Genomic DNA, 72,089 nt, shown 5'->3' on the forward strand with positions numbered 1-72,089 from the left:
CATCAACCAACAATAACCCAATTACCCATTCCCGTTATCCTCACTTTACATCCCTAAAACACCTATTGTAAGGGATCTAGCCTAAGGATTATCATCAGGATGGACACTATTGCTAAGGGGTTTACTCAGCAATAAATGTCCGTAAGGAAACCATGAAGGGGATAGAGTACACCAGTGAATACATCGTTCACAAACACCTACAGGTTACGGGTCTGCTACCGTTCCACTTGACTGTCTAGAATAGTCTGTGGTTGTCATCTATACTCTGCTAGATGACTGGATCAACAACAAGATTGAGGCCTCTCATCATTTTATTTCATCACACACCAACTATTTATTCTACCCATGTTTTACCCCCAACATATTTGTAGATATAAAATACATATACAGTTTAAATCATTTAAAACAGGTATAATAGTGTTCGTCTAACATAGATAACAAGTATACAGACAATATGCACACATAGCATGTAATTTATATAAAATATTTCATATCTATGCGTAAGATGAAAATAAATATGCACTCACTTTAGTAGCGGGAGAAGATAGAATCTAAAAACGGTCAACGGCTTGTGATCGTCGGACTCGGGACGCGGAACGGCTTCAGAAAACGAGAGAGAGAAGGAAGATTTGGTGTAAGAAGTGAATGAGGTCGAACTTGCTATTTATAGGCTGATTTCGTCCCATTCACATCATGAGAAGTCATTGCTCACGTCATGATCCATGGATGAATCACCTCGTAGCTTCGACATCTGCGTTCTAGGCTTGAATAGTGTCTGTTTCACTCCTCACGTCGTGAGAATTGATTACTCACGTCGTGAGATTTTGAGTTATCGTTCCCGTAGACTTCTACCTTCGAAATGTGACTTTTTGACTCCTCACGTCATGAGAAAAGAGGCTCACGTCGTGAGTCCAGTCAATTTAGGGTTTCTGACACGTGTCATGCTCTTAGACAGTTGTATCTTCAGAAGGTCATAACTTTTGCATACAAACTCCGTTTTTGACGTTCTTTATATCCACGCGTAGGTGGAGACGTACTCTATAACTTTCATTTAGAATCCTAAGGATAAAAGTAGTTTATCATACACTAAATTTTACGTTTCCCAGTGTCGTGCCGGTTTTGACGAGAAACTTCGACATGTCATATCTTCTTCGTTATAACTCGGATTTCGGCGTTCTTTATATCTCCGAAATCCCTATCCCGACCACTACAACTTTCTTCATAGATATTGGACCTATTTATTGTTTTTTTTATGATTATTTTTATTCTTAACTTATTATATCTTATAATTAAGTATAAGGCACATAAAATAACATAATATTCAAATAGTTCCTATTTATTAATTCAAAGTAGGTTATAAGTATTGACCCTAGCTATTACACCATTAAATTAACGCTTAGCCTAGAAACACGGGCGTTACAGCTTATTCATTGTATGCCTACAAGAACAAGAAAACTTAGGATTCAATATCGCAAACAATTTTTAATGAGAACAATATGAAGAAAACTCAAATTATAGTACATGATCAATTACTGGTTTTTCTTGTGCAAAAGGATAGTGTGAGCTTGCAGGACACCAGGTGTCCCTGTTGTTGTAGCCCTGGACCTCTAAACGTATTAAGTTGCATTTTTTGGCTTATCCCATCAAGTCATTTTGCCCAAATTAATTCAAAAAGAAACAACCACGACAATGTATTTTATCCACATTAAGTGCTTAACCATAAAGCTCATTAAGTCAACCATAAACAATTGTCCACATTAAGTCCATTAAGTCCTAAAGTTTCAAATTCGTGATTGAATTATTCAAAATAATCATAATTTTCATGATTTCTAATCCCTTTGATTGTGATAGGGTGAAGACTCTCATATTAATGACTTTGTTCATGAATTATATGGATTAGGCAACATAAATCTACATGATCCCAAATTAAAGAAAGTAGAGCTTTTAGCATCTGAATTTTTAGTTGATAAATTTCTCAACACCCTCGTGAAATACCTATAATTACACTTGGTCCCCTCACAAAATTTAGCTATGGTAAGTTATCAATACTGTTATAATCAATATCACACATTCATAATGGCATATTAACATGTTTTTTTTTATTAATTTAGGCCATTAAGAGGGACTTATCATTTGTAACAAAAGGTGAAAAAAATGGTTATACTGTCACACCCATGAACCAAACGATGGAAACGTTCGGCGGCTTGGTGTAACTTCATCTTTGTAGTATCATCACATAGTATATAATTGAAACATAACATCATCATCATCACACATGTAATATAACAACATACATTTTTTATATCGAGTATTGTGTTTTGAATATTACATGTCAAAACAGTTAAAGTATGATGAAACAAAATATACAAATATCCATTAATTCTTTCCGCCCAACCTGCTCAACGGTTTCCTGAGAATACAAGTTAATTTAAAAAGGTCAACATAAAAATGTTGGTGAGTTCATCAGGAAAATGATTTGTATAACTTTGTGACTACCAGAAAATCCTATATTTTCTGCAAACAGTTTAGTATGTTTGTGTCTGATGTTGTATTAATGCATGTGTGTTAATGTTTACCAGCATACAAAAAGAGAATGTAGAGAATGTAAAGAGAATACCCCCAGACAACCCGAAGTTGTCTGTGAAAGAGAATGTAGGTATACCAACCTCCGGGGTTGAGTACTGGCACGAGTATGTTCCCGAGTAATCCAATGAGAAAAGAGAATAGTCTTCCGTAAATTTTATAACTTTAATTCCTCTAAGTGAGTCATTATGACCATACTAGATAATGACAATTTCGCCTCTCTTGGCGTTTATGGACGTCAACGGAATAAGGTAAGGTTTTCATCACCCTAGACTGGTTTAGTCTAATTGTAGCGAACAGCTCAGGTGTGGGGTGTCATCCCCTTATAGATCTATACACAAACCCCCACTCTCCCTCCAAGAGACTCTGGTTATAACTACAGGCACCGATCGTACACTCAATAGGTGCCAACCGACACGTCTTACTAGATCCTTAATCGAATTTATGCGAAGAGAAACATATAAAGTACATTCCAGGCCTAGTGAACATGTAAGTGAACAACTAAGGCCCACTAAGCATGTACATCATTTCTAGGCTCATAAAGAATGAAATTATATAACCTGGGCCCAATATATATGTAAAATGACAACTAAGGCCCGTTTTACATGTATATTGTTTACAGGCCCAATAAGCACACAAGGAGTATCCTAGGTCCGTCGAGCATGTAAATGCTTCAATAAGGCCCAATAAACATGTAAAGAGTATTCAGAACCTATCAAGCATATAAATAGGTCACTAAGGCCCAATAACATGAGAATGGAAAAATTAGCCCATTTGTTATTTTATTGCTTGTTTTAGTTCAATTATTCACCAAAATGACATAAAAGGCCCACTTTTTGTAAATATAGCATTTTTAACTCACTTTTGTCAAAAATATCATTTTTGGCTTGATTTTTATAAAAATGTGCATTTTCAGCCCATTATAGATTAATCCATCTTTTTGCCCAAATTTTAATAGATTCACATTTTTAATCCCTCTTATAAAAAATTAATTTTTTTTTAACTTTTTTGATAATGACATTTACGCCCATAAAATTCCAAAAAGTATGAATATTTGGCCCAATGCTGTGAGAAGCCCAAATAAGGCCCATTTATGAAAATGTTTACATTTTTAGTCATTGTAGGGTCTCAAATATTGCAACTAACCATGATTAGCAAAAATAATCCTTTTGACCCCTAATAACCATGAGTTACATAAATAAGACCCATTTTAGTGAAAATTGGTGTATTTGGCCCAATAAAATTGTGAAGGCCCATATAGAAGCACATTTGTGAAAATTTGCACTTTTGTATCCTTTAAGACCATGAATATCATAAAGATCCATTTTGATTTAAAAATGACTCTTTTGGTCCTCTCAAAACCGTGAGTTACATAAGAACCTCACTTTATGTTTATTTTGTCAAAAATGGACCCTTTACACGATTTTAGTAAGTTTTCAAACATTTTTAGCATGTTTAATATTTCCCACATCATAATAAGTCACATAAGATGGTTTAGTTTACAAACATCACCAAGTATAGTATATATTTCGAGTTTAGTAGAGATCTAGCATGTTTTCATAACATAAACGCAACATATAACATGAAAACACACACATACATGCATAAACACATAAATCTACACAAAAAAATTGTATTCACCGCCAAAACATACTAAAAACCAAAAATAGGGGGTATGAACTCACTTTGGGTTGTTGTTCTCGGTTTGATGAAGAGTTTGAAGGAGATTTCGGCCCTAGATGTTTCCTTGAGGATATTTCGAGATCTATGAAGTTATAAGGGCATGGATCATGAAATGATGTGGGTTAAGAAAATATTTCTAGAGTAAATTTGAATCAAAAGTTATAGAGTTTCACAATAACTTACTAATGATGTATGAGTTTTCATGGAGAGCCCTTGATGTACCCTTAAAACCCACGAAAATTTGGAGGATTAGGAGAGGAGTTCTTGTGCTAGAGAGTGTTTGAAGCAGTTAGAATTAAGAGTAAAAATGGTGGTGGGAACCCTTGGCCGAGAATAAGATGAAAAGGGGGAAAAGAGGGGTGAAAGGAGATGTGATGTTTGCATGGATAAATGAGATTACTTGGTTACTTGTGGGATAATTAGTATGGAAGTCCACAAGGTAATTATGAGGTGGCACCTCAAATTATCCCGTTGTTCACTTTTTCTTTTAAGTTGGACCAAGAATGAGAGAAAAGGGTGAAAGAAAAGAGGGTTTTGGGCTTATATTGAATATTCTTGAAATTATGGGGCCCAAGTTGAAGGTTGTCGGACCATTGGCCCTTCTTGAGGGTTCATGGCCCAAAGGTGGTGAAAGTGTGGGGTTTACGGCCTAATTACCATGAGAAGATGGGTTAACGGCCCATCATGGTTCATTAGGAAGGTTCACAGCCCATCATGGCCCATGATAAATAAGTGAGTTATTTTAGGCCCAACATAGCCCCATTGTTATGGTTTGATGAATGTGGGCCCAACTAGATCCCAAATGGGTTTCATTGGTACAAAAGTATCAATTAGAAGGTTTACCGGCCCATTAGGCCCAATAAGAGGACCCTAGTCCATAATAAATTTGAACCGGGATACTTAGGGTTTCGAATTATAGTTAAGTATATGAGATGCATCGTATTAGGTTTTGAACTTTGCTCAGGAGTTTTGATTAAAATGAATGATTTTTGATTGAGCATAGAGTATGATATCCACTTAGATTACAACTCTTACAATAGTTGATGTTTACACGAGGAAAAAAATTTCCTAGCTAAAAATGCTAGTTGTGACATCATCCCCCAGTTAGAGGGAATTCCATCCCAAAATTCTTTTGGAAGGTAGGATCATGAATGAGAGAATAAGTGAGGGTACTTCTGCTTCATCTGGTCTTCACATTCCCATGTGAATTCCGGTCCATGCTTAGCGTTCCATCGAACCTTCACAATCGTAATACGACTCTGTTTAGTATGCTTCACTTTCCAATACACTATCTCAAGCCGTTCTTCGACGAACAAGAGATTCTATTTTATTTCGATCTCTTCTACAGGAATGACAATGTTTTCATCAAGCATTTTTTTAATTTGAAATGTGTAACACAGTGCGTACGTTGGTGAGCTTCGAAGGTAGCTGCAACTTATAGGCCATCGGACCAATTCGGGCAAGAATCTCGAACGGTCGATGTATCGCAGATTTAGTTTTCATTGTTTCCCAAAAGGGATCATCCTTTCTAGGGAAAGATCTTTAATAGTACTTGATCTCTGACTTGGAATTCCATAAGTTTTCGTCGTTTGTCAGCGTAACTCTTTTGTTGGTCACGCGACGCTTGGAATCGGGCTTTGATTTGGATTATCTTCTCTATAGTTTCTCGAATGATTTCTGGTCCTTTAAAGGTTCTGCTTGGTGATTGCTCTCTTGCCACCTACGTATCACCCACCTTAGCCCAGGCAGAGAGGCGATCTGCATTTGCGACCATATAAGGCCTCAAAAGGAGCAACCCTTATACTCGTGTGATAGTTGTTGTTGTACAAGAATTCAATAAGAGGCAAGTGGGTATCCCATGACTTGCCAAAATCGATCACACAGGCCCGGAGCATATCTTCGAGTGTTTGGATGGTTCGCTCGCTCTGGCCATCGATTTGAGGGTGATAAGTAGTGCTCATGTCTAGTTGTGTCCCGAAAGCCTTCTGGAGTGACTGCCAAAACCGTGAAGTAAATCTACTATCACGATCTGACATAATAGATACTGGCACTCTATAAAGTCTCACGATCTCTTTGATATATATTCTTTTTAATCTTTCCATCTTGTACGATTATTTTATTGGCAAGAAATTAGCGGATTTAGTTAACCTATCGACAATCACCCAAATAGCATCCAATTCGTCTGTTGTCTTAGGTAATTTAGTTATGAAGTCCGTAGTAATCCTTTCCCATTTCCACTCGGGTATTACTGGCTGTTGTAATAATCCTGAGGGCTTTTGATATTCCACTTTCACTTTGGTGAAAGTGAGACACTTGCTCACGTAAGTGGCGATCACTGCCTTCATATTTGGCCACCAATAATGTTGCTTAATGTCCAGGTACATCTTCTCCGAACCTAGATGGACAGAATATCACATTCTATGAAATTCGTTCATGACTATCTCTCTAAATCCCCCCAAGTTTAGGGACCCAAATTCTATTCATGAAGTAGTAAGTTCCGTCCTCCCTGACTTCAAAGATTTTATCCATCCCACATAGTGTTTTATTTGTGGTGTTCTTAGGCTTCAATGCGTCTGATTGGGCTCCCTTGATCTGTGAGGTTAGGTGGGAGTGGATGGTTATTGATAATGTCTTCACCCGACGACCTGAGTATTCTTTCCTGCTCAAGGCATTGGCTACCACATTAGCCTTGCATTATTGGTACTTGATCTCGCATTTGTAATCATTTAACAGCTCAACCCACCTTCTCTGCCTCATGTTTAGCCCTTTTTGGTTTAGAATGTGTTGGAGGATTTTGTGATCAGTGAAGATGGTGCACTTTGTACCGTAGAGGTAGTACCTCTAGATCTTTAGGGTGAAGACCACAACTCCCAACTCGAGATCATGGGTGGTGTAATTTACTTCATGCGTCTTCAGTTTCCTGGATGCGTAAGCTGTCACCTTTCCACGCTGCATGCAGACATAGCCAGAACCTTGGTTCGAAGCATCGCAATAGGCCACGAAGTCTTCAGTTCCCTCTGGTAAGGATAGCACTAGTGCACTGCAGAGGGCTCGCTTCAAGGTTTGGAAAGCAACTTCTTGCTTTTCTATCCAATTGAAAGATACGCCTTTTTGTGTCAAGGTGGTGAAGGGTTTGGCTATCTTGGAAAAATTCTGGATAAAACTTCGGTAGTAGCCCACGAGACCCAAGAATTATCGGATTTCTGTTGGTGTCTTTGGTATCGCCCACCCTTCAATGGCCTTAATCTTGGAAGGATCTATGTGAATCCTTTCCTCACTGACTATGTGACCCGAAAAGTTTACACTGTGAATCCAGAACTCATATTTGGAGAGTTTTGCATATAATCGCTTAGCTCTTAGAGTTTCCAAGATTTGACAGAGATGTTGACCACGCTCCTCTTCGCTTCGGGAGTATATAAGAATATCATCGATGAAGAAGATCACAGAATTATCAAGGAATGGGAGGCATACTTGATTCATGAGGTCCATAAATGGCGCGGGGGCATTTGTTAGACCGAAAGGCATCACAACAAATTTGTAATGACCGTATCGAGTTCGGAAATCAGTTTTTGGAATGTCCTCTTCGCGGACTCAAAGTTGATGATAACCGGATCATAGATCTATTTTGGAGAAGTAACTAGCTCCTTGTAGCTTTTTAAATAGATCGTCAATCCGAGGGAGTGGGTATCGGTTTTTTACAGTGAGATTGTTCAATTCCCTGTAATAGATGCACATCCTAAAGGATCCATCCTTTTTTTGACAAACAAGATCGGAGCTCCCCAAGGTTAGAAGCTTGGTCTGATGAATCCTTTGTTCAGCAATTTGCTTATTTAAATGGATAGCTCCTGCATTTCACCGGGAGCTAACCTGTAGGGTGATTTGGCAATTAATGTGGCTCCTAGTATTAGGTCGATTCGAAATTCGACATGTCTCTCTAGGGGTTTTCCCTGAAGGCCTTCTGGAAATACATCCGGGAAGTCACATGCCACTGAGATGTCTTTAACGTTTACTTCTTCTTTGGTTTTATCACAACATGAGTGACGAAAGCATAGTTTTTCTTGTACATGCACTTTTATGCCTTGATGCACGAGATGAGACGAAGATTGGTGCCAGATTTATCACAATAGATTATTATTAGGGTTTCGTGATTGGGGAGGTGAAGACGGACGGCCTTATCGCGATACATAATATTAGCATGGTGGAGGCTTAACCAATCCATGCCGATTATCACATCAAAACTCCTAATATTTACTGGCATCAGATCTATTTAAAATGAATGGTTGTTTAGTGTTAATGTGCACCCTACGTAAACGTATTTGTTTGTTTCGGTTTTCCCATTAGCCATCTCCACCGTGAAGGCTTCGTTTAGCTTCTGGGTTGTTGATTTAGTAAATGTTTGAATTTGTTACTAACGAAGCTCCGCTTAGCTCCGTTATCGAACAAGATGCATGCGAAAGTGTTGTTAAGTGGGAACGTACTAGTAGCAACCGTCGGGTCTTGAACTGCTTCACCTTGACCCAACGTCAATACTCTTCCTGATCCTATGGCACCTTGGTTGTTGGCTTTGGAGCAATCGCGTTTGAAATGACCAGTTTCTCCACACCCATAACAAGTGTAGCTAGCCCCAACATTATTGTTGTTGTTATTTTTATTGCGCTTGTTGTTATTGTTATTCAGCTGTTGGCTCTGTTAAGGCTGAGTTCTGCAGTATCGTGTGGTATGACCCTTTTGGTTGCAACTCGTACAATGCATCTCCCTGCATTCTCCATCGTGATAAAAACTACATTTGTTACACTTGGGTAGGGTCCTTCAGTATTGTTTGGCAGTAGTTAGTGTAGATAAGGCTGCAACATGTGGTGTTGTGGTAACCTAGGGAGTAGCAGTGTGGACCGCTACTATTTGTTGCTTCTTTGTTGACTCTTGGGTTTGTCTCCCTGATCGCTTGTTGTTCTTGCCTTTCCTTAGTATCACCTTCCTTTTTTACTTTTGTTTCCCCGACTTTGGCACCCTTCTTGTTTCCATGGTCATATAACTTCTTTGCTAACCTCTTAGCATTGTCGTACGTTTCCATGTTCGCTGCAATTACTTGAATTGGAGCGGTCAATCCCCAAATGAATCTTTCAATCTTCTTTCCTTCAGATGTGATCATCCCTAGACACAAGAGTGACAAATCACTAAACCTCGAGATATAAGTATCAATATCGGAATTTTAGATAGTGAGGTTCCACAGTTCTTACTCCACCTTCTGGATTTCTCCTCTTGGATAATATTGTACCATCAACATTTCTTTCAGCTCCTCCCATGGCATATCATTCGCCATTGGGAATGTCATGGCCTCTACGTGACCATTCCACCAAGAAAGAGCTTGATCGACGAATGTGCAAGCTGCAATTTTCACTTTGCACTCCTCGGGACATCCACAGATCACGAATACTAATTCCAATTTTTCTATCCACCTCTTTAAAGTTATTACACCTCCTGTCCCATTAAAGGTTCGAGGTTTGGCGCTTGTGGAATCCTTGTAGGTACTGGTCCTTGTGGATCCTTGGTTCATCCCCTGATTCGAACTTCCGGATCCTTACCCATTACCTCCTCCATTATTTTCTTTGTGTATTTGTGCCAATGTTGCGGTGACCGCACCTGACACCGCCGCTTGAAACACATCTGAGTTTATCTCTGGTAGTGTTGGTGTTGTGTTGGTTCCGCGATTTGGTCTCTGAGGCATCTTCTGTCATGGAACAGAAAGATGGTAAGTATTTATTGTACTCTAGTTTCACGATTTCTTGATTATAGAACAGTGTCGGTGACTCGGTTGTGTGTAAGTAAGTGAGTGCATACAATCAACATGTAGTAAAAGTAATAGAACACATAGCAGATAGCAATATCATGAGAAAATATATAGTCTTTTTCATTAATGATAATATTTTGATACATGAAAATTTGCCTACATAAGGCATACAATACATGAAATGAAATAAAATTCGACAGAGTGACGACTCCATGAGTAGTGTAATCTCTTAATCATGTAGTCGATAGTACATAGAGTATTACATAAAGGTAGTAGGTAGCAGCTGAACAGGTACTAGCTGCAATGAGAAGGGTCTTGTGGTGCTGACGACGAGGTAGATGCACCCTGAAGTCTGGCCAGGTGATGCTTGGTGGCCCGAAGTCGGGCTTCCAATGTTGTCTGTTGCGCTTGGTAGTCCCTGACTACCTTGTGTGTCATCCTTTCCGTGCGTTCAATCGCTGCTCTCATGGTAACCATTTGGCCAGCAGTTGCATGTGCCTGCTCGCCGATGTCCCGTGTCCTCCTCACTATTACATGTAGGGCTCGATCTGTAGGTCCACCATGACTCAATTTGTAGTAGTCCCAGTTCATACTAAATGGAGGCCGCACCCCTTGTTGGCGGCTCCACCTCCATATCTTGTGTGCCCATGGGGGCGTAGGACCATTGGGTCCCATCCTGTATGGGGGCACCCTAGCCATGTAAGGCGGATTGATGACTTCAGATTCTGCGTCTGAGTCATCCGCGATGCTGCCATCAACCTCCTCCTAATTTGAGTCAGCTACTGGTTCTGTCGATCCTCCTATAGGTTCTTACTCGGGTTCTTCCTCTGGTCCTTCCTCTGGTTCTTCCTCTGGATCTTCCTCTGGCTCCAACCATCCACCATTACCCTGGTTGGGGAAGTAGGGATCTTCTGGATGGTGGAATCCGGCCATAGTGTCTGCACGAGGGGTGAGAAACGTGTAAAGAGAGTATACGTAGATAGAATTTCAAAATACTCCTATAGTATTTTGATTGTTTATGTTTGAGTTCCTTAGAGCTTTTTGGACACGAGGTAAGTTTCTAGATTCATTTCCCAACATGATCACTTCCGAACACATGTTGGTCGTACTTTGAACAAATATAGTGGATCAGGCTATATTTACCCACAATACAACTACATAATTGTCCAGGTTTAACCATGGTGTTCAATTTCCTCCAGGACTTTTAGGGTTATAATATTAATGTGCAGCTACGTATTACTTTATTAAGAGTGATTTAGTCTTATTATATTTATAGTTGCATATCTTGGATAATTAGATATGCCAGTTCACTATAAACGATGCTCTGATACCAATTTGTCACACCCCCGAACCAGTCGGCAAAAACATCCAGGGGCTTGGTGTGACTTCATCTTTGTAGTATCGTCACATAGTATATAATTGAAACATAATATCATCATCATCACACATGTAATATAACAACATACATTGTTTACATCAAGTATTGTGTTTTGAATATTACATGCCAAAATAGTTAAAGTATGAAGAAATAAAATATACAAATATCCATTAATTCGTTCCGCCCAACCTGCTCAATGGTTTCCAGAGAATACAAGTTAATTTAAAAATGTCAACATAAAAATGTTAGTGAGTTCATAAGCATGTATGTGAAAATGATTTCTATAACTTTGTAACCACCATAAAATCCTATATTTTCTAAAAACAGTTTAGCATGTTTGTGTCTGATCTTGTATTACTGCATGTGTGTTAATGTTTACTAGCATACAAAAAGAGAATGTAGAGAATGTAAAGAGAATGCCCCCAAACAACCCGATGTTTTCTGTGAAAGAGAATGTCAGTATACCAACCTCGGGGGTTGAGTACTGGTGCGAGTATGTTCCCGAGTAATCCAATGAGAAAAGAGAATAGTCTTCCGTAAATTTTATAAATTTAATTCCTCTAAGTGAGTCATTATAACCATACTAGATAATGACAATTACGCCTGTCTTGACGTTTATGGACGTCGACGGAATAAGGTAAGGTTTTCGTCACCCTAGACTGGTTTAGTCTAATTGTAGCAAACAACTCAGGTGTGGGGTGACATCCCCTTATAGATCTATACACAAATCTCCGCTCTCCCACCAAGAGACTTTAATTATAACTACAGGCTACGATCGTACACTCAATAGGTGCCAACCGACACGTCTTACTAGATCCTTAATCGAATTTACACGAAGAGAAACATATAAAGTACATTCCAGGCCTAGTGAACATGTAAGTGAACAACTAAGGCCCACTAACCATGTACATCGTTTCTAGGCTCATAAGGAATGAAATTATATAACCAGGGCCCAATATATATATATATATATATATATATATATATATATATATATATATATATATATATATATATATATATAAGGACAACTAAGGCCCGTTTTACATGTATGTTGTTTATAGGCTCAATAAGTACACAAGGAGTATCCTAGGTCCGTTGAGCATGTAAATGCTTCAACAAGGCCCAATAAACATGTCAAGAGTATTCAGGACCTATCAAGCATATAAATAGATCACTAAGGCCCAATAACATGAGAATGGCAAAATTAGCCCATTTGTTATTTTATTGCTTGTTTTAGTTCAGTTATTTACCAAAATGACATAAAAGGCCCAGTTTTTTCAAAAATAACATTTTTAACTCACTTTTGTCAAAAATATCATTTTTGGCTTGATTTTTATAAAAATGTGCATTTTCGGCCCATTATAGATAAATCCATCTTTTTGGCCCAAATTTTAATAGATTCACATTTTTAATCCCTCTAATCAAAATTTTATATTTTTGGTACAACTTTGTTGAAAATGACATTTAAGCCCATAAAAGTCCAATGGGATAATTTGAGGTGCCACCTCTAATTACCATGTGGACTTCCATACTAATTATCCCACAAGTATGGATTTTGGGCTTATATTGAATATTCTTGAAATTATGGGGCCCATGTTGAAGGTTTTCGACCCATTAGGCCCTTCTTGAGGGTTCACGGCCCAAAGGTGGTGAAAGAGTGGGGTTTACGACCCAATCACCATGAGATGATGGGTTCATAGCCCATCATGGTTCATTAGGATGGTTCACGGCCCATCATGGCCCATGATAAATAAGTGAGTTATTTTAGGCCCAACATGGCCCAATTGCTATGGTCTGACGAATGTGGGCCCAACTAGAGCCCAAATGGGTTTCATTAGTCCAAAATTATCAACAAGAAGGTTTACTGGCCCATTAGGCCCAATAAGATGACCCTAGTCCATAATAAATTTGAACTGGGGTACTTAGGGTTTCAAACTATAGATAAGTATATGAGATGCATCATATTAGGCTTTGAACTTCGCTCAGGAGTTTGATTCACATGGATGATTTTGATTGAGCATAGAGTATGATATCCACTTAGATTACTAGTCTTATAATAGTTGATGTTTACATGAGGACAGATGTAACGACCCAAAAATCACGACTAAAAATTTCTTTTAAAAACATTACTAAAACCATATTTATAAAAAAACCGCATCATAAGTCATAACAAAAATTTCCGAGTATTAATCCAAAACATAATCTTATTATCAGAGTAAACATTCCCAGGCTAATTGACTATGGTGTGTGTACTGCAACCTCTCTGAGCTCCTCCTTTAAAAACTGAGTACCTGAAACCAAAAACTGAAACCATAACCACGAAGCTTAGTGAGCTCCCCCAAACTACCACATACCATACAATAACATATAAAGCACAAATTAGGCCTTGCCCACTACATCGGACCGAGGTCAGGGCTAACTGGGGCCTTGCCCCCGGCATCAGATCAAAGTCTGGAAACTGACTGGGACCTTGTCCACTGCATCGAACCGAAGTCCGGACTAACTGGGGCCTTTCCCCTTGCATCGGACTGAAGTCTGGAAACCATCTGGGACCTTGTCCCCTGCATCGGACCGAAGTCCGGAAACTAACTGGGACCTTCTCCCCTGCATCGGACCGAAGTCCAGAAACTAACTGGGACCTTGTCCCCTGCATCGGACCGATGTCTGGACTAGCTGGGGCCTTGCCCCTGCATCGGACCGAAGTCCAGAACTAACTAAACATAGCATAACATAAACATATCAACTAGCATGAACACACATATACTGCATACTGCATCGGGCCGTAGCCCGGAAGACATAACACATAAATCCTATCTGAGCCACGAAGGCATCAAACATACTAACTACTGCATTGGACCGAAGTCCGGAAACTACTGCTAGCTAAACGGGCCAGCATTGTGGCCTTAGACCCGATCCAACTGGAAGGAGACTCACCTGAACCGCTGAGCTCTGTTGATAATCCTCTGGCTGCTAACCGACAACCCTCTGAGGCGCTGTTCCTCTAGCTCTCCGTGCTACCAATATCAATATAACACTTAGTTTGACAGTCCTCTAAAAGTCAACTAAGTCAACTCTTGTCAAAGTCAAAGTCCTGGTCAAAGTCAACCTTCCAGGTTGACCCCTACTCGCTGAGTCAGCCTACTGACTCGCCGAGTTCATATGCTCAGAAACCCCTTTCATTCGCGGCTCGAAGCGCCGAGTCAGACCATGACTCACCGAGTCTACTGATTTCCGAGTCCTGACCTGTCCAACTCACTGAGTGCCCACTCAACTCACTGATCCGAGTCTTAACTCGAAGGTTTTGGGGTTTCGCGACCTGACTCGCCAAGTCCAAGAACAGACTCGCCAAGTCTAAGGCAATCTTCAACAGGCTTGCCGAGTTGTTCTTCCAACTCGTCGAGTCCCTGCCCATCTTCATACAACTCGCCGAGTCTACCCATGTGACTCGCCGAGTTACTACGTGACTCAAGTCTGATATCTAGCCCGACTCGCCGAGTTATCTCTCAGACTCGTCGATTCCATACGTGCATTCCTATACTTTCGACTCACAGAGCTTCTCCTTTGCTCCAAACAATAGATCTGGTCTTCTAAGACTATCACATAAAGTTGCTAACTTTACGTGTGTCTATGATGCAATGAAGCCAAAACACTACAAATTGACTATTAAGGAGGCTAATTGGGCTAGAACAAGGTCATGGCTACCAAAAGATGTCTTTCTTGAGCTCCTGGAGCTCAAGGATGTCTAGATCTACAAAATGAACCGATACAACTGCTTCATCATTACGAATTTATGGTTTTTGAGCTCAAAACCATCCATTTGGGGGCAAACTAGATCTAGAAGTACAATAGCCAAGGTGAGAGATTTATTAACAGAAAATTATGAGGTTGAGAAGCTAATCCTGGACCAACAAGCTTCTTTTTGGACCTCCCAACTCCTTATCCTTCTTCTTCTTCTTCTTCAAATCTTGCAAATTACTTCCCCAAGGCTAGATCTTGCTCCAAAAACGGATATGGCGGCTAGGGTTTGGTGTTCTGGGTGAGAGGGGTTGCAAATGAGCCTTGGGGAAGAGAATAAGGTTCTTAAATAGGGTACCAATTCCTGGAATTAGCGTTTCCCAACCCAGAATAAACTCGCCGAGTCCACTTGCCGACTCGCCGAGTCGGTCACTTACTTTACACCAGGATCCCGCTCCGACTCGCCGAGTTCCTCCCTGGACTCGACGAGTCGACCCTCTTTAACTTATGGTTTTCCTTTCCTTTCTTGAACTTTCTAATTTTGGGTGTTACAACTCTCGCCCACTTAAACTAAACTTCATCCTCGAAGTTCGCTATGGTCAACTGACCTGCAAGCCGCCTCCAACACGCTGCCTGGTGACTCTAACCCTTTTGTCCAGCACTCCAGCCACTCTCAGTGCTAGTCACTACTTCTGGTACATACTGAATTCTTCTTATTTCCATAACTTAGTGTTGAGCACTCGTCCCAGTGAATGGATCAGATAATCCTTCGAGTGAAAGATTCATCCCTGCAACGGTTAAGACTCATACGATAGCTGCACAACAAGGTCAAACCCTCTCCTTTGAGATTATCCAACCCTGTTGTGAGAGGCGTAGCACCCTCTGTCAACTTGTTGCGTCTTACCATACTTCCCTTATCGTTACTACCTCTGACTGAAAATTCTGTTGCCTCTCATCCGCCTACCGGATGCACTGAGACCACTGTGGTCCAACTAATCTGCCGATATCTTGGTTACCGGACTCCCACCGGTCACTACAACCCATCACAACCTCCTAGTCGCTTCCAGCAACTACTGAAGATACTTCAACTATCTATAACTATTCTATACACTCTACCGCTCATACTGAATCGATGATGCTGGAACCAGCCTGCTTATCTCGCATCTGACTACTCAACTTCCACTAGCTCGAGCCTTCCATCCTGAAAGAAAGGCTACCTGCCTAATTATCCTTGCAGATCACTTATACTTGGCAGAAGACTCAATTGATCCTGCTAGGAGGGACTTGAAATTTCCAAATCAACCAACTATACCGTTAGCACTTGCATTCCAACACACATACTAATACTGTCCACAACATTGAAACTACCCGAAATACTGAATTGCCTGCAATACTGAAATGCTTGAAACACTGAACTGCCTGAAACACTGAACATACTGAAACACTAAACTGAATGAAGCATTGAATTGGCTGAAACACTAAACTGACTGAAGCACTTAAATGGTTGAAACACTGAACTGGCTGAAGCACTGAACTGGCTGAAACACTGAACTGGCTGAAACATTGAACTGACTGAAGCTCTGAATTGGCTGAAACACTGAACTGACTGAAGCACTGAACTGCTATATGGCTGCTTCCCAAAATATCTTAAGACCTTCCTGGTTTCCAATCATTCGTCAGTTATCTGCAACACCGAATTCCAACTCAAATGTGGAGCCCAAGAACTCCTTGCTTAGTCGTTCCCACGACTTCTAAACAAAATCTTTCTCTGGATCTAGTTTCCACTAGTCATCTTGACATTGTGACCCTAAGAACCTCCCGATCCAACCGACCGGGTCCATACATCAAATCCTGACATCATCAAATCCAAAAAATGATGGCTCCCAGACTAACGGTAGCCCTTAACATACACGAACCCAAGTGGTCCACTGCTTCCCTGATCTCATAACTATGGTGACGATCCACTAATAAATCGCCAACTTAACCATAACTGGACCATTTGGGAAAATCCAAAATCTAACTTGTGGAGTCTCATATCCTCACTGCTGCACCCGAACTGGTGGGTACTATTGCTCCCCCCCCCCCCCCCCCCCCCGCGTCCAAACAACGTGCTCATGCTGCCTACCAACCTGATAAATGCTACAGCTCCACCCGCGGACTTACAACTCTCTAATACTATCTGGCTGCTAGTGAATACTACGGCTACCCCCACAGACTTACAACACTCTACTACTATCTGACTGCTAGTGAATGCTACGGCTACCCCATAGACTTACAACACTCTACTACTATTTGACTACTAGTGAATGCTACGGCTACCCACGTAGACTTACAACACTCTACTACTATCTGACTACTAGTAAACGCTACAGCTACCCCCGTGGACTTACAACACTCTACTACTATTTGACTACTAGTGAATGCTACAGCTACCCCCGCATACTTACAACACTCTACTACTATCTGACTGCTAGTGAATGCTACGGTTACCCCCATAGACTTACAACACTCTACTACTATCTAACTGCTAGTGAATGTTACGGCTACCCCCATAGACTTATAACAATCTACTAATATCTTACTGCTGCTGGAAAAATGTTGCGGCTTTCCCGCCGCTCTACCATGCTCTGCAGGCTGTCTCTGCCACTGACTACCAACACGAAAGCATCTCTTGCTAACCGTTCTCAAGATCCTCATTCCGACTCACTAGAGTCCTACAGGCGGTCCTCCAACCCTGGATTCCCAACCAGCTACTAACCATCTCGATCACATGAACTAATTATTAGGAAGTCCCCCAAACTCCCAACCTAAACTCCTCAATCCATCCATCGTTGTTCTACTATCTTTTCTTCTCAGAGGCCGTGTACTTATTCTGGGTCTACGTACTATTACCCTTGTATACTCGGAGGGTTCTCCCCCACTTGGATCCGGCTAACTCCTTATTGCTCACTGGTCGAAAGGATTCCCCAACCTTCCTTCCATGAAAAGGAGAAATACGTTTCCCGCCCACGTTTACCTCTGTTGGCGTTCCAACTAACCCTTACTAGATCCGAACCAATCCTGCTTAACTAACCGAGCACTCTTCAATCCTTCACTATATTTGCTTTAGTGACTGCATCCTAAGAACTTGCGTTCAGGGTAAACAACTCCAACTCACTTCCCTACTATCCGCTAGCTACTTCACCAGAAGCTTTAAATCGTCACTACTGAGGATATAACTGATCAATACCCGAATGACATCTTCCGAAAGTAGCGAGGCACTACTGAATCTTACACATACATGCTACAGTCACCACATCTGAAGTAACCTGATCTGGAGGGGACGACCTCCAGTTCACCATTCTAATTCCAAGGTATGCAAATGGCATATAACTTAACCACAGGCAGGTAATATAATACCCCAACACATATGCTTATTGATTTCAATGCAACAACATAACAATAATATCATGAATAATAATTGACAGGAAGGTAAAAGATACGTAGCACTATCATTTAGTGCTGCTCGAATCCTTGTTGAAATCAACCGGAATACTTGGCTCCGAGCCGTGGGCACCCCTACCCGACCCTGATGTCCACTGGTGGTTCTCAAAGTCCCAAGGGCAGGAGTTGGCAACTGACCTGCTGTATACAAACTCTGACAGTGGGCCTTCTTGTGTCCCCTCTAACTACAATGGATACATATCAGATCCAGCCCCTGAGCTATGGTAACAATACAATCTTTACTAAAATGGCCAATCTGGCCGCACTTGAAACATCCAGCATCGCCACCACTTCTACGCCTGCACGCACCCTCGTGCATCCTACCACACTTCCCGCATCGACTGCGGCTCTGATAGTCCCTTGATCTCGAATCCGACCCCTTGGGCCTCTTGCCCAAACCTGTGGCTACCTGATTCTCATCCTTTTTCCTCTTCCTTTCCGACTCCCTACCCGACTCTCACTCATGTGTTACCTCGTCGAACCCATCCATCGTCTGAACAACCGATGTCCGATCCCGGAGCTTCGTGGTCAATCTACTAGTGACACGTCCAATGATGTTGGGTAACTCCTTGTGAATGACTAGGGAAACCTCATTAACTACCCAATCATTCAAGGGTCTCTCCTGGAGACAAGGTGCCCCACTCACCCCTGACCCCTGATGGCAAAAGCCAGAAATGGAATCCCCCTCTCTGATGGATCCCTGAACTTTATAAGAATCGGGCTCTAGATGAGCCCCAAACTATCTTGAAACTATCCTGGCCCTAGAGGCCTGAAGATGACTGTCCATGAGCTCCACGATGGCCTTTCTAACCGAACCAAAAATCACTGGAGTCAATGATGTTGCGCATAATCTCTGCGGAAATGAAATCCCACATCTGATCATCAAGCTGCCCAACCCTAGAACCTGAGCCAGATCCCTCCCCGACACCTGAACTGCCAACTGATATCTCGTGCAATGACACCATGCTGAAAACATAACACGTTACTAATCAATACACACCACTGCTGAGCGACCTCTCACACCCTCTACTAGTTCCCTGGTTTTGCCTCGACCCCTCTTGAATCGAGTACGGATCCTCTGCTTTCAGTAGTACGGGCCCATACTACCTTCCACATCTATCCGTACTTTCCTCAAGAGTTACCTTAACTCCACCAAGTCCCTTTTCTTTACTGCTAGTCTTTACTACTCTCATCCTAGGCTTGCCCTAGGGAACCTCTGACTCCACCCAAACAGTCCTCAGCTGCTGAAGGCCTCCTGGTAATGCCAATTAGCCACTACCTGAATACCATCACATGTGACGAGGCTTAGATAATCCTTCGAGTAAAAGACTCATCCCCACAACGGTTAGACTCAGACGAGAGTTGCGCAATAGGGCCAAATCCAGCACTCTGAGATTATTCAACCCTGATCACATGTGATGTGACGTATTCACCTAATGGCTAACTCTCATCACTCAGAGTCTCACTAAGCACAGAGAAAGCAATGTTTGGATAAAGGAAACATACTCATGCAAACTATTCTCATAATCAAGAAACTGTACTAGCATACAATGTTGAACTCATACTATCAGGAATAACCTAAACAAGCTATCCTACTGCTGTCTACTCAATACTAGCATGCAATTCTCATAAGGCTGAAACACATAAGCAGGCACATAAGGCATCCTCCTAGATCCTTAGTCCTATTCTAGCATGTTGTTCTACTGAAACTGAAACTGGAACTAAAACTGAAACTAAAACTGATAATCATAAACTTGTATGGGTAACTTGGAAGTACTTACTTGAGCTCGGATGATTGCATGCACCACACCCTTTTTCTCTTTTCAAGTTATTTTCTTTCTAAATATTCTTTTCGCTTTTTCTAAAACTCTTTTCTTTTCTCAAACTCTTTTTTACCAAAAATTCATTTCAAAAATGTTTTTCTTTTGAAAACCTTTTACCGTTTCCTTAGTTTGAGTCCAGACACACTCTCAAGTATGTCTGAATCCCTCAAACCAAGGCTCTCATACCAACTTGTAACGACCCAAAAATCACAACTAAAAATTTCTTTTAAAAACATTACTAAAACCATATTTATAAAAAAAACGCATCATAAGTCATAACTAAATTTCCGAGTATTAATCCAAAACATAATCTTATTATCAGAGTAAACATTCCCAGGCTAACTAACTATGGTGTGTGCACTACAACCTCTCCGAGCTCCTCCTTTGAAAACCGAGTACCTGAAACCAAAAACTGAAATTGTAAGCACGAAGCTTAGTAAGCTCTCCCAAACTATCACATACCATACAATAACATATAAAGCACATACTGGGCCTTGCTCACTGCATCAGATCGAGGTCTGGGCTAACTGGGGCCTTGCCCCCTACATCAGACTGAAGTCCGGAAACTGATTGGGACCTTATCCCCTGCATCGGACCGAAGTCTGGACTAACTAGGACCTTGCCCCCTGCATCGGACCGAAGTCCGGAAACTAACTGGGACCTTGTCCCCTGCATCGGACCGAAGTCCGGAAACTAACTGGGACTTTATCACCTGCATCGGACTGAAGTCCGAACTAACTGGGGCCTTGCCCCCTGCATCTGACCAAAGTCCGGAACTAACTGAACATAGCATAACATAAACATATCAACTAGCTTGAACACACATATACTGCATACTGCATCGGGCCGTAGCCCGGAACACATAACACATAAATCCTATCTGAGCCACGAAGGCATCAAACATACTAACTACTGCATCGGACCGAAGTTCGGAAACTACTACTAGCTAAACGGGCCAGCATTGTGGCCTTAGATCCGTTCCTACTGGAAGGAGACTCACCTGAACTGCTGAGCTATGTTGATAATCCTCTGGTTACTAACCGACAACCCTCTGAGGCGCTGTTCCTCTAGCTCTCCGTGCTACCAATATCAATATAACACTTAGTCTGACAATCTTAGTCTGACAGTCCTCCAAAAGTCAACTAAGTCAACTCTTGTCAAAGTCAAAGTCCTGGTCAAAATCAACCTTCCAGATTGACCCTACCTGACTTGCCGAGCTCATAAGCTCAGAAACCCCTTTCATTCGCGACTCGAATCGCCGAGTCAGACCATGACTCGCCGAGTCTACTGATTTCCGAGTCCTGACCTGTCCAACTCACTGAGTGCCCACTCAACTCACTGATCTGAGTCTTAACTTGAAGGTTTGGGGTTTCACGACCTGACTCGCCGAGTCCAAGAACAGACTCGCCGAGTCTAAGGCAATCTTCAACAGGCTCGCCGAGTTATTCTTCCAACTCGTCGAGTCCCTGCCCAACTTCATACAACTCGCCGAGTCTACCCATGTGACTCGCCGAGTTACTACGTGACTCAAGTCTGATATCTAGCCCGACTCGCCGAGTTATCTCCAAGACTCATCGAGTCCATACGTGCATTCCCATACTTTCGACTCACAGAGCTTCTCCTTTGCTCCACACAATAGATCTGGTCTTCTAAGACTATCTGAACACGTAAAGTTGCTAACTTTATGTGTGTCTATGATGCAATGAAGCCAAAACACTACAAATTAACTATTAAGGAGGCTAATTGGGCTAGAACAAGGTCATGGCTACCAAAAGATGTCTTTCTTGAGCTCCTGGAGCTCAAGGATGTCTAGATGTACAATATGAACCGATACAACTGCTTCATCATTACGAATTTATGGTTTTTGAGCTCAAAACCATCCATTTGGGGGCAAACTAGATCTAGAAGTACAATAGCCAAGGTGAGAGCTTTATTACCAAAAAATGATAAGGTTGAGAAGCTAATCCTGTACCAACAAGCTTCTCCTTGGACCTCCCAACTCCTTCTCTTTCTTCATCTTCTTCAAAGTTTTCAAATTACTTCCCCAAGGCTAGATCTTGCTCCAAAAACGGATATGGTGGCTAGGGTTTGGTGTTCTGGGTGAGAGGGGCTGCAAATGAGCCCTGGGGAAGAGAATAAGGTGCTTAAATAGAATACCAAGTCCCGGAATTAGGTTTTCCCAACCCAGACTAGACTCGCCGAGTCCACTTGCCGACTCGCCGAGTCGGTCACTTACTTTACACCAGGATCCCGCTCCGACTCGCCGAGTTCCTCCCTGGACTCGACGAGTCGACCCTCTTTAACTTATGGTTTTCCTTTCCTTTCTTGACCTTTCTAATTTCGGGTGTTACAACAGAATTTCTTAGCTAAAAATGCTAGTTGTAACATATACTTGGTGGATGTTTCTTTGCACTTGGGAACATTAATCCAGTTGTTGAAGCAAACGTAGGTCCCATTTTTTTTTTCAGTAAGTAGTGTTTGCATAAATGAAATTTGAAAGTTATTTAAAGGGTTAAATACAAGAAATAGATTTTTTAGATTACAATGGCTCAATAAGAAAGAAACTAAAAGTGCAATGCTTTATTAGAAACAAATGAAAGTAGGGTGCTATAATAAACACATAGATAAAACAGCACTGTTATGTCATGCATTTCACTCATTTTCTGTGTTAAATAGTTTATAGGACATTAATCTAAAAAAAACACAACATTGAAATAGTTTCCTTTTTCTTTTTATTGAAGCTTATCTAGACAAGAATAATAATATGAACCCAAGTATATGAAAACTTAATGTTATTAAAGAAACATTCATCTATTGCAATGCAAGGGTGAAATTTTCTCCGGAACATAAACACATATGAGCAATTACAACTAACTCAAAATAACACAACATGAAATACAAGGGATGTGTGTGTACCTTACAAAAACTTTTATGCAAATCCTCCATAACAGCAACCTCCGTAACAGAAATATGCAAACTTCGACCATAAAACAAAAAATATAGCATCCTACTTTTATATATTTCATTTTCCATTAAAAAACATTCATATATTTATCGTTTATTATTGTAGTTCACAAAAGTTTCTTATCCAAGCATTCTACTTCTAGAAAACTATATATATATATATATATATATATATATATATAACCAATTATAGCATTCTACTTCCAAGGTATTCAGATGATTTACTTTGGAAAAACCAACTATAGCATTGTACTTTGAAAAACATAACCAATTATAACAACATATATAGAACAACTAACCGTTAACTTGAAAAGGGTTTCACTTTATCACCAAAGTTTTCATCCATGTTTTAATGCGTTCATCCAATTCCTCGCTAGAAAATGGTTTTTGTCCTTCCAAATGTTCTACAAACAAATTAAAATAAAAAATTTGTCATTTGACAAAGGTGAGGCTTTAGTACAATAAACAAAAATGCAAAAAAAATATCTAACAATATACTTACTTTCGAAAATCCATGTTGTCGAAAAAGTACAAACTCATGCATCCAGTTCATAATGTAGTAACCACACTCCCAATCGGACAATTGTTGATTGTACTAAAAAGATTATATACGTATGAGAGTTTTCTTTTTGGGATATATATATATATATATATATATATATATATATATATATATATATATATATATATATATATATATATTAGTTAATAAGATTAATTACCTTGAGGAAAATCCAAGTCATTGGACACAAACATTATATGTTGGTTTTTGTTTTTTTAAACTTTGTAACAACCCTAAAACAAAAATACAGAACAATGTTTTGTTAAAATTTATAAAAAGATATATCATTTGAAATACTAAAATAAGAAATTTCTTACTTATTCACATGTTCAACTATTGTGTAGCTTTTCAGTGTCTTTGTCCCTCGGGCCGAATCGAAAATGTAGCTTTTATGCTGATGAGGACAAATCACTATCAACATCTAATGTTTCCTAGTAAAGATTAAACAAATTAAACATAAACAAATTTTGATTAAAAATATCATATAACAGTAAAGACATTAGAATATCATACCTTTTCCCAATATGGTGTAAGAAAAAATTGTTTTTCCTAATGAAAATTCATCACATCAACAAGATCACTGATGACATAAATTGTTTCACCCCTACCATGTTTGTATAGAATGTTTTGGTAAAGCCGGAAAAGTGTACATGGCTTGGAATTTTTTTCATGAAATGAAAGTTCATGGCATCATGCCTGATGATGTGTCATACACTAGGATGATAGGCATCCTCTGTAAAGCTGATAAGCGCAATGTAGTTGTATTGAGTTATTCAATGAATTGGAGCATAAAAAAGATCCATCACCTAATATTTCCACATACAACATCCTTATATACAACCTTTGTAGATCTCAGAATCTTGAAAAGGCTTTGGAAATTCAAGAATCCATAAAAGAATCTGGATGGTTTCCCAACATTTTCATTGTTAACACAACGATTGATCAACTATGTAAGTCTCAACAACTAGATGAAGCATGTTCTATCTTTAAAAACATAGATCACAAAGTATGCCCTCCAAATGGTCACACTTATTGCTCTTGTATAGAAGGATTAGGCAAACAAAATAGAGTCGGTGATGCTTACAAACTATATGAACAAATGTTGGGTGCTAATGCCACTCCAAAGATGTACAAATTGAGAATGAAATAGAAAATAAGAAGCTTTATAGGGTTATCAAACAGCAATATGAAGTAATTTACCGTACACAAAGAATACATCATCATAAACACAACATTTATCAACGAATCAATCAACTACACCCAAAGGTTGATCGTACCAGTAAACAACATGAAAGAAGGAGGAGGCGGAAGCGGCTGTAGGCCGGATTGTGTCATCCACTGGAGACCGAAGGCGAAGGCGTCATCGGCCGGAGGCGGAGGCTTGGTCGTTTGTGTAACGACCCGTTTCCGGTATGTTAATTAATTTGATTTGGGCTAAGTTTTCAAGAGGGACTCGGCGAGTTCTAGCCTGACTCGCCGAGTCGGGTCGCGCATCTTGTGCATGCGGGAGCCGGCGACTCGGCGAGTCCATATCCTGGACTCGGCGAGTCCGTCCGTCTGGGTGAAACCCTAACTCCCCGGGTTTGCTCACTATTTAAACCCCATTATAGCCTCCATCTCGTCACTTTCCCCCTGAGAGCACTGTGAGAAACCCTAAACCTTCCTCTTGTGAGCTTATAAGTGATCTTGTTCCATTTTGTGAAGGGGTGAAGAAGGAGAAGAAGAAGGAAGCAAGGAAACGAGTTCTAGTGCCAAGATCCAAGATCAAGTGTGAACTTATTGAGGTATTTTCGGAGTTCTCTTCTGGTTTCATGCTTAAACTTCCATTAGAGCTCTTTTAAGGGCTATTTGATGCTTGTTCCAAGCTTTATGCTTGCTTGAATGTGTTATTAAGCCGAAATACCTTTGGATCTGAGTGTTGGGGTGTTGTAGAGTCCAGATACACTGTCTTTTTGGAGTTACATTGCTTATTAGCCATGGATCTACCCTTATTGTGCATATTTTAGTCTTATTTCCCTCATTCATGTGGTTGTGCACGTAAAGTTGGAAACTTTACGTGGTAAAACAGCTTAATGGACCTAGATCTATCATTTGCATGTGTTGGATTCAAGAGAAATCGAGTAAAAATATGTTGCATGGCGGCGACTCGGCGAGTCGGAAGAACGACTCGACGAGTCAGGTCGCGAGTCCCGAGTTCTTCAGTTTCTTCAGTGTCGAGTGGACGAGGTGAGTTAGGGAGTGGACTCAGCGAGTTAAGAGTAGACTCAGTGATGGAGGGACTCGGCGAGTTTGTTCATACAACTCGGCGAGTCCAAGGCAATCTTCTTGAGGATCAAGAACAACTCGTCGAGTCTGTTCATCTGACTCGGCGAGTCGGATGAAGATCATCTGAGTTCTTGGATCCAGAGGGTACTCGTCGAGTCGATGCCACACTCGACGAGTAACAGCATGTAAGAGTTGAGCGGAGAGTCTAGGACTCGGCGAGCCGGGTATCCCGACTCGGCGAGTCAGCCCTGAGTAAGTCAACTTTGACCAAGGGTAAAAGAGTCATTTTACCCTGAGTGTAGTGCTAGTGATTGATTGAGTGTGTTTATGGATTTATAGCCGAGGAGATTCAGGAGCAGCAACCGTTAGCTTTCCGAGCCACACACTCATCCGCTAGCTTACGAGGTGAGTTTCCTTCCCGTAGGGGCGGGTCTAAGGCCACAATGCCGGCCCGTCCAGTTAATAGTAGTTTCCGGACTTCGGTCCGATGTAGTAGTTAGTATGTTTGATGCCTTCGTGGTTCAGACATAATTCATGTGCTATGTGTTATGTGTTTTATGTTCCGGGTTGCGGCCCGATGCAGTATGCAGTATGTTTGTTATGATATGCTATGCTATGCTCAGTCAGTTCCGGGCTCCGGTCCGATGCAGGGGACACGGTCCCAGTCAGTTCCGGACTTCGGTCCGATGCAGTCAGTTCCGGACTTCGGTCCGATGCAGCCAGTTCCGGACTTCGGTCCGACGCAGTCAGTTCCGGACTCCGGTCTGATGCAGTTAGTTCCGGACTCCGGTCCGATGCAGTTAGTTCCAGACTTTGGTCCGATGCAGGGGACAAGGTCCCAGTCAGTTCCGGACTTCGGTCCGATGCAGTTTCCGGGCCCCGGCCCGATGCAGTGGGCAAGGCCCAATATGTGTTTATATGTTGTTGTATGGTATGTGGTAAGTTGGGGGAGCTCACTAAGCTTCGTGCTTACAGTTTCAGTTTTGGTTTCAGGTACTTCCGCAAGCAAAGGGAAGAGCTCTGGGTGACGGCATCGCACACACCACCGTTTCAGCTTTAGTCTGGATTTGATTTAGTTGTTGTTTTTGGATATAGTATGTTACAGTTTCCGCACAGTACTTTATTATATTTTGGGGCATATCACGCATGGTTTATTTATATGATACTCTGATTATAGTTTTGATGGTATTAAAAACGAAATTTTTGGGTCGTATTTTTGGGTCGTTTCAAGTTGGTATCAGAGCCCTGGTTTGAGGGATTCGGATACACTCTCGGGTGTATCTGAACTCAAACTAAGGGGAAATAAAAGATTTTTAATAAAATGTTTTTACAAAAGAATTTTGAAAACACTTAGAAGGAAAAGAATTGTTTTAAGATAAAGGTGTGTGCATGCGGTCAACCGAGCTCAAGTAAGTACTCCCAAATTACCCATACAAGTTATTTGTTCAATTTCAGTTTAGTAGAACAGCATGCTAGAATAGGACTAAGGGTGTAGGAGAATGCCTTATGTGCCTGCTTATGTGTTACAGCTCTATGAATATTGCATGCTAGAATTGAGTAGACAGCAGTAGGATAGCCTGTTTAGGTTATGCCTGATAGTATGAGCTTAGCATCCTATGCTAGTGCAGTTTCTTGTTATAAGAATAGCTTGCGTGAGTCTGTTTCCCTTGTCCGAATGCTGCTTGCTTTGTGCTTAGTGGGATTCCGAGTAATGGGAGTTAGCCATTAGGTGGACACGTCACACCACATGTAATCAGGTTTGAATAATCCCAGAGTGCTGGAACTGGCCCTACTGCGCAGCTCTTGTTTGAGTCCAACCGTTGTAGGGACGGATCTTTTACTTGAAGGATTATCCGATCCTCATCACATGTGATGGTGTTCAGGTGATGGCTAACTGGCAGTGCAAGGAGACCTACAGCAGCTGAGGACCAGTCGTATTGAGCTCGAGTTTTCTCTAGGGCAAGCCTAGGGTGAGAGTAGCAGAGAATAGCAGCGGTAGAAGTGACTTGGGGAAGTCGAGGCAGTTCTTGAGGAAAGTACGGATAGATGTGGAAGGTAGTAGGGGCCCATACTACTGGAAGCAGAGGATCCGTACTCGAATCAAGGAAGGCCAAGATTAGACCAGGAAGCTAGTAGTCGTATCATGATCCCTTGAAATATTTCAATGTTCTGATGTTGTTATGATATGTTTCAGAATGGTAGTTTTGCGTCCGAGGCCAGCAGCCGGCAGTTCAGATGCCGGAGGAGGATCAGGATCGGGATCCGACCCAGAGGTCGGACAGATGGATGAGCAGACCAGAGAGTTCCTTTCTTCTGAGATTACTCGCATCATACTTGAGCAGACTCCTGTGATCTTCGGTTCGATCAAGGAGGGCATTTTGGAGATGATGGATGAGAGACTGAGTACCTTCCGTACTGAGATGGCGGCCGTGATAGGGTCGCGCACACTCACTTTCAGGGAGTTCAGGGCATGCGGGGCTCCTGACTATCACGGGGCACGGGACCCCATAGCGAGTACCAGGTGGTTGGCGGATGTGGCCAACGCATTCCGCACTAGCAGATGTCCCGAGGGGGACAAGGTCAGATTGGCGTCCTGTCTCCTGAAGGACAGGGCACGTGACTGGTGGGAGGAGGTAGGACATACCATCGGGGATGATGCGGCATTGGATGCCATGACCTGGGCTGATTTCTCTACCAGGTTCAGAGCGGAGTTCGCACCGGTCATTGAGGTGCAACAGTTAGCCAGGGAGTTCCAGGATCTTACCCAGACTACCGAGACAGTGGCGGAGATCACCGCCAAGTTCAGGGAGCGGGCCCTTCTTGTTCCTCAGTATGCAGCAGATGAGGAGATGAAGAAGGCCCGTTATCACGAGATGTTGCGGAGCGACATTCGTATGTTTGTGAGCCGGTCCAGTTGCAAAACACTGGACGACATGATTGCTAGAGCCAGAGAGAGGGAGATTGATCTCGAGATGGAGAGGAAGAGGAAACCGGAGGCGGTTTCGGGTGCAGGCAGTGTGGGCAAAAAGCCCAAGGTTTCAGATCACAGGTCCAGGGGTCAGCAGAGCCACGGTCGATGTGGCAAGTGTGGGAGGTTGCACGAGGGGGCGTGCAAGGCAGGGAGTTTCGGCTGCTACAAGTGCGGTCGGACCGGGCATATGAGTAGGGATTGTACGGCCCCTGCCACTACGGTTACAGCATCGGATCTGATTTGCTTTCAGTGCAATCAGAGGGGACACAAAAGGTCCCAGTGTCCCAGTTTAGCTGCAGCAGGGAAGGTGCATGCACTCGCCCCTGCTACTTTGAGGATCACGGATGGCCGTCAGGGCCGAGCTGATGCGCCGGTGGCGAAGAGCAGGGCATTTCAGATGACAGCAGAGGAGGCGCGAGCGACTCCTGATGTGGTGACGGGTATGTATATTTCTTTCATCTTTTAATTATTAATATATCGTTTGAATATTATTTGATGGTACGCTTTATTTAGGGTCGTTCTCGGTGAACGACATCCCTGCTTTGGTATTGTTTGACTCGGGGGCCACCCGATCATTTGTATCGCTTGCGCTTAGCAAGAGATTTAGCAGAGCTCCGGGGGAACTGGATTGTCCATTAGAGGTTGAGATAGCAGATGATAGGACCGTGAGGGTCGACAAAGTATATAGAGGGTGTTCCCTTCAGATATTTGAGGAGCAGTTTTCAGTGGATTTGGTTCCGATTCCCCTGCGCGGGAATAAAGTTATTGTGGGAATGGATTGGCTAAGCCCCAATGGGGCGGTGATTGATTGTGAGCTTCAGCTAGTGAGGGTTCGCACTCCCAGTGGGGGAGAGATAGTGGTTCAGGGCGAGAGGCCCCAGCGAGGATTGACCTTCTGCTCTGCCGCTAGGGCGAGGCGCTACGTTCAGTAGGGTTGCGCCGGTTATGTAGCCTACGTCTTTGATGCCCGGGTTAAGGGCAAGACGACGATCGATGATGTTCCTATTGTTCGAGATTACCCGGATGTATTTCCCGAGGATTTGCCGGGGATACCTCCTGAGAGGCAGGTTGAGTTCAGGATCGACCTGGTTCCTGGTGCGGCTCCGATAGCCAAAGCACCATATCGACTTGCTCCCCCTGAGATGCAGGAGTTGTCTACACAGCTTCAGGAGCTGTTAGACAAGGGTTTCATTCGACCGAGCAGTTCGCCTTGGGGAGCGCCGATCTTATTTGTGAGGAAGAAAGACGGGTCGCATCGGATGTGTATTGATTACCGGGAGTTGAACAAGGTAACGGTGAAGAACCGTTACCCACTTCCGAGGATAGATGACTTGTTTGATCAGCTCCAGGGAGCGTCTTGGTTCTCCAAGATCGACCTACGCTCCGGTTACCACCAGATGAGGGTCAGGGATGAGGATGTACAGAAGACTGCTTTCAGGACCCGGTATGGTCATTATGAGTTTGTGGTGATGCCATTTGGGCTCACCAATGCCCCATCCGCGTTCATGGATCTCATGAACCGCGTGTGCAGACCGATGCTGGATCGGTCAGTGATAGTGTTCATCGATGACATCTTGGTGTATTCCAAGACGCAGGGACAGCACGAGGAGCACCTGCGGGAGGTGTTGGAGACTTTGAGGAGGGAGAGACTGTTCGCTAAGTTCTCCAAGTGCGAGTTCTGGTTACGCGAGGTGCAGTTTCTTGGGCATCTCGTTAATCAGAAGGGTATTTTGGTTGACCCGGCCAAGATTGAGGCCGTAATGCAGTGGGAGGTCCCGAGGTCTCCATCTGAGATTCGGAGCTTCCTAGGATTGGCAGGGTATTATCGGAGGTTTATTCAGGATTTCTCCAAGATAGCAGTGCCGCTCACCCTACTAACCAAGAAGTCGGTAGTTTTTCGTTGGGGGCCTGAGCAGCAGGCGGCGTTCGAGACTCTTAGGCAGAGATTGTGCGAGGCTCCGATCCTTACCTTGCCAGAGGGTGTTGAGGATTTCGTGGTCTATTGTGATGCTTCGATCACAGGTATGGGAGCAGTGTTGATGCAGCGAGGCCATGTGGTGGCTTATGCCTCGAGACAGTTGAAGCCTCACGAGGCTAATTATCCTACCCACGACTTGGAGCTGGGGGCAGTTGTATTTGCCCTCAAGATTTGGAGGCATTACCTGTATGGGGTCCGCTGTACTATCTACACGGACCACAAGAGTTTACGATACCTTATGGATCAGCCGAGTTTGAATATGAGACAGAGGAGATGGTTGGACGTGCTGAAGGACTATGACTGTGAGATCCTGTATCATCCAGGGAAGGCCAACGTAGTGGCCGATGCCCTGAGCCGTAAGGTGTCGGCGGCCCCTATCAGGGATTTGTGTATGAGGATGACGGTAATCACTCCTTTGTTGGAGCGGATCAAGGAGGCTCAGATGGAGGGTCTCAAGGAGGAGAGGCAGAAGTGCGAGAGGATAGTGGGTCGAGTAGCTTCGTTCGACTACGACAGTCGGGGTTTGATGACGCTTCATGGTAGGGTGTGGGTACCGTACTGGGGTGGGGTACGGCAGGTATTGATGGACGAGGCTCATAAGTCTCGATTTTCTATCCATCCAGGGGCGACGAAGATGTATCGAGATCTTCGACCTGATTATTGGTGGCCCTGCATGAAGCGGGACGTCGCTTGGTACGTTGAGAGGTGCTTGACCTGCCGGAAGGTCAAGGCGGAGCACCAGAGACCTCACGGCAAGATGCAGCCGTTGGATATTCCCGTGTGGAAATGGGAGGACATCACCATGGATTTTACCACCAAACTTCCCAGGACCGCACGTGGAGTAGATTCGATATGGGTAGTGGTGGATCGGTTGACGAAGAGTGCCCATTTTATTCCGATCCAGGAGAGTATATCGGCGGAAAGGTTAGCCGATATCTATGTGCGAGAGATTGTGGCACGTCATGGAGTGCCGGTATCGGTAGTGTCGGACCGAGATGTTCGCTTCACGTCCAGATTCTGGAAGCGGTTTCACGACGAGATGGGTACTCGTCTCCATTTCAGCACCGCTTTTCATCCTCAGACTGACGGGCAGAGCGAGAGGACGATTCAGACTCTCGAGGACATGCTTAGGGCATGTGTTCTGGATTTTGGGGGCTGTTGGGATACGTATCTTCCCTTAGCGGAATTCTCGTATAACAACAGCTATCATGCGAGCATTGATCGACCTCCTTTTGAGATGTTATATGGCAGGAAGTGCAGGACCCCGATTTGTTGGGGCGAGGTCGGTCAGCGGGTCATGGGGAGCACCGAAGTGGTGCTCAAGACGACGGAACTGATCCAGCAGGTCCGTAGTAGACTGTAGACTGCGCAGAGTCGGCAGAAGAGCTACGCCGACAAGAGGCGTTCAGACTTGGAGTTCCAGGTGGGAGACATGGTTCTTCTGAAAGTCTCACCTTGGAAAGGTGTCATCAGGTTCCGGAAGAGGGGCAAATTGGGCCCCAGATTTATTGGTCCTTTCAGGGTTTTGGCCCGGGTGGGTCGGGTTGCTTACCGGTTAGATCTTCCTGAGGAGCTTAGTTTGATACACAACACCTTCCACGTGTCGCAGTTGAGGAAGTGTTTAGTGGACGAGACAGCGGTCGTTCCCTTGGAGGATATCCAGGTCGATAGCGGCTTGAATTATATCGAGAAGCCGATAGCAATTTTGGAACGGAAGACCAATACCTTGAAGAACAAGGTAATTCAGCTGGTAAAGGTGCAGTGGCAGCATCGGAAGGGGTCTGAATGGACATGGGAGGCTGAAGAAGAAATGAGAACGCACTACCCGGAGTTATTCGCAGATCCAGCCGTAGCAAACTTCGAGGACGAAGTCTGAAACAAGTGGGGGAGAATTGTAACGACCCGTTTCCGGTATGTTAATTAATTTGATTTGGGCTAAGTTTTCAAGAGGGACTCGGCGAGTTCTAGCCTGACTCGCCGAGTCGGGTCGCGCATCTTGTGCATGCGGGAGCCGGCGACTCGGCGAGTCCATATCCTGGACTCGGCGAGTCCGTCCGTCTGGGTGAAACCCTAACTCCCCGGGTTTGCTCACTATTTAAACCCCATTATAGCCTCCATCTCGTCACTTTCCCCCTGAGAGCACTGTGAGAAACCCTAAACCTTCCTCTTGTGAGCTTATAAGTGATCTTGTTCCATTTTGTGAAGGGGTGAAGAAGGAGAAGAAGAAGGAAGCAAGGAAACGAGTTCTAGTGCCAAGATCCAAGATCAAGTGTGAACTTATTGAGGTATTTTCGGAGTTCTCTTCTGGTTTCATGCTTAAACTTCCATTAGAGCTCTTTTAAGGGCTATTTGATGCTTGTTCCAAGCTTTATGCTTGCTTGAATGTGTTATTAAGCCGAAATACCTTTGGATCTGAGTGTTGGGGTGTTGTAGAGTCCAGATCCACTGTCTTTTTGGAGTTACATTGCTTATTAGCCATGGATCTACCCTTATTGTGCATATTTTAGTCTTATTTCCCTCATTCATGTGGTTGTGCACGTAAAGTTGGAAACTTTACGTGGTAAAACAGCTTAATGGACCTAGATCTATCATTTGCATGTGTTGGATTCAAGAGAAATCGAGTAAAAATATGTTGCATGGCGGCGACTCGGCGAGTCGGAAGAACGACTCGACGAGTCAGGTCGCGAGTCCCGAGTTCTTCAGTTTCTTCAGTGTCGAGTGGACGAGGTGAGTTAGGGAGTGGACTCAGCGAGTTAAGAGTAGACTCAGTGACGGAGGGACTCAGCGAGTTTGTTCATACAACTCGGCGAGTCCAAGGCAATCTTCTTGAGGATCAAGAACAACTCGTCGAGTCTGTTCATCTGACTCGGCGAGTCGGATGAAGATCATCTGAGTTCTTGGATCCAGAGGGTACTCGTCGAGTCGATGCCACACTCGACGAGTAACAGCATGTAAGAGTTGAGCGGAGAGTCTAGGACTCGGCGAGTCGGGTATCCCGACTCGGCGAGTCAGCCCTGAGTAAGTCAACTTTGACCAAGGGTAAAAGAGTCATTTTACCCTGAGTGTAGTGCTAGTGATTGATTGAGTGTGTTTATGGATTTGTAGCCGAGGAGATTCAGGAGCAGCAGCCGTTAGCTTTCCGAGCCACACACTCATCCGCTAGCTTACGAGGTGAGTTTCCTTCCCGTAGGGGCGGGTCTAAGGCCACAATGCCGGCCCGTCCAGTTAATAGTAGTTTCCGGACTTCGGTCCGATGTAGTAGTTAGTATGTTTGATGCCTTCGTGGTTCAGACATAATTCATGTGCTATGTGTTATGTGTTTTATGTTCCAGGTTGCGGCCCGATGCAGTATGCAGTATGTTTGTTATGATATGCTATGCTATGCTCAGTCAGTTCCGGGCTCCGGTCCGATGCAGGGGACACGGTCCCAGTCAGTTCCGGACTTCGGTCCGATGCAGTCAGTTCCGGACTTCGGTCCGATGCAGCCAGTTCCGGACTTCGGTCCGACGCAGTCAGTTCCGGACTCCGGTCAGTTAGTTCCGGACTCCGGTCCGATGCAGGGGACAAGGTCCCAGTCAGTTCCGGACTTCGGTCCGATGCAGTTTCCGGGCCCCGGCCCGATGCAGTGGGCAAGGCCCAATATGTGTTTATATGTTGTTGTATGGTATGTGGTAAGTTGGGGGAGCTCACTAAGCTTCGTGCTTACAGTTTCAGTTTTGGTTTCAGGTACTTCCGCAAGCAAAGGGAAGAGCTCTGGGTGATGGCATCGCACACACCACCGTTTCAGCTTTAGTCTGGATTTGATTTAGTTGTTGTTTTTGGATATAGTATGTTACAGTTTCCGCACAGTACTTTATTATATTTTGGGGCATATCACGCATGGTTTATTTATATGATACTCTGATTATAGTTTTGATGGTATTAAAAACGAAATTTTTGGGTCGTATTTTTGGGTCGTTTCAGTTTGTTTCGTGATAAGTAAATAAGTATAACTGTATAAGAAAAAGTGAACGCAATAAGAATTGTAATTTTGACTTTTGGGTCAATTTTGATTTTTTAATCTAATTAATGTGCAAAAACGAGAATCTGCCTGGACTTGAATTTTTCCACAAGAATCTGCCTATATCAACTGGTTCTACAACAAGTTCAGAAAAAACCATAGGTTTTTTTTGGTTTTGTTTTTTGGACTAAAGAGGATAATATATGCATGGGTAATTTTTTTGCTTTTGTTTTTGTTTTCTAACACATTCTTCTTTATGTTCAAAAACTTCAAACCTTAGAATCACAATCAAATCTAAAATCATAATAACCCAAATCAATTACCAAAACAACATAAACACTAAAAGAGTTGTGTTTTAAATCTGTACAAGTTGGAAAATAAATTTTTTACATAAACTATTTTTTGTTGTTAAAAATAGTGTCATGGATTCAAAATTGATTACTTCTATCAGTTAAAGTTCACCATTTTGTGCAACAATAGGGTGTTTATGGGTTGAAGATAATCCAACTTCTCAACCTTTTATATGGCACACGCCCTTAATCACAAAAAGTTAAAAATTACAGTAAACTAACTTATCAAATATCTAAACAAAAACCAAATGCAGGATGTTAGAAAAGAGAGTTGCAACAAGTTTTTTTTACTCATTTCAATTCCCAAATGTTCAAATTCCCCGTATCACTGCAAATCAGTAGTAACCAAAACCAAAAGTAAAATGACTATATCCAAACAATATTTATTTGTATGTAATGACATATTTACCCCTGATTAGGTAACAAATGGAGGTCCTAAACTACTCCATGACTCAAAATTCTATCAACAGTTACTATAAGAATTTTTTGAGACTGTTGATCCGGAATCTTCAAAGGAAGATATGCCAAAATGACCATATTGTTCTTTTTCATTCTCTAATCCATCTTTGTTGTACCTGAAATGAAAGAAAGTGAGCAAACCAAACCATGAATGAAAGGGCACTAAAATCCAGACATTTTTAGTGAATCCATTAGTGGCATTACACTAGGAAAGTACTGATTTTGAATAAACTGGCCAGCAATGAGCCGACTTCTGCAAGTTTTCACATGTCAATGGAGGCAAGAATTAAAAAAGATGCATATGAGGTAACTTTCATTATAAAATTACTATTCCTTCAAATGTTTATGTTAATTACAGTTGATTTTAACAGAGGGTGTTTGAATTATAAAATTTCAATGTCATCTAGTTAAAATTAAACAATAAGTTTTCAAAATAGAGATCCTGTCATTTGACTTTGCATATCGATCACAGCCAAAATGCTCCCTTATCCTTCGTGAAACAGTTGTAGTTCCTTTGTATTTCTGCATGTGTTTGTATGTCGCAAAAACATAAATAAAAGCTCTTACCCTTTAAATTTGAACTGCGGGTGTGGTTAATTTGTATGATGATGATGGTCCGGTGGTGGGATTTTCAGGTTTTTGAATTATTGGAGAGGCGAGGCGAGGCGAGGCGAGGCTGGCCGGTGATGATAGTGCTGCAACAGGGTAAATGATGATGATGGAGCGATTAGTGGTGTAGATATAGAGAAAGGGTGGTGTTAAGGTGTTCTTCCGTGGTTGGGAGGAGGAAGTTGAGTATTTATTCCGCATAGTCAATTTAGGTATTGAGCTGTACTTATTCAAAGTGGGGCGTATTTTATTGGGAATAAGACTAATTAAGGTAATTAACTTTTCAGTTTGTTCACATGTAGGTAACTATCTTTTTTTTGTACACATCAAGGTAACAAACTTTTTGAAACTGTTCACATATGACCATTATGACCTACTGTAGCAGGTTACCTCCAGTTACAGTAGGTCATAATGGTTACATGTGAACACTTTCAACAAGTTCGTTACCTAGATGTGTACAAAAGAAAAATAGTTACCCAAATATAAACAAAACCAAAAGTAAGAGTAAATTACACGAATGGTCCCTATAGGTTGGGGGAATATATGTGTTTGGTCCCTAACTTATTTTTTTAATTCGGATGGTCCCTACTGTTTTGTTTTGTTGCGTTTGGTCCATGTATTACCTAAAAAGACTAGTGTGTCCTTATTAATTTATTTTTTTAATTAATTTTCTTATTTATGTATTTTTTTTATATGTTTAAAAAAACTAATAGACCTCACATATTTGTATCTTCTCACCATCCTATCTTTCATCATCCTAAACTTTTATTTCTTTTCCATATTTAATGACAACGAAGTCTTCACCATCTATTCTTTTTCGGTCCTTCAACTTCAGCGAACCAACACCACATCCCAATAAAGTGAAGAGACCGTGGGTTATGGTGTTTGTTCGTCAGAGTTGAAGGACAAAAAAAAGGATGGTGAAAACTTTCATGTCACTAAAGATTGAAAGAAAATAGAGGTTGAAGAGGATGTGAGATGGGATGGTGACCGGTGGGACCCAAATTAAATTTCTCAAATATGGTTTCAGATTTACAGTGAGGAGATACAGATATGTGAGATCTATTAATTTTTTTAAACAGATAAAGAAACATAAATAAGAAAATTAATTAAAAAAATAAATTAATAAGGGCATAATAGTCTTTTTAGGTAAGACAGAGACTAAGCGCGCAACAAAAATAAACAGTAGAGACCATCCGAGTTAAAAAGAATAAGTTAGGGACCAAATGCATAAATTCTCCTGTACCATAGGGACAATTCATGTAATTTACTCTTACTTTTGGTTTTGTTCATATTTAGGTAATTATTTTTTTTGTACACATTTAGATAACGAACTTGATGAAACTGTTCACATATAACCATTATGACCTGCTGTAGCTGGATGTAACCTACTACAACAGGTCATAATAGTCATATGTGAACAGTTGCAAAAAGTTTGTTACCTAGATGTGTAAAAAAAAAGATAATTACCTGTATGTGAAAAACTCAAAAAGTTAATTACCTTAACAAATCATATTCCCTATTTTATTTAGGTGTATTAACCATATTAGATGCTGTAATTGTTTGTATGGTATTTATTTAGCCCTTTACAATAGGATTTTTATTTACAACCGTATATTATATTAAATGTAGGTGTACTGTATAACATTACAGGCTCTGCAGTTTGGTTTAACTCTCTTCGCAGAGACTTCTTAAATTTTAGCTTTAAAAAAAAAAAAAAAAAAAAAAAAAAAAAAAAAAAAAACACCGCTTGTGTTACCATCAACAATAACATACAATTTGCATCAAATAAAAAATTAAATGGAAGATATTTTACAATCGAGAGAGAGAGAAGAAGAAGAATTAGGAATTTTTTAAAAACTCAAGAAAATCTATTGATCTTGGTGCTACTTGTGACGGCATGAGATTTGCTCCTGGGAAACATCATATGGTCACTCTTGACCTTTCTACCCAGATCGTCATTGTCGGGAAAGCTAGAAACCGGGCCATCTTCATCGATCCTACCCATCCCAACACTGACACTCCTAGGCACCTTCCGGGATCCCATCGCCATCGATGGCGACGACTGCTTCATCATTTTTATGTATAACTCGAGGTCCGCCCTGCTTATGTTGAGATCTGCCATGCTGGTGGTGGAGTTGGCCCGGATGAGCTCCCTTAGATCATCGGTTGCAGCGTCGGAGCCAAAGGAACTGGTGCTGGTACTCCTTGGCAAAGGGTTTCCGTGGGTCATGGCGTAAGTGTTGTGGTTGGCGCAATCAGTGATGCTGCGGATGTAAAAATCTTTGGCTTTGCATATGGCCCTATAAGGTGTTGTGATAATCCTGATGATCAAGTTCTTCTGGGTGATAGCCTTGCCCCTCATTTTTTGGATTTGGTTTTGAACAGATATTGCAATAAAGAAGAAAATGTACAGATAGATGATTGGATAGGTGTGGGGGTGATCGGATAAGTGTGATTGTGGAAGAGATCGATGGATGGGTGGGTTTATATTATAGGTGTCGAGTTTAAAGTCTCGGCTGTGGTTTTGAATTGACTGGTTTCGTGAGTGGAAAATGTCAAATATATATATATATATATATATATATATATATATATATATATATATATATATATATATATATATATATATATATATATATATAGTCAAGATCAAATAAGAAGGAAATTTTTGGTAGGAAGGTAAGAAGTTTTTTTTCTACATATTTTTTTGACGAACAAAATAAATGAATCACTAGATGATTTATTTCTAAGATGATTCACAAAAAAAATTCTCAAAAAAACATCTTTATGATTCATTTTTAAGTAAATTAAGAAAAAATTCATTTTTATGATAATTTTAGTGAATAACAACAAAATCATTGTATAAATGAATCATAAAGATGTTTTTTTGAGAATTTTTTCTTGTGAATCATCTTATAAATAAATCATCTAGTGATTCATTTATTTTGTTCGTCAAAAAAATATGTAGAAAAAAAACTTCTTACCTTCCTACCAAAAATTTCCTTCTTATTTGATCTTGACTATATATATATATATATATATATATATATATATATATATATATATATATATATATATATATATATATATATATATATAGTTTTTTGATAAATAATTTTTATAGGAAAATGATTATTATATTTTATTATTAGTTATTATGTAATAAAAAATTATCATTTTCAAATAAATTATTTATGTTTATACCTTATGTTTATATTGTCTGTAATAGGGGCGGAACTCAATAGGGCTGGGAGGGGCCATGAGCCCTCCGCTATTTTAGCTTCTTAGTACTAGTATAATACTTGATCTAATTCCTCCGCTATGTTAAGAAAACTAATTAATTCCATAAAGAAACCAAAAAACTAATCTAAATACCTAATTTACCACTTAATAACTTAATCATCTCAAACGAAACTCTAAAGTGTGTAAGCATTACGTCGTTGCCGCTCATGATGATCACCATAGTAAATCAGTTCTTGTTTTTATTGCTTTTTGTTTTTGAAGGAGATTGTTAAAGAAAGACTATAGAGTAGATATGTTTTTATATTGTTTCTTTTGCAGCTTTTTCTGAAAGCATACAGTATACTAGTATAAGGACATGCTCCTTTTGCATAGAAAATGGATACGATATCTTTTGATTATGAATCTCAATTTTATTTATAATTATAATATTTATCCAAGTTTTTGGATCATTATTATCAGTTTTGTTTAATATATTTTAAATTTTATTTGTTTAGAATAAGTCTTAAGTTTCCGTATCCCAAACCCAACAAAACAATTAAACAAAAGTATTAGAATCAGAAAAACAAAGCTATTATTTGAGAATTGAGATGTCTATTTGTTAAAATTTTAATTTATATCGTTTAATGTTAACTGTTTGTTATTTTTGTTATATACTAAGTTAACATGAAAAAACAATACTATGTTTTTTAGGAGTTTAAATAAAACATACAAGTTTTTTTTAAGATCACGATAAATCACAACTTTTTTTAGAAAAATAATCCTAAATTTACTCTCCGTGATACTAACAATCGATCCAAAAAATAATAGATCATTTGTTTAGCTTTATTTTGAAATTTTTGTTCGGCCCCCCAATTGTAACGTCTGTGTTCCGTCCCTGTCTGTAATTGTTGATGTAATTAAGTAATATTGGTGTTTAATTTATATACATAAATTTAATATTTTGAAATTTTCATTTTATTTTGCTCCAAATTGAATTTGTTAATTACTTTCTTTAATTCAAGACTTCAAACTTTTAGCAAATATTAATGAATTATTTACGTATAATTGATTTGTACAAAAAACTTTGTAACTTATAGTTCTTAAAATTCAAAATATAACTAATATGTTTTATAATATATTGTTTATTCTTTTGAATTAAGAGGTGAAGATTGAAATACCAGCATTCTAATATTTTATTATTTTTAAGTAAATTGATAAACAACAGAAAATAAATAAAGAGTTGGTCTTTTTGTTAAAGTAACTTACGACTAGTTAAAAGCTTAAAATGGTAGTTTCGTTTCATATATGTTTAGCAAGCTCAGTAATAATGATAAAGGTTCTAATGATCTTCTTTTATTTTCTCTTGACAAAATTGCAAAAATGGTCCCTGTGGTATGTATTTTTTTTTTGTTTTGATCCAAACCTCAATTTTTTTGGATTGGTGGTCCTTTTGATATAGTTTCGTTGTATATTTGATCCCTCCAAATATTAAAATGACTGTTATGCCCTTCTTATATTTATTTTCTAGTTTTTGAAAAGATTTAATTATTTATTAACTAATTTTTATAATTAAAAATAAAAAGGGCCCACTTTTCTCTCTCTCTCTCTCTCTCTCTCTCTCTCTCTCTTAGAACCTGTAACTAAAATCGATGGAGCTTTCCAAGTCTTTCTTGTGAATTTAATTTCCCATTTAACACCTTTAAAACACAAAGAGCAAACTTTTCAATCAAGTCTTCTTCGGTCAAATCAAGAACCTTAAAGACTAAATACATATCGATTGTCATACACAGTAAGAACAATAAGACAATATGAGAATAGCATGATGCCAAGTTTACAGCTTTGAAAGATCCCACCTTTATCACCCTTCTTGATGAGCTCAACAGGGGTGATGATTTCCACAGTACCTTTGTAGTTTTGGTAGAAATGTTGAGAACCTGGAAGAAAGGGGACTGAGATGGATCAAGACTAGTGTTGTCGGGTGGAACAACCACATTCACCGGAGCTTTGACCTTGTACTTGGCAATTTCTTCACTGACTTCCTTCAAGTTTCCCTTTATGAAGATCAGACCGACATTTCCAACAAATAGACAGGTAACCCTTGTTTTGATTTTTCTAGGAGTGCATATTGATTGAGTGTAGTTTGACGTAACCTCCGATGAGCCCCCTTTCGTCTTTCTTTTTCTTCGTCCCAAACCTAGACGCCTCCACAGTCGTGACTCCTAATTTCATATGGGATTTAGTTTCGAATGTAGAGAAGAACACATAATCACGATTAAAGGAAGAACGATGGATATGGAAACCCGTTTTCTTGCAAGCTGGCTTTATACTTCATATGTTTCAGGTGACGAATGCACTTCATGTCTTCAGACTACTAAGTTTTGGGTCAGCACCATCAGCGGTGGTGGTGGTGGACTGTTTTGTTCTCCGTTTCCTTCGGTGATGGTTCATTGAGAATGGTGTGTTGAGGATGGGGATTAGTAAATTTATATTTGTCGCCTTCAATGTGTGTGAGGTGTTTGTCCTTCAAGTTCAAGTTTCAGTGGTGTGTTTGTGTGTTTGTCCTTCAGTTGTAGGTTTAGAAAAAAGGGCAAAAACAAAGATGCGTAAGAGAGAAAGGCCACCTGCAGATCTAAAATTGAAATCGAAATGGAAATTGGGGAAAGGAAATGAGAGAGAGTGAGAGAGGTGGGCCCTTTTATTTTTAATTATAAAAATTATTTAATAAGAATTAAATCTTTTCAAAAAGTGGAAAATAAATAAAAGAAGGGCATAACAGTCATTTCAATATTTGGAGGGATCAAATACACAACGAAACTAGGTCAAAAGGACCACCAATCCAAAAAAATCGAGGTTTGGACCAAAAACCGGAAAAAATGCATACCACAGGGACCATTTTTGCAATTTTGTCTTTTCTCTTGTTAAAAGTTAAAACTAAAAGAAAGGAAAGACGGGATGAGGTCATGTCTTACTCATGTGGAGGTGGTTTTGTCTAAAAAGAGGGGCGCCATAGCAACTACTGATTTGATTATTCATAGATCCATATGGTTATTTTGTTGTCTTCTTCCCGTACGTTTTTCTACTACGTGTACAATATAATTTTATTTATTCATAAAAAATAGAGTGAATTAAAGATTTGGTCCCCGTGGTTCGTTTAAATTCGCATCTTGATCCCCAATTTAAAAAGTTGATAGGTTGTGTCCTCAAAGAGTCGTGGTTTAGAGAAATTTCATTAGTAGTCACTCTGCTGTTAAATCTAACCATATAACTGTTGATTTTTTTAAAACACGACCATTTTTCTTGCCTCTAAAATAATTAAAAACTAAGTTATATAGATCAACTCAGTCACTTCTCCGTCTCTTACACCCCATCAGACGATATTTATCGATGATTAATACTTCTCCGCCTCTCCCACTAGACGATATTCATCAACCACTTCTAGGCAGGTTGTCATCATCTGTACAATCGTTGCAACCACAAGCTAATGCACCAAGAACTGTTGGAATCCCGTTCATCTGCCACCACTATAACGCCCGGGTTTTAGGACTAAACATTTTTAGACGATGTAATAGTTTAGGTCAACTATTACAACACTTATTGAGATAATAAAGATGAAATATTTGAGTATTATGTAAATTACGTGAATCTATATCTTCATTACTTATTTATAAATGTGTAATAAATAATGAATAAAAATAAGCGTCAAAATTAAAGTGTGAGATAATTCTGATATCTTTACATAAAGTTGTAGTGGTCGAAACAAGAATTATGGGGATATAAAGAACGCCGAAATCCGAGTTATAACGAAGAAGTTATGGCTCGTCGAAGTTTCACGACGGAACCGGCGCGACACGGGGAAGCGTAAATAGTGAACTTACGATAGAGCGACTTTTAGCCTTAGAAATCTAAGCGAAAGTCGTAGAAGATGTTAAACTAAGAGCGTCCATAAAAAGAACTTTCAAATCTGACTTCGTATGAAGAAGTTATGAGATTTTAACGGACCAATCATGTCCCGGCCTGTTAAGAATATAACTTTAAAAATAAAGTCAAAATTAGCTGACGAAGTCTAAACGAAAGTTGTAGAGTACGTCTCCACCTACGTGTCGATATAAAGAACGTCAAAAACAGAGTTCGTATGAACGAGTTACAAATTATAATAACATATTTACGTATTAAAATAAAGTATAAAACATATATACGTACACATATATATACATATGTATATATCATTAGAAAGGTATCGACGATGTGGTCACTATAAGACTAATGTTGAGTTCTTTCGACATTAGTTTAGTACAAATATCATTAAATCCATTTAAAATAGTATTATAGAGGGGTGTTTAGTTGTTTATATAACTAAAATATCATTAAGTAATTATGGAGGGTAGTTTTTGAAAATTCAATTAGTATAAATAAGAGCCTTGGACTCTCATATTTCTTGCACCATTCTCTTGATTCAAGAGTCTTTCTCTCCTTATCCCCCAAGCATTTCGGTCACACGTGATTCGACTTCTCTTTTTGTAGTTTTTAGTATAGTAAGGTGAGTGTTAAAGCGTTGCACGAATCTTTCTTAGAAAGATTCAGTGACGAAGTTCTGCCCCTGCAAAGCTCGATTCCTAGCTAAAATCCCCTTGTAAGTAAGTTATGCTTAACATATTTTAATATAGCTTATATTTAAAATTAATATTGTTATTATGAACTTATAATAAATATTTGAGCTATTATTATGACTTATATAAGTGTTGTTATAATATCTTTTTAACTACTCGCGGTACGGAGAATCTGGTTTAAAGGGCCGCATAGGGTTGTTGGATTTCAGAAGTGCTATACGCCAAAATGGTCCTGCCCTCTGGTGTTTTATGTCTGGCCCCTGTCTGTACATAGTGGTTGGAAAGTTTTGTTTAAACGCTTATATAATAATAATAACAATAAGACTAATAGTTAGTCACGGTAAATATTAGACTAAAATCTAGTGGTAATAATACTAGGTTTCGTTGAAGGAAATTATTTTAAAGTAAACGAAGCGTTGTCCGAGTATCGAATCACCACCTTTTCAAGTGAGTGCATAGTTACTTTCAGCTTACACATAGATATGAAGTATTTTATATAAATTACGTGTTATGTGTTCATATTATCTAAATATTTGCTATCTATGCTGGATGAACGTTTTGATACATGTTTTCAATGATTTAAATTGTATATGTAATTTATACCTACGAAAATGTTGGGGTAAAACATGGGTAGACGTAATAGGTGATGTGTGATAAAATGATAAGAGGCCTCGATGTTGACATTGTTGATTCTGTCATCTAGCGGAGTATAGATGACGACCACGAACTCTTCTAGACAGTCCAGTGGAACGCTAGCAGGCTCGCAACCTGTAGGTGTTTGTGAACGATGTGTTCACCGGTGTACTCCATTCCCCTCATGGTTTCCTTTAGGACATTTATTGGTGAGAAACCCCCTTAGCAATAGTGTCCATACCGATGATGATCCTTAGGCTAGGTCCCTTATGATAGGTGTTTAGGGACGTAAAGTGAGGATAACGGGAATGGGTAGTCGAGTTATTGTTGATTGATGAAATTAATAAACTTATTTATTGTGGGTTGAAAACCATATGTGCTCTCCAGGCTCCCAAGGCTGACCCACTCAGTTTCATGTATTACAGGTAGTGGTGTTCAAGCATAGATGGATGAGGGATTTCGGATATAGGCATGTAGATATGAGATAATGTAGTAAGGCTTATATTGTACTATTTATGCTTTTGATCTGTATCGAACATGACATCCCAATTATTTTAATGAAATACATTTCTATGGAAATGCTTTTGATAAATCGTTATCATAAATTGTTTTGGGACAAATTCCTCATCACTTTTATTTAAAATGTTACTCTGATTTTCAAACAAAGCATAAACAAAATAGGTCTATTCTCGGTTTTAAAAATGGGGATGTCACAATTGGTATCAGAGCATTATTTTAATCGAACTAGGAATTTGTAGGATTTCTAGACTTAAACTTAGAATAAGTGATGATTGTGAGGTGTGTGCACTAGCTTATTTTAGGAATTATGCCTAAAATGCTTTTATGTGCTAAATGCTTTGTGCCTTATATGTTGTTATTTATTCGAATCTATGGTCTGTTGCCGATCGGATCTGGAAACCTTATGTGTTTAGGATTCTAAACGTACGACTACGATATTAGAACTAGCATGTAAACGTTTTGGAGTGATAAGGATGATTTAAACGTCTATCCTAAATAAAGATCTAAATTCACCTTATTCGGTGAATAGATCAAAATGACGAGAACCCGCAGTGGAGCTAGGAATGCGAATGGGAATAGGAATCAACCCCCAATGGTTCAACAAATACTTGTCGTCGTAGAAGTGGCACCTGAGCCAATAATGATGGTCGGAGTGCAAGCGATGATCCAGATGATGTTGGATCGACAAATAGAGGAAATAAGGCGTTTACTTCAACAGAACCGAGAAGAACTTACGGTACCAACTGAACAGCCCGAGCTGAATGATGGGCAGTTAGAAGGAGGAAACTACAGTGGGACTGTTGGTCAAGCCTACCCACCGATAGTGAGGCGAAACCACTAGGATGGAGGAAATGACGGACGTGGATGAAAATACAAGGATATCATGGCATCCAAACCACCATGTCTATCTGGAAGCCCAACACCGGTGGAAGTCATGAACTGGATCTCCGAGATGGATACGATGTTTGATAGTTACGAGTGTAGCAACAGGCAGAAGACTGTTCTCGCGGTTACTCTGTTGAAATCTAGAGTACTAAGCTGGTGGAAGCTACTAGCTGATTCAATGCCCACAGGTGAAGCAAGCAAGATGTCGTGGGAGAACTTTCTGGTGCAGTTGAAAATGCAATACTGCTTTGAGCAGGATCTTCTGGAGATCAACAACGAATTCCAGAATCTGAAGAAGGGAAGAATGAGCGTTACTGGATATGTTGCAAGCTTTACTGAGAAAATGAAGCTTGTTCCTCACCTCGTCCCAACTAAACTCTCTAAGGCTAACAAATTTGCCCTTGGATTACCAGTGGACTTCAGTCCAATGGTCAAGCAAACTATCACTCTGAAAGCCACCATCTAGGTTGCTAAGAATGTGGAGACCCAGATACGAGAGAAGGGTATGGAGAAAGCGGAGGTGGGAGAGAAAAGGAAATTTGACGGATCCTCGAGGTATGGTAAGAAGAGTAAATTCTTGAAGTCTGGTTCGAGAGGAGGAGGAGCCGAAGCAAAATGGTGTGACAAATGCAAGAAGAAGCACCAAGGAAAATGTGACGAAGGAGTCACTTGTTTCAAATGTGGAAAGCCTGGGCACTATGCCAACGAATGCACGTTCACTAAGAAGGTCTGTTATGAGTGCAACGAGGAGGGGCACATTTCGAGGGACTGCTCGAAGAAGAAGGAGGCAGGAAGACCCAACATTCCACCGAAGCCGAAGGCAAGAGCCTTCCAGATGACGCTCGAGGCTGCAAAGGAGGCAGCAGACGTCGCTTCAGGTACCTTTCTTGTAAATGGTTTGCCTACAAATATACTATTTGATTCCGGAGCCAACTACTCCTTTGTGTCGCATAAATTTAGTGGGAAATTAGCATTGTCTATAGAAAAACTTGATAATGCCCTGATTGTAGAAGTTGTCAGTGGCAAATTCATACATGTTAGTGATCGTATTAGGGACATCGTCATCGACCTAAACGGAAACAAATTCCACGAGGAGCTATTACCCATAGAGTTAAACGATTTCGACATCGTTTTGAGTATGGATTGGCTTAGCGCCAACGATGCTAAGATTCAATGCCGAAAGAAGATAGTAAAGGTAAACCCACCCGGAAAACAATCATTTATGGTGTACGGGGACAAACACCGAGTAAATTTTGGATCATCTCCCTGATGAAATCCAGAAAATGTTTGTCCAAGGGATGTGCATCATACTTGGCATTCGTAATCGATGCTAAGAAGGAAAAGAAGGAGTTGCAGAATATACCAGTCATGTGTGATTTTCCGGAAGTTTTTCCTGAAGATCATCCTGGATTACCACCTGATAGAGAAGTAGAGTTCCGAATAGACTTGTTACCAGGGACGACACCAATTGCGAAAGCACCATACCGATTAGCACCGACGGAGATGAAGGAGATTATGACACAACTTCAGGAGCTGTTGGACAACGGTTTCATTCGACCTAGTTCATCACACTAGGGAGTTCCGGTGTTATTCGTGAAGAAGAAGGACGGAAGCATGAGAATGTGTATAGACTACCAAGAGCTGAACAAGGCAACGATGAAAAACAAGTACCCATTGTCGAGGATTGATGACCTATTCAATCAACTGCAAGGTTCGAGCTATTTATAAAAGATCGTTCTTAGGTCAGGATATCATCATTTGAAGGTGACAGAGTAGGATATTGAGAAGACTGCATTCAGAACTAGATATGGACACTACAAGTTCTTTGTTATGTCATTTGGACTAACCAATGCTCCAGCAGCGTTCATGGATTTGATGAACAGGGTTTGTAAACCATTCCTCGATAAATTCGTGATAGTGTTCATCGATGACATTTTGATCTACTTGAAAATCCAATAGGACCATGGCAAGCATCTACGGGAAGTGTTAGAAGTGTTAAAGAAAGAGAAGCTTTACGCTAAGTTCTCCAAGTGTGATTTTTGGATCTGAGAAGTCCAATTCTTGGGTAATGTGGTTAACCAAGAAGGGATAATGGTTGACCCAGCAAAAATCGAAGCGGTATTGAAGTGGGAACGTCCAAAAAGTCTGACGGAGATCGAAGCTTTCTAGGATTAGCCGGATATTACCAACGATTTATCCAAGGCTTTTCTTCGATAGCTGCTCCATTGACAACGTTGACCCACAAAGGAGCTACATATACATGGAGTGAGAAACACGATGAGGCATTCGAGAAGCTAAAGAAGAAGTTATGTGAAGCACCGATACTTTCTCTACCCGATGGAGTTGAAGACTTCGCGGTATACAGTGACGCATCTGGAGTCGGGTTGGGTTGTGTTCTGACCCAAAGAGAAAAGGTGATAGCATATGCCTCTCGACAGTTTAAAGAGCACGAAAAGAACTACCCCACTCATGATCTAGAGTTGGCGGCGGTAGTATTTTCCTTAAAGATATGGAGGCATTACCTCTATGGCACGAAGTGCAAGCTTTTCACTGATCATAAGAGTCTCCATTATATCTTTTATCAGAAAGAATTGAACATGAGGAAGCAACGCTGGCTAGAACTACTCAAGGACTATGATTGTGAGATACTTTACCACCCCGATAAGGAAAATATTGTTGTTGATGCTCTCAGTCGGAAAGTCAACCTTGAAAGGAAAAGGCCAAGAGCGTTGAGAATTGAAATCGTCTCGAGGATTGTGGAAAGTATCAGGAACGCTGAAGAAGAAGCTTTAGAGAAGAATGACCAAAAGAAGGAACGTTTGGGAAAGACGTTGGTATTCGGTACAAACCGTCAAGGACTGAAGGTATTCCAAGATCGGATTTAGGTACCTAAGACGGGAGGAATAAGAGACCTTCTGATGGAAGAAGCATACAAGACCATGTACTCGATTCATCTCGGTAGCACTAAAAAGTATAGGGACCTAAAACCCTACTATTGGTGGCCGACGATGAAGCTCGATGTTGCGAAGTATTTAGCCGAGTGTGTGCCATGTGCGAGAGTTAAGGCACAACATCAGAAAACGTATGGGAGTTTAGAATCTTTACGTGTACCCATGGATAAATGGGAAGACACCACCATGGATTTTGTGACTAAACTACCCAGGATGAAGAACAGACACAACATGATTTGGGTGGTCGTGGATCGTTTCACTAAGAGTGCACACTTCATAGCAGCCAACGAGAAGTAGTCTATGGATAAGCTCGCAAATGCTTATGTGAAAGAGATAGTAATACTTCACGGTGTTCCACTAACGATTGTATCGGATCGTGACAGTCATTTCACGTCGAGGTTTTGGAGGAGTCTACAAGAGGAACTGGGTACGAAGTTGTGTCTGAGTATAGCTTACCATTCATAGACTGATGGTCAGAGCGAAAGAAGTATTCAAACACTTGAAGATATGTGGAGAGCATGTACCCTTGAGTTCCAAGGTAACTGGGATAATCACTTACCTCTGGTAGAATTTTCCTACAACAATAGTTTTCACTCGAGCATCAAGATGGCGCCCTACCAAGCTTTGTACGGACAGAAGTGTCGTACGCCGTCTTGTTGGCTTGAAGCTGGAGAGAAGCAATTTATGGGCCCGAAGATAGTCAATGAGACTGCTGAGAAACTGAAGGCGATTAGGGAAAGGATGTTAGAAGCTCAGGATCGTCAAAAGAGCTATGCTGACAAGAAAAGACGACCGATGACCTTCGAAGTTGGGGATTCGGTTTTGCTTAAAGTCTCACTATGGAATGGACTTATAAGATTCGGGAAATGAGGAAAGTTGAGTCCAAGGTTTATTGGATTGCTCAAAGTTCTTCAGAAGATTGGGAACCAAGCTTACAAGCTCGAAGTACCCGAAGAACTAGATGGTATTCATAACACCTTCCATGTGTGTTATTGGAAAAAAATTCACGGGAGAAGTTCCCGACATAATCTCGATCTCAGAGTTAAGAATGGATGAGAATAAGAGGCTGATTGAAGAGCCTGAGGTAATTGTTGACTGTAAGACTAAGAAGCTACGACGCAATATGGTCGACTTAGTGCTAGTCCGATGGAAATATTCGAATGGGCCGAATCTCACTTTGGAAACAGAAAGTGACATGATGAGTCGCTACCCACATCTGTTTGTTGATGCATGACTCCGGGACAGAATCATCCTAAGGGGGAGAGAGACGCTCGAATTTCAGGGCTAAGCATTTTTAAACGATTTAATAGTCTAGGTCAACTATTGTAACACTTGTTGATATAATAAAGATGAAATATTTGAGTATTATGTGAATTATGTGAATCTATATCCTCATTACTTATTTATAAATGTGTAATAAATAATGAATAAAAATAAGCGTCAAAATTAAAGTGTGAGATAAGCCCGATATCTTTACATAAAGTTGTAGTGGTCGAAACAAGGATTCCGAGGATATAAAGAATACCGAAATCCAGTTATAACGAAGAACTTATGATTCGTCGAAGTTTCACGACGGAACCGGCGTGACACCGGGAATCGTAAATAGTGAACTTACGATAGAGCAACTTTTAGCCTTAGAAATCTAAACGAAAGTCGTAGAATATGTTAAACTAAGAGCGTCCATAAAAAGAACGCCCAAATCTGACTTCGTATGAAGAAGTTATGAGATTTTAACGGACCAATCATGTCCCGGCCTTTTAAAAATATAACTTTAAAAATAAAGTCAAAATTAGCCGACAGAGTCTAAACGAAAGTTGTAGAGTACGTCTCCACCTACGCGTCGATATAAAGAACGTCAATAACGGAGTTCGTATGAACGAGTTACAAATTATAATAGCTTATTTACGTATTAAAATAAAGTATAAAACATATATACGTACACACACACACACACACACACACATATATATATATATATATATATATATATATATATATATATACATATGTATATATCATTAGAAAGCTTTTGATGATGCGGTCATTATAAGACTATGTTGAGTTCTTTCAACATTAGCTTAGTACAAATATCATTAAATTCATTTAAAATAGTATTATAGAGGGGTGTTTAGTTGTTTATATAACTAAAATATCATTAGGTAATTATAGAGGGTAGTTTTTGAAAATTCAATTAGTATAAATAAGAGCCTTGGGCTCTCATATTTCTTGCACCATTCTCTTGATTCAAGAGTCTTTCTCTCCTTATCCCCCAAGCATTTCGGTCCCATGTGATTCGACTTCTCTTTTTGTAGTTTTTAGTATAGTAAGGTGAGCGCTGAAGCGCTGCACGAATCTTTCTTAGAAAGATTCAGTAACGAAGTTTTGCCCCTGCAAATCCCGATTCCTAGCTAAAATCCCCTTGTAAGTAAGTTATGCTTACCATATTTTAATATAGCTTATATTTAAAATTAATATTGTTATTATGAACTTATAATAAATATTTGAGCTATTATTATGACTTATATAAGTGTCATTATAATATCTTTTTAACTACTCGCGGTACCGAGAATCTGGTTTAAAGGGCCACATAGGGTTGTTGGATTTCAGAAGTGCTATACGCCAAAAAGGTTATGCCCTCCGGTGTTTTATGTTTGGCCCCTGTCTGTACATAGTAGTTGGAAAGTATTGTTTAAATGTTTATATAATAATAATAACAATAAGACTAATAGTTAGTCACAGTAAATATTAGACTACAATCTAGTGGTAATAATACTAGGTTTCGTTGAAGGAAATTATTTTAATGTAAACGAAGCGTTGTCCGAGTACCGAACCACCACCTTTTCAAGTGAGTGCATACTTCGTTTCAGCTTACACATAGATATGCAATATTTTATATAAAATACGTGTTATGTGTAACGCCTGTGTTTCTGGGCTTGCCATTTTTAGCAATGTAATAGTCTAGGTTAACCTTTGTAACCAAAATTGAAATAATAAGAACGTATTATTTGAGTATTATATGTTTCGTGCTTAATTGCTTAATTATGTGATATGATTAATTAAGAATAAAATGAGCGTCAAAATATAAGTGTAAAATGAATTTGATATCTATGGATAATGTTGTAGTAGTTGAAATGAGGTTTCCGAATATATAAAGAATGCCGAAATCCGAGTTATAACGAAGAAGTTATGACCTGTCGAAGTTTAGCGACAGAACCGGCAACGTTGAACGACGTAGAAAGTGAAATTTACGTTAGAGAGATATTTGGCCTTATAAATCTAAACAAAATTCGTAGAGTTCGTTAAACCGAGAGCGTTCATAAAAAGAACGCCCAAATCGGGCTTCGTATGAGGAAGTTATGATTTTTCGAAGTTTCAACTTAGCAGTATGCAGCCCGAATACTCGATTTGAGATCGAGCGGTTTTTAGCCAAAACAATCTAAACGAGAATTGAAGATCTCGTTGTTAGTAGCAAAACGATAAAAAGTTAGGCGAGAACGGACGTCGGACGAAAAAGTTATGAATTTATAACGAAGTTTTCCTGTCGTAGCCTACTAAAAATAAATAATAAAAAATAAAGTCAAAATTAGCCAACGGAGTCTAAACGAAAGTTTTAGAGCGTAGTCTCACCTACGAGTGGATATAAAGAACATCGAAAACGGAGTTCGTATGAAGAAGATATGAATTTCCAAAGTTTTTAAATGATTAATATTTATTAATTAATCTTTAATTCGGATGTATATCCGAAGGAGTCACCAGTCTGATCCGAACTACGCCCAGCGTACCATGGTGTGTGAACCGCCTCGGACTTAAATGCCTCGCATACGTAAGCAGTGACGTTTTGGTCACGTACCCCCCACGTAGCTGAGTACGCCCAGCGTACGCACGAGGCTCAGCCTCTATAAAAGTCATGCGAGGGCAGCCGGTTTCTTTTGCAAAATTCTCTTCTCTCTCTCCCGTTTTGCATCGATTTACATGCAAGAAATATCACGAAGCCCCGGTATCATTCCCGAGCACCGAAGCAAGTCCCGAATCCCCGAAGATCCCGAGAAGTGTGATTCCCGAGCCGAAGCTCTGCCCGCGAGGAGCCCGAATTTTGTGAAGATCTTCCAGATCTACCAAAGAATACTACTTCTACAAGTCGTGGTGTTCTCCGATCATCTTCTGATCAAGTGAGTGTGTAGTTACCTTCTTCTAACGCATAATTATGAAGTATTTTATACGGAATACGTGTTATGTGTATACTTGGTTGTTATATGCGTGAGTGTATATTCACTTTCTTCTATCTCATAGATCCGATTTATTCTCTATGAAATATGTGTTATGTGTGTATGCCTCATCTGTTATGTGGAATATGTATTGATTGAACATGCTATACAGGTTTTAAACTATGTATAAAAATATATATTTTTATCTACTAATATGTTCGGTAGAAAATGGGTAGATAGTTGATGTGTGATAAACAGATGAGAGGCATCGATGTTGTTGTTGTTGACCTAGTTATTTAGCGGAGTATGGATAACGACCACGAACTCTTTCTAGACAGTCCAGTGGAACGCTAGCAGGTTCATAACATGTAGGTGTTTTGAACGATGTGTTCACCGGTGTACTCTATCCCCCTTATGGTTGCCTTTAGGATATCTATTGTTGAGGAAACCCCCTAGCAGTAATGTCCGTCCTGATGAAAATCCTAGATTAGGTCCCTTGAGATAGATGTTGTTTTAGGGACGTAAAGTGAGGATAACGGGAATGGGTAATCGGGTTATTGTTGGTTGGTGAAATTAAATATAATTTATTTATTGTGGGTTGAAAACCCTATATGCTCACCAGGCTCCCAAGCCTGACCCACTCAGTTTTATTTGTATTACAGGAAGTGGCGCAAGGGCATAAGATGGATGAATCATCGAGTTGTTTTGTTTACAAGTTTGTATATGTATATATTTGTTGAAGGACTTGTAATGTTATCGTTTATGCTTTATGGTCTGTATCAGAACATGACATCCCAAGTTTTGATTATATAATGAAAATGCATCTCTTGATGAAATGCTTTGATAAATATTATTTTATCATATTTTGTTTTTAGGAACAAATTCCGTAACTCTTTTAAATCAAAAGGATTTACTCTGAAATTATTTTAAAAAGCATAAATGAAATCGGTCTTTTCTGGCCGTGATTTTGGGGATGTCACAGTTGGTATCAGAGCATTAGTTTAAGGGAACTAGGAATTTGTAGGATTTCTAGACTTAAACTGAGAATGCTAAGTGGAGATTGCAAGGTGTGTGTCTATTAAATTTTAGACACAACCACTAGTTTATTTTGGAAAAGTTATATGTTGCCATATATGACACAAGCACTAGACTTAAACTGAGAATGCTAAATGTTATATGTTTCCATATATGATATTATTTGTTCGGATCTATGGTCTGTTGCCGACCGGATCTGGAAACCTTATGTGTGTAGGATTCTAAGTGTATGTCTACGGTATTAGAACTAACATGTAAACGTTTCGGAGTGATAAGGATGATTTGTATATCTATCGTGAATGAGGATCTTATTTACCTTATTCGGTGTATAGATAAAAAATGGTGAGAACAAGAAGCGGTGTTGGAAACGCGGATGAAAACAGGAATCAACCGCCAGTAATTGAGCAAGCACCTGTTGTAGTAGCAGCACCAGAACCAATAACGATGGCTGGGGTGAAAGCCATGATTCGGGTTATGTTAGCCGAACAAAGGGATGAGATGCGATAGATGTTGCATAATAATAGGGACGAACCTATGATACCTATTGAGGAACCTGAATTGATTCCTGAGCAATCGGAGGAACGAAACAATAGTCGCATTATGAGTCAAGTTGGGACTCAAGGAGAACGAAGGAATGACCCGGAAAAGAGAAACAACAAGGATGGGCGAATGTACAAGAATTTCTTGGGCGCCAAGCTACCAAGTCTTTCTGGAAGCCCGAAGCCTATTCAGATAATGGATTGGATCGCTGAAATGGAGATGGTATTTGAAAGTTGCGACTGTAGCAACAAGCAGAAGACTGTTTTCGCAGTTAGACAACTGAAGACTGGAGTCTTGAGTTGGTGGAAGTTGTTGGCAGATACTATGCCACGAGGGGAAGCCCTGAAAATGTCATGGGAGGAGTTCTTGGAACAACTAAGGGTGCAATATTGTTCAGAAATAGATCTGATTGATCTGAACAATGAGTTCCAAAACTTGAAGAAGAGAAGGATGAGCATAGATGGCTATGCTACTGCATTCACTAAGAAAATGAAGTTATTTCCGTACCTAGTACCAACGGAACTCTCCAAGATTGAGAGGTTCGCCAATGGACTGCCTGCCGACTTTGGCCCGACAGTCAAGATGGCAACCACTCTGAAAACAGCTGTTCGAGCAGCTAAGAATGTGGAGGCCCAACAGAAAGAAAAGGGTCTGGAAAGGATAGATGTTGGTGAGAAGAGGAAGTTCGATGGAACTTCAGGGTCCAACAAGAAAAACAAGTTCTTGAAGTCTGGTTCGAGGGGAGGTGGAGGTGAAGCCAAGTGGTGCGACAAATGTAAGAAGAAGCATCATAGAAAATGTGAGGTAGCGGCTGATGGGTTTTGAGCATTCTAACACTTCCTAAGTGTACATGCAACCCTAATAACCTTGGATCTATGTTTGTCTAATTATCATGCAAAGTTGAATTCCAAGGTTATATTCCTATCTAGCATACATGGGGAACAATTTTAACTTAAAGTATAGATAGAATAACTTACCTTGTTGTTGTTTGTGTTCCTTGAAACCTTGTGAGCCTAGCACCCCAAGTGTGATGCCTCAAATGCTTCACACAACACCAAATTCTCTTGGAAGAACTTATGAGAGAACACACACTTCTCAAAAATCGGCCAAGCCCTCTTGTTTCTTAGTGTAACCGATTTTGGTGGAGAATATGTTTCTTATATAGTGTTGACACATCTAGGATTAAACCCTAATGTGTCATGACTCTTCATTTCCATGACCCATGGGTTTGTAACTCCCATGGAGCATCCTATGGGTGGAACCCAACTTGATAATCCATGGAGTCTCTTAGCCCACTATACAAGATATGGATGATTTACATAATCAACCCATATATTTAATTAGTTATCTTTTGATCACATAATTAATTCTAAATTAATTCTTGATCAAACTAATCAAATAATATTATTAATATATTAGAACTTATAATATATTAATAATCTCCAAGTGTTATTTCTCTCATTTAGTCTATCCAATTGCATGGTGCCATGCAACCCAAATGGACCATGCCGGGTCGGGTCAAGTACATACCAGAAATAGTTATGGACTTAGACACCTTATCCAACAGTCTCCCACTTGGATAAGTCTAATAACTATTACTGCAAGTATGACTTCAGGAACCGATCGACAATCGTAGCTCTTTACAAGGTTTCTCGGAACTGAGAAGATGATGATACGCCATTTAAGATAAGTGATCATATAATCCTCTGTTCTAGATATCAGTCGGACAAATACACGGAACAACATCTTACTTATTGTCCAACAGTTTGTTTCCCGATTTCCGATTTGTTTGACAAAGAACTTCATTGAACACATCAATTTAGTTCTGACCGGGCCCGGTACATAGGTCAAAACAAAATCATCGAGGGGCCCAGATATCAGCTTCTAATCCAAGAAGGAACAGATAAACTTCGACTCATATGTTTGTTCTACCACTCATTGAAATACACACAAGAGCGCGATTTATAACATCGAGTTACCAATGCGTTTTTCGTACAATCAATGCATAACCAACTTGTAAGTAACAAATCATATCTCTAGGTTTGAAGACTTATATGATATTACCGTCTCACAATCACTCGAGATAGAATTCCATGAAGTGATTCCAGTGAGCATGGGTTGAGTCCAATGCTCAGAACTTATGAGCACTCATGATTGTTGTAGCCTTGTCCAAGACCTCTACAACCAAACATGACAGTCTTGATTCATACCTACATCCGACATATGACCGACTGTGGAGGTTTGAATAATATGTTATACCAAACAAAAATTATTCTGGAAGTCAAAACATGCAAAAGAAATATAGTAAACGATCAACAAGAGATAGCAACACTTTACTCATAAATAAAACACTTTTATTCATCATCAGATGTCAATTACACTTTACAAATTTCGAGGTTATCTAACTACTAAATCTAATATCATCCTTCAGCCCTATGCTCCGAGCATGCTGGAGATGCTTAACCCGAGTCAGTCCCTTCGAGAGGGGATCTGCCGGATTCTCATCTGATGATACCCTCTTTGCCACGAGGAGTCCTTCTTCGATCCGATGTCTGATGAAATGGTATTTTCTGTCGATGTGTCTGGATCTCCCGTGATCCCTTGGTTCCTTGGCTAAGGAAACATCACTTTCACTATCACAGAAAATTTCCATTGGCTCTTTAATAGCTGGTACAACTCCAAGGTCTCCAATGAAGTTCCTCAGCCATAACGCCTCCTTTGCTGCCTCGCTAGCTGCAATATACTCTGATTCACAAGTAGAATCTGCCACTGTCTCTTGCTTGGAACTCTTCCAAGAAATTGCTCCTCCATTTAGGGTAAAGACCCAGCCCGACTGAGAGCGGAAATTATCCCTATCAGTCTGGAAGCTAGCATCACTATACCCTACAACTCTCAAGTCATCACTCCCACCGAGGGTAAGGACCCAGTCCTTAGTCCTTCGTAGGTACTTGAGAATATTCTTTACCGCAGTCCAGTGTGCCTTGCCAGGGTTCCCCTGAAACCTGCTAACCATGCTCAGGGCAAAAGCTACATCAGGTCGAGTACACGTCATAGCATACATGATCGATCCTACAGCCAAAGCATAAGGTACTCGACTCATTTGTGCTATCTCAGCCTCAGTGCTAGGGCTTTGTGTCTTACTCAGTTTGGTGTTACTATGGATGGGTAACTCTCCTTTCTTGGAGTCCTGCATGCTGAATCTTTTCAGCACCTTATCCAAGTAGGTACTCTGACTAAGTCCAATTAGTCTTTTACTCCGATCTCTCAAGATCCTTATCCCTAAAATATAGGCAGCTTCACCAAGGTCCTTCATAGCGAAACACTTTCCAAGCCAGGATTTTACTTCCTGCAGGGTTGGAATGTCGTTTCCTATGAGTAGTATGTCATCCACATACAATACCAAGAAGCTAACTATACTCCCACTAGCCTTGACATACACACAAGATTCATCTTCATTCCTAGAAAAGCCAAATTCCTTGACCTTTTCATCAAAGCAAAGATTCCATCTGCGAGGTGCTTGCTTTAACCCATAAATGGATTTCTCAAGCTTACACACTCTATTGGGGTACTCGTTGCTGACAAAACCCTCTGGCTGACTCATGTAAACATCTTCAGCCAACTTTCCATTAAGGAAAACGGTTTTGACATCCATTTGCCAAATTTCATAGTCATGAAATGCGGCTATGGCTAACAGAACCCGAATAGACTTAATCTTGGCTACCAGAGAAAAGGTCTCATCATAATCCACTCCAGGAATTTGAGAGAAGCCCTTTGCAACCAGTCTAGCCTTATAAGTGTATACTTTACCATCCATGTCGGTCTTCTTCTTGAAGACCCATTTGCACCCTACAGTCTTTCGACCTGGTACATTCTCAACCAAGTTCCAAACTTGATTGTCATACATGGATTGTATCTCGCTATCCATAGCCTCTTTCCATTTAGCAGACTCGGGGCCTGCCATGGCTTCCTCGTAGCTGTTAGGGTCATCTTGACTTACTAGTGTTCCATCACTAATAAGTGTCTCACCTTCTGCAGTAATATGGAATCCATAGTAATGCTCAGGTGCACTCCTAACTCTCGTGGAACGCCTCAGAGGTACAGATTCGTCAATTGGCTCAACAGGAGTTTCCTCCTCAAGTTGAGGGCTAGAGTTTTAAGTTCCTTCACCACTTGACTCTTGAATTTCTTCAAGATCAATTTGCCTCCCACTGTATCCTTGGCTTATAAACTCTCTTTCTCGAAAGACTCCTCTTCTTGCTACAAAGACCACATTGTCACTAGGTTTGTAGAAGAGGTAACCAAAGGATTGTTGTGGGTAGCTGATGAAAATACACCTCTCGCTTCGAGGTTCGAGCTTATCATGAGTCTCCCGTCTCACGAAAGCCTCGCAACCCCAAATCTTGATGTGGTCTAGTTTAGGTACTTTACCAGTCCACATCTCGTGAGGAGTTTTGGCAACTTTCTTTGTAGGGACTAGATTAAGGATATGGGCGGCAGTCTCTAAGGCATACCCCCAAAATGAGATTGGTAGCGAAGCTCGACTCATCATGGAACGAACCATGTCCAACAAGGTTCGATTACGCCTCTCAGCCACACCATTCAACTGCGGTGTCCTGGGAGGTGTCAATTGTGAGACAATCCCACATTCTCTTAGATAGTCGAGGAACTCTGAACTAAGATACTCACCACCTCGATCGGATCGAAGCATCTTAATGTTCCTGCCCAATTGATTCTCGACTTCCTGTTTAAATTCCTTAAACTTCTCGAAAGTCTCTGACTTATGCTTGATTAAGTAGACATATCCATATCTACTGTAATCATCAGTAAAAGTCAAATAATAACGATTAGCATCCCTTGTGGCATGTTTAAATGGTCCACACACATCCGTGTGTATAAGGTCCAACAAACCTTCACCTCTTTCACACGAGCCTGTGAAGGGTGACTTTGTCATTTTTCTAAGTAAGCATGATTCGCAACTATCATCTGACTTTAGGTCAAACGACTCCAAGACTCCATCCTTTTGGAGTTGGCCTATGCGTTTCTTGCTTATATGTCCAAGACGACAATGCCATAATGATGCTTTATCCAAGTTATTATTATTAGTAGAATCAATACACAAAACATTATTTCCTAAGTTATCTACAACAGACACAGCTTCATACACACCATCACAAGGTAATGCTTTAAAATAAAGAACATTATTAAAGAAAGCATCAATAGAACCAACTTCATTATTAAACGAAAAGGTAAACCCTTGTTTGTACAAAGCATGAAAGGAAATAATATTTCTTGCCATTCCTGGCGAGTAACAACACTTATTCAAATCTAAACTAAACCCACTACTTAGCGATAAAGTATAAACTCCAATCTTGGTGACAGGTGAAGCTTTCCTGTTCCCCATGATCAAGTTTATTCTTCCTTGCTCCACATCCTCACTTCTTCTTAGTCCCTGCAAGTCACAACAAATATGAATACCACAACCGGTATCAAGGACCCAAGATTTCGAATGGGGTGAGTTATTAGAAATGATAGTGTAAATACCTGCATGGTTGGGTTTGACTTTCCCATCCTTCACATCCTGCTGGTACTTTGGGCAGTTCCGCTTCCAATGAGCTTTTTCATGGCAATAGAAGCATTCAGTCTCTTTTGGGTCAGAAGAAGGAGTAATGAAACCTTTCTTGGTTCCACTTGAAGAAGAGCCATCAAGGGTCCGAGCCTTGGTACCCTTCGAAGATCTCTTTCTCTTCCTCCCTCGACTTTTCCTGATTGCCAAAACCAGAGTTGAGTTTGGAGTAGGAGTGATAGCAACCGACTTCCCCTTAAAACCTGATTCTGCAGTCTTGAGAAGTCCCTGAAGTTTGCTGAGTGTGACCTCTTCCTTATTCATGTGATATGTCATGCGGAATTGATCATAGCACAATGGTAAGGAGCGCAAAATTATATCTATTGCAAGCTCCTCAGGGAAGTTCACATTAAGCTTCAGCAATCGATCCACATATCTTTGCATTTTCTGCATGTTGCTCGTGACGGAATCCCCGTCCTTCATCATGGTTGTTATCATGGAGCAGATGATTTCGTACCTCTCTTGTCGTGCACTTTGATGGTATCTTTCCATCAAATCTTGGTGCATTTTATAAGGGTAGAAATCCTCATAAGACTTTTGGAGTTTAGCTGTCATTGTGGCCATCATGATGCAAGCTACTTTCGTAGCATCCCTTTCATGTGCCTGAAAGTCAGCGATCTCCTGAGGAGTTGCAGTGGTCTCATCAATCTCCTTAAGCTCCTTGTCAAGGACATGTTCTTTGTCCTCGTAGCGGGTAATCATCCTGATGTTTCTGATCCATTCATTGAAGTTGGATCCATCAAAGGTGACTTTCCCACACAAACTCATAAGAGTAAAGGAGCCATTAGGATTCGAGCCAGAAGCATTATTTGAAGACATCTGAAAGAGGAGAACAAGTTTAGTATAGATTTAAGAGAGTCCTTAATAAAACACCCAAATGTAATATTAAGGCTAGGATCCAATCACAATATAATATAACTTAGAAGAGGTATGCCGTAATCTAAGCTATACCATATTTGAAAGGTAGGTGAATGACGATTCACCAATTTCCACCACGAAAACCGAAATATTAGATATTAGGTTTTATAATTGGTTCTTAGAAATTCCTAGATTCTTTGAGATTCAATGAACTTTTCAGGGCATGTTTCAATCTCGAGAGTGCCCTCCAAGTTTTGTGACTGGGATACCGAGGATCACAAAACGAGGTGTGAAGTAACCATGCAAATCACTTGGTACCCTTAAAGTTTATCACTCAATCGATGTGCCGGTAAACCACACACGCTCCACCGATACTATAATAAACCTTAAGTCACCCTTTACCTACCTTGTTAAGTCCAAGTTAGTGTGCCAGTTAACCACACACGCTCCACCAACGACTTAGGCAAAGTGTAAAGTGTAATTTCATGGATTAGCACCTTATTCACATTTTCCTAAAGTAACTAAGATTGGGAATTTAATAAAACATTTAGTTACCTTATAATATTCATCATACTTTGAATGAGAGTTTATAAGTCCTTGTCTTACCCGTTCGGCTAACGACCCTCCACCAGTCAAGCAAGCGGTGGGTGAGAGTAGACACCCATTAAGTCACCATTTTATAGGCAACAACCTTATACCCACCTTATAGATCGGCTTCGTGAATGAGGCGTACTAGCGGTAAGACGACTTTATTCTTATACATATATATAATTATTAAATCATCATAATATAAGTATAAGGGTTGAATTTTAACTTTTAAAATTCTAGGGGTTGGAACTTAAAGTTTTAACTTAACTTTACTTGTTCCAAAACATGAGGGCAAGTTTTGTAACTTTCAAAACTTTTCATTTCTTGTAACTTATGAGTTTAATAGAGTAATAAAATGAAGACTCTTCATTTTTCTAACTCTTGTGTTTGTTTTAATGGTTTTAATTCAAGTGTGACTCTTGGTTTTCCATAACTTGAGGACAAGTTATGGACTCCATTAAAACACATTATGATCAAGAATTAATCTACCACATAGGTTACAAATAATTCCTATGATCATCTAAAACATCATAAGAACAAGAACATGAATATGAACACATTCATAAATTACACTTAAAACTTTGTAATTTTGATAACTAGTTGTTGTAAATGAATTAGCAAAGACATTACACCACCAAAAACAAGTTTTCAATTACCAAAACAGTTTAGGGTAATGTTTCTAATTCATTTCCAGCAACTAAATCAAAATTCTGCAATCAGTCGACCCTACTCGCCGAGTGCATGAACTCACTCGCTGAGTTGGTTGAAGATACACATGAACTCGACGAGTCCCCCCTATAGACTCAACGAGTCCACTCGCAGACAGCAAGATTTTCGACTTTTTTTTTTCAACTTCTAAGCACAAATAAAAAACAAACAAGCCTAGGCTCTGATACCACTGATGGGTTTTGAGCATTCTAACACTTCCTAAGTGTAAATGCAACCCTAATAACCTTGGATCTATGTTTGTCTAATTATCATGCAAAGTTGAATTCCAAGGTTATATTCCTATCTAGCATACATGGGGAACAATTTTAACTTAAAGTATAGATAGAATAACTTACCTTGTTGTTGTTTGTGTTCCTTGAAACCTTGTGAACCTAGCACCCCAATTGTGATGCCTCAAATGCTTCACACAACACCAAATGCTCTTGGAAGAACTTATGAGAGAACACACACTTCTCAAAAATCGGCCAAGCCCTCTTGTTTCTTAGTGTAACCGATTTTGGTGGAGAATATGTTTCTTATATAGTGTTGACACATCTAGGATTAAACCCTAATGTGTCATGACTCTTCATTTCCATGACCCATGGGTTTGTAACTCCCATGGAGCATCCATGGAGCATCCTATGGGTGGAACCCAACTTGATAATCCATGGAGCCTCTTAGCCCACTATACAAGATATGGATGATTTACATAATCAACCCATATATTTAATTAGTTATCTTTTGATCACATAATTAATTCTAAATTAATTCTTGATCAAACTAATCAAATAATATTATTAATATATTAGAACTTATAATATATTAATAATCTCCAAGTGTTATTTCTCTCATTTAGTCTATCCAATTGCATGGTGTCGTGCAACCCAAATGGACCATGCCGGGTCGGGTCAAGTACATACCAGAAATAGTTATGGACTTAGACAACTTATCCAACAGTGGCCACATGCTACAAATGTGGAAAGCCAGGGCACTATGCCAATGAATGCACCCTCACCAAGAAAGTTTGCTATAGTTGTGGTGAGGAGGGGCACATCTCAAGGGATTGTCCGAAAAAGAAGGAAGCAGCTAGATCCAACATTCCAACAAAGCCGAAGGCGAGAGCATTCCAGATGACACTGGAAGCTGCTAAAGATGAAGCTGATGTCGCTTCAGGTACCTTTCTCGTTAACAATATGCCTGCCCAAATTTTATTTGATTCTGGAGCCAACTACTCCTTTATTTCGCATGAATTTGGTAGAAAACTAGTTTTGCCGGTTGATAGACTAGATAATGCTTTATTAGTCGAAGTTGTTAGTGGAAAATTTGTACCTGTTAGCCATCGTATGAAAAACATCTTAATTGATCTGAATGAGAATAAGTTCCACGAGGAATTATTGCCTATCGAACTTACTGGTTTCGACATCGTATTGGGTATGGATTGGCTTAACGCCAATGACATCGAGATATTTTGCAAGAAAAAGATAGCCAAAGTAAACTCGCCTGGGAAGGAATCGTTTATGGTGTATGGAGATAAACGCAGAGTAAATTCTGGAATAATTTCATTGATGAAAGCTAGAAAGTTTTTGGCTAAAGGATGTACATCGTATCTAGCATTCGTGATCAATGCTAAGAAGGAGAAAAAGGCGATGCAAAGCATTCATGTCGTATGTGATTATCCGAAAGTATTTTCCGAAGATCTTCCTGGATTACCGCCTGATAGACAAGTGGAGTTTAGAATAGACTTGTTACCAGGGACGACGCCAATAGCAAAAACACCTTATCGATTAGCACCGACGGAGATGAAGGAGCTGATGATGCAACTTTAGGAGTTATTGGACAAAGGTTTCATTAGACTTAGTTCATCACCCTGGGGAGCTCCGGTGTTATTCGTGAAGAAAAAAGATGGAAGTATGAGAATGTGCATCGATTATAGAGTGTTGAATAAGGCAACGATAAAGAATAGATATCTGTTGCCGAGGATTGATGACCTGTTCGATCAACTTCAAGGTTCGAGCTATTTCTCGAAGATAGATCTTAGGTCAGGGTATCATCAGCTGAAAGTAAGAGAGCAGGATATATAGAGAAGACTGCATTCAGAACACGATATGGGCACTACGAGTACTTGGTTATGTCGTTTGGATTGACCAATGCTCCAGCAGCATTCATGGATTTAATGAACAGGGTTTGTAATCCGTTCCTAGATAAATATGTGATAATGTTCATAGATGACATTCTGATTTATTCGAAAAGCCAAGAGGAGCATGGCAGACACTTGCGAGAAGTGTTAGAAGTTCTGAAAAAGGAGGAGTTGTATGCAAAGTTCTCCAAATGTGATTTTTGGATTCGTGAAGTCCAATTCTTGGGTCACGTGGTCAACCAAGAAGGGATAATGGTTGATCCAGCGAAGATCAAAGTTGTGATGAAGTGGGAACAACCGAAAAGTCGCACGGAGATCTGAAGCTTTTTGGGATTAGCCGGAGACTACCGAAGGTTTATCCAAGGCTTTTCTTCGATCGCTAGTCCATTAACAACTTTGACCCACAAAGGAGCTACTTATGCTTGGAGTGATAAGCATAAAGAAGCGTTCGAGAAGCTAAAGAAGAAACTATGCGAGGTACTGATACTTTCTCTACCTGATGGAGTTGAAGACTTCGTTGTTTATAGCGATGCGTCTGGGGTTGGATTGGGTTGTGTTCTGACCCGAAGAGATAATGTGATAGCATATGCGTCTCGACAGCTGAAAGAGCATGAAAAGAACTACCCGACTCATGATTTGGAGTTGGCAGCGGTAGTTTTCGCTCTGAAAATATGGAGGCATTACCTCTATAGCACGAAGTGAAAACTTTTCACTGATCATAAGAGTCTCCAATATCTCTTTAATCGGAAAGAATTGAATATGAGGCAACGATGCTGGCTAGAATTGCTTAAGGACTACGACTGTGAGATACTCTACCACCCTGGTAAAGCAAATGTTGTTGTTGATGCTCTCAGTCGGAAAGTCAATCTTGAAAGAAAAAGGCCAAGAGCGTTGAGAATTGAAGTTGTCTCGACCATTGTGGAAAGTATAAAGAAATCTCAAGAGGAAGCTTCTGAGAAGAATCCCGAAAGGAGGAACGTTTGGGCAAAATGTTGGTGTTCGGTATAAATAGCCATGGACTGAAGGTGTTCCAAGATCGGATTTGGATACCTAAGATAAGAGGAGTCAGAGATCTTCTGATGAAAGAAGCTCACAAGACCATGTACTCGATTCATCCCGATAGCACTACAATGTATAAGGACCTGAAACCCTACTACTAGTGGCCGACGATGAAGCTTGATGTTGCAAGGTATGTGGCTGAGTGTGTGACTTGTGCGAGATTCAAGACACAAAATCAGAAACCGTATGGGAGTTTAGAACCATTGCATGTGCCTATAGGTAAGTGGGAAGACATTGCTATGGATTTTGTCACTAAACTACCCAGAACAAAGAATGGTCACGACATGATTTGGGTGGTCGTTGATCGATTCACTAAGAGTGCGCATTTCATAGCAACCAAGGAGAAATGGTCTATGGAGAAGCTTGCGAATTCTTATGTGAAGGAAATTGTGAGGCTTCACGGTGTTCCGTTAACGATTGTATCGGATCGTGATAGCCGTTTCAACTCGAGATTTTGGAAAAGTCTACAAGAGGAATTGGATACCAAGTTGTGTTTAAGTACAGCTTACCATCCGCAGATTGATGGTCAGAGCAAACGGACGATACAAACACTTGAAGATATGCTGAGAGCATGTACCTTGGAATTCCTAGGTAATTGGGATGAACATTTACCTTTGGTAGAATTTTCATACAATAATAGTTTCCACTCGAGCATAAAGATGGCACCTTATCAAGCTTTGTACGGACATAAGTATCGTACGCTGTCTTGTTGGCTTGAGGCTGGGGAAAAGCAGTTTATGGGACCAGAGATAGTCCATCAAATTGCTAAAAAGTTGAAAATAATTAAGGAAAGAATGTTAGAAGCTCAGGATCGTCAAAAGAGCTATGCTGACAACAAGCGAAGATTGATGACTTTTGAAGTTGGATATTCGGTTTTGCTTAAAGTCTCGCCGTGGAACGGACTTATAAGATTTGGAAAAAGGGGAAAATTAAGTCCAAGGTTTATTGGACCATTTAAAGTTCTTCAGAGGATTAGGAACCAAGCATACAAGCTCGAACTACCAGAAGAACTGAATGGAATTCATAACACTTTCCATTTGTGTTATTTGAGGAAGTTCACGGGAGAAGTTCCCGACATGATTCCACTTTCAGAGTTAAGAATCGGTGAGAACAAAAGGTTAATTGAAGAACCAGAGGCAATCGCTGACCGAAAGACTAAGAAGTTGCGACGTAAGATGGTTGAGTTAGTGCTTGTCCAATGGAAACACACGAATGGGCCGAATCTCACCTGGGAGACGGAGAGTGACATGATGGGTCGCTATCCTCATTTGTTTGTTGATGTGTGATTCTGGGGACGGAATCATTCTAAGGTGGAGAGAATTGTAACGCCTGTGTTTCTGGGCTTGCCATTTTTAGCAATGTAATAGTCTAGGTTAACCTTTGTAACCAAATTTGAAATAATAAAAATGTATTATTTTAGTATTATGTGTTTCGTGCTTAATAGCTTAATTATGTGATATGATTAATTAAGAATAAAATGAGCGTCAAAATTTAAGTGTAAAATAAAGTTGATATCTATGGATAATGTTGTAGTAGTTGAAATGAGGTTTCCGAATATATAAAGAATGCCGAAATCCGAGTTATAACGAAGAAGTTACGACCTGTCGAAGTTTCGCGACAAAACCGACAAAGCTGAACGATGTAGAAAGTGTAATTTACGTTAGAGCGATATTTAGCCTTATAAATCTAAACGAAATTCGTAGAGTTCGTTAAACCGAGAGTGTGCATAAAAAGAACGCCCAAATCGGACTTTGTATGAGGAAGTTATGATTTTTTGAAGTTTCGACTTAGCAGTATGCAACCCGAATACTCGATTTGAGATCGAGCGGTTTTTAGCGGAAACAATCTAAACGAAAATCGAAGATCTCGTTGTTAGTAGCAAATAGATGAAAAGTTAGGCGAGAACGGACGTCGGACGAAAAAGTTGAATTTATAACGAAGTTTTCCTATCCCGGCCTACTAAAAATAAATAATAAAAAATAAAATCAAAATTAGCCGACGGAGTCTAAACGAAAGTTGTAGAGCGTAGTCTCACCTATGCGTGGATATAAAGAACATCGAAAACAGAGTTTGTATGAAGAAGATATGAAATTCCAAAGTTTTTAAATGATTAATATTTATTAATTAATCTTTAATTCGGATGTATATCCGAAGGAGTCACCAGTCTGATCCGAACTACGCCCAATGTACCATGGTGCGTGAACCGCCTCGGACTTAAATGCCTCGCATACGTAAGCAGTGACGTTTTGGTTACGTACCCCCCACATAGCTGAGTACGCCCAGCGTACGCACGAGGCTCAGCCTCTATAAAAGGCATGCGAGGGCGGCCGGTTTCTTTTGCAAAATTCTCTTCTCTCTCTCCCGTTTTGCATCGATTTACGTGCAAGAAATATCACGAAGCCCCGGTATCATTTCCGAGCCCCGAAGCAAGTCCCGAAGCCCCGAAGATCCTGAGAAGTGTGATTCCCGAGCCGAAGCTCTGCCCGCGAGGAGCCCGGTTTTTGTGAAGATCTTCCAGATCTACCGAAGAATACTACTTCTACAAGTCGTAGTGCTGTCCGATCATCTTCTGATCAGGTGAGTGTGTAGTTACCTTCTTCTAACGCATAATTATGAAGTATTTTATACGAAATACGTGTTATTTGTATATTTGGTTGTTATATGCGTGAGTGTATATTCACTTTCTTCTATCTCCAAGATCCGATTTATTCTCTATGAAATGTGTGTTATGTGTGTGTGCCTCATCTGTTATGTGGAATATGTATTGATTGAATATGCTATACAGGTTTTAAACTATGTATAAAAATATATATTTTTATCTACTAATATGTTGGGTAGAACATAGGTAGATAGTTGATGTGTGATAAACAGATAAGAGGCATCGATGTTGTTGTTGTTGACCTAGTTATTCAACGGAGTATGGATAACGACCACGGACTCTTTCTAGACAGTCCAGTGGAACGCTAGCAGGTTCATAACCTGTAGGTGTTGTGAACGATGTGTTCACCGGTGTACTCTATCCCCCTCATGGTTGCCTTTAGGATATCTATTGTTGAGGAAACCCCTTAGCAGTAATGTCCGTCCCGATGAAAATCCTAGATTAGGTCCCTTGAGATAGATGTTGTTTTAGGGACGTAAAGTGAGGATAACGGGAATGGGTAATCGGGTTATTGTTGGTTGGTGAAATTAAATATAATTTATTTATTGTGGGTTGAAAACCCTATATGCTCACCAGGCTCCCAAGCCTGACCCACTCAGTTTTATTTGTATTACAGGAAGTGGCGCAAGGGCATAAGATGGATGAATCATCGAGTTGTTTTGTTTACAAGTTTGTATATGTATATATTTGTTGAAGGACTTGTAATGTTATCGTTTATGCTTTATGGTCCGTATCAGAACATGACATCCCAAGTTTTGATTATATAATGAAAATGCATCTCTTGATGAAATGCTTTGATAAATATTATTTTATCATATTTTGTTTTTAGGAACAAATTCCGCAACTCTTTTAAATCAAAAGGATTTACTCTGAAAGTATTTTAAAAAACATAAATGAAATTGGTCTTTTCTGGCCGTGATTTTGGGGATGTCACACTATGTGTTCATATTATCTAAAAACTTGCTATCTATGTTGGATGAACGTTTTTATACATGTTTTCAATGATTTAAACTGTATATATAATTTATATCGACAAAAATGTTGGGGTAAAACATGGGTAGATGTAATAGGTGATGTGTGATAAAATGATAAGAGGCCTCGATGTTGACGTTGTTGATTTTGTCATCTAGCGGAGTATGGATGACGACCACGGATCTTCTAGACAGTCAAGTAGAACGCTAGCAGTCTCGCAACCTGTAGGTGTTTGTGAACGATGTGTTCACCGGTGTACTCCATCCCCCTCATGGTTCCCATTAGGACATTTATTGCTGAGGAACCCCCTTAGCAGTAGTGTCCATCTCGATGATGATCCTTAGGCTAGGTCCCTTATGATAGGTGTTTAGGGACGTAAAGTGAGGATAACGAAAACGGTAATCGGGTTACTGTTGATTGATGAAATTAATAAACATATTTATTGTGGGTTAAAAACCCTATGTGCTCACCAGGCTCCCAAGCCAGACCCACTCAGTTTTTTCATGTATTACAGGTAGTAGCGCTCGAGCATAAATGTGATGTTTTGTATGAGGGATTTCAGATATAGGCCTGTATATATGAAATAATGTAGTAAGGCTTATATTGTACTATTTATGCTTTTGATCTGTATCGAACATGACATCCCAAGTCTTTTAATGAAATACATTTCTATGGAAATGCGTTTGATAAATCGTTATCATAAATTGTTTTGGGACAAATTCCGCATCACTTTTATTTAAAATGTTACTCTGATTTTCAAACAAAGCATAAACAAAATCGGTCTTTTCTGGCCGTGAAAATGGGGATGTCACAACCACTGTTCTTTGGTCTCTTCCTCATGGATGCAAGTGGTGGTTGTGAGTTCATTCTTTCCAAAATCTCAACCAGAGTCGATTTCATGTTTTATTTTTCTTTTTCATATTTGGTTTTTGAGTTTATTTGATTTTGATTTTTAGGATTCAAGTTAACTTGGAATGTGCTAATAAAATTTTTTTTTTTCTTTTTCTTCTATTGACTTTTTGATTTATTTAAACTGAAATGAAAATTATATTTAATCAGTGTTTGTTTTGTTTTTCATATAGTATTGGTTTTGTAAATATACATGATTTATGATTTTGCATTTGAGAATAAATGTGGTTGTAGTATCTGGTGGTAGATGGAGGGGATTATGGTGGTGGATGACCGGTGACAGTACTAAGTGGTGGATAGTAGGTAGACCTGTCACTGGAGTGAGTTTTGACCTTGATTTGTCCAAACCCGTAAGAATTTTACGAGTGTGTATCTTAATTTTTAATTCGTTTACTCGTTTACGACACATACTCGTTTACCCTTTTATTAAATGGGTTTGGTATGGATCATTATCGATTTGCTCCACTTTTATATATATATATATATATATATATATATATATATATATATATATATATATATATATATATATATATGCTCTAGAATCTAAGTGGGTTTGGAGGGAAGTTTAGAAATTATGTTTGAATTTTTTTGGAATTCTAAAGATTTTTCAACCAATTTTGTGGGATATATATATATATATATATATATATATATATATATATATATATATATATATATATATATATATATATATAATAAGTAAAATGTAATTCTTATTGTATTGGATATTGAGTATTAATTAATGTATATTTGTTTCCAAAGACATTTCATATTTTTTTTTTGATAAATATTACTTGGTGGCACACATCAAAACTATGAAATTTTAATATTGTAAAAGGGTCGGGTATTCATTAATTTGGTTAATATAGGTATGGATTTGATTAAGCAAAACCCCGAGGGTTATTGGAGTGGAGCGGGTGGGGGGGTCCTGTTTTTGATTTTTTTAAAATTGTTTGGATCAAGGGTGATTCGCTCCAAACCCGTTCCATTGACAGATCTAACTGTAGGTGGGTGGGGTTAGGGTTCATAAAGGAGATGACAAAAATGACAATGGACAATGAAAAATGTTTTCTCATGTTAAATGTAAATGGGGTTCAAACACAGCATTCGGAAGCTTGGTTGTACATTTTGCCACTAGGTTTGACACCTATGTATTACATGGGTTTATTTAATATATATATATATATATATATATATATATATATATATATATATATATAATTTTAACAATTTGAAAAGTTTGAATTTATAAGAAAAATGAGAATAATTTTGAATTATTAAAATTAATGATGCTTTAATTATTAAATACATTACATATATAAACCTTTCTAATAAATAT

The sequence above is a fragment of the Lactuca saligna genome, chromosome 1, assembly GCF_052625555.1.
Source record: "Lactuca saligna cultivar CGN05327 chromosome 1, ASM5262555v1, whole genome shotgun sequence".
NCBI classification, from domain to species: domain Eukaryota; kingdom Viridiplantae; phylum Streptophyta; class Magnoliopsida; order Asterales; family Asteraceae; genus Lactuca; species Lactuca saligna.